The sequence below is a fragment of the Triticum aestivum genome, chromosome 4D (genome assembly GCF_018294505.1).
Source record: "Triticum aestivum cultivar Chinese Spring chromosome 4D, IWGSC CS RefSeq v2.1, whole genome shotgun sequence".
Lineage (NCBI taxonomy): Eukaryota > Viridiplantae > Streptophyta > Magnoliopsida > Poales > Poaceae > Triticum > Triticum aestivum.
The window spans coordinates 220,977,926-221,050,014 of NC_057805.1; the positions used below are offsets into that span (position 1 = coordinate 220,977,926).

At 45.5% G+C, this 72,089-nt stretch overlaps 1 protein-coding gene across 30 annotated transcripts; it reads left to right on the forward strand.

Moving 5' to 3' along the window:
• The first annotated feature begins 37,788 nt into the window (after positions 1-37,788).
• LOC123097336 (uncharacterized) lies at positions 37,789-43,540 on the forward strand. Of its 30 annotated transcripts, none has more exons than XM_044519049.1 (13): positions 37,794-38,375; positions 38,536-38,726; positions 39,402-39,524; positions 39,820-39,870; positions 40,064-40,270; positions 40,378-40,457; positions 40,563-40,649; positions 41,040-41,156; positions 41,666-41,798; positions 41,951-42,047; positions 42,300-42,410; positions 42,495-42,548; positions 43,048-43,540. In XM_044519049.1, exons 5-12 carry the CDS (start codon positions 40,116-40,118, stop codon positions 42,513-42,515), a joined length of 801 nt encoding a protein of 266 aa, XP_044374984.1. In that variant the 5' UTR covers positions 37,794-38,375; positions 38,536-38,726; positions 39,402-39,524; positions 39,820-39,870; positions 40,064-40,115; the 3' UTR covers positions 42,516-42,548; positions 43,048-43,540. The 30 variants fall into 30 exon arrangements, 22 of the variants coding, with proteins under 22 accessions (XP_044374995.1, XP_044374976.1, XP_044374984.1 ...); XM_044519050.1 differs by having other exon boundaries at positions 39,820-39,849; XM_044519054.1 differs by having other exon boundaries at positions 38,536-38,663; positions 39,820-39,849.
• The last annotated feature ends 28,549 nt before the right edge of the window (positions 43,541-72,089 follow it).

Sequence of the window (72,089 nt, forward strand, 5' to 3'; positions counted from 1 at the left end):
ATCGAACAACTCAGGATCAACTCACGGAGTGAGACATTGAAACGTCTCTCGAGCTGAGACACGAAGCATACATCTAGAGGGATGGAGTGAAACAGATGACGAAGGTTCACTAGGTAGGCAACAATTTCATGCTTGAGTAAGATGGTGCATGTATTCAAAGTAGCAATGAGATAATTGCCATGATTCCATAACGTGACACCTTAGGGAAGGTGACTCGTAGAATTATTCCCTTAAGTGGCAAAAAGAATTACTTTTGATGCATAGATCATTGAAACTCTCTATACCAGCCTGAGGAAAATCACAATCGATCATTTGAAGGAATTCGAAAGAATGGCATACTCAGTTTGGAAAGGAAACTAGAGTTATAAGACAACTCGGCAAACGGAAGGCACATTCCAATTGATACCGAGGGTGTAACCTAGTGTCTGAGCGTGCTCTCAAGAACTTGAGCATTTCCATACTCATCAAGGTTTTATCAACATCCATGCCGAGGATCCTGGTAGCACATCTTACTACCATGATGAATAGTGATGGACAATGCAGATGCAAAGGAAGACAACACTTTCTCAGATTTCACCTTAGCGAGGCCAAGGGAACGAAATCTGGATGATCAACCGAGAGACATTTAGCACTCCGCTTCTAATGTTCTCCTTGATGTACTAGCTACCACGGTTATGCTTAAAAAACATCAACATGGCCATCAAGTAAAGGTTGGACTTCGGGAGCATAAAATCCATAAGGAACAACTTCTAGAATAAGTCATGCGAAATCCTCATGGGAAGTGACCAAGCGGCTTAATCAAGATACTACAATAATAGTGCTTCCAGCCAGGTGCGTCCACTTCACTGGAACCTATATCATAGTTCTTGGAAGAAGTTCCAACCATCATATCCGCCTGAGATTCAAATCTGGTTGGTAACAGGATAATTCCGACAACGTGTCTGGAAAAGAAAGTTTGCAACACAAACCGAAGAGATGACGTTGCGAGATTCCCGGGAGATGAGCTACGATAGCAAGCTCCAAAACTTGAACTGGTTATACTACATACATGTGAACATGCTGTCCAAGACAAGCATGACCACGTAGAAGTCTTACAACAAAACACTACCGAGTTCAGGTGAGGAACCATCATAAATGATATTGAAGTCTCCACGCGGAAGTCTAAAGGATTAACACTTTAGAACAGACTCCTTTATCTTGAACAAATCAATCAGTGGCTTGGTGTGCTACAGAATTCATATGGAACGAAGATGATCAGTCTAACAGACCACAGAATACTTCACACGTGCATAACTGACTTGGGATGATTCCAGAGAAAGTAAAAACATGCTTTCTCGAATTCCCGGTGACAGCTTACATCAGATACACATGAATTAGAGGAGATCACTTCTCTCATCCAAACATATACCTCATGAACTAGCACGAAGAAAATGCTTTCAAAAGTTTCCAACGCTAACTTAGATGTTCAACATGAATCATGGACAAGATGAAAAGGTTGTCAATGGGCTCAACAACAAACCATCCAGGCTTCCATATAGATGGAATTCCACAATTAAGTGAACACGGTGATAGCATTGGTCAGACCCAAAGATGTAATGGTGTATGCTTGAGGAAACAACCACGAGTAAGACAACATTACGAATATCATTGGTTCTGATTTGATTTAAGGATAGCCCACACTCAAATCAAAGTTTGGACAAGATAATAGATCCAAGAATTGATCACGAGGATCAATCAATGAAGATATCATCCTTCTTCAACACACACACACAACAATATCCCTTTGGAATGAACTAAGTCGGGCAAGCTTTTATCTTCCAACTCTCCAAGTTAATGTTTAGCTTAACCAACTAGTTCAGGGGATCCAACACATAATCTTGGGGAATGGGTGGTTTGGAGGAAAACCAACATGATCACGAACTCAACATAGCGGTCAGGTGACAACCTAGTGATACTTTCAAGAAGATATTCGGAACATCACGAACCACCGATATGTTACTAAGCTCGAGAACAATCTTGCTTTCCAGAGCAAGACGATATGATCAAATAAGCAAGAGATTGAATAATCCTAACTCTTTGATCGAAGAGTGCACCAGAAATAAGGACTAGGTAGCACAATCTATCTTAGAATGATGATTCAGTAACCAACACGCTAAGAATGAGAATATTGTCCATTTACTACCAAGCAACGAGTTGCTCGGAGTATTGATTTCACACATCACAATTCACTTGTCGGCTCTCCGGTTGTGACAACACGGGACCGAGGAATGAGTAATGATGGCGAGAAGTATCACTGTATCAAGAATTCATAAGATGGTGTGCAGTTCCCATAACATTCTTGACATAAGATGGTAATACTCCAAGGTAGAACAGAACAAAAGCTAGATTGGCATTTTGATCTGTGGAATACAATTGCTTTGACCCAATCCAAGAAATGAATGAGGTGCTGGAGTTTGTTTCTCCTAGTCATTCTGGATTAGAATGGCTTGACAGCCCACAACAATATGAGGTATCAATGAGCATGAATGCATGACATGCTCTTGACTATCAAATGATAGACGGAGACCAGGATACAACTAAAGAGAGAGACAACTCAAAGGAACATATATCTTTCTGAGTTGTGGATGCATAGATTAGTATGTCGAGCAAAGCTCAACATATTTCTTCCGGATAACCCATGCGGAGAAGGTAGAATTGGCAGAGTAACATCATAGCATCGAGAACTCGTCAAGAGCACTCTGGTTGTGATCTTTTGGTTCAAGAGAACTTCTGCCATAATCCATTCATGGTATTTGGAAGAAGGAAATACCACAGACCTCGAGAACTATCGCAAAGGTTACTAATATCCTAAAGGTATGAGCAACACTATCAACACAAGGTAAGTAGAGTGAATCTTGGGCTCAAGAACCCAGAAATAGAATGCCTACTAACTAAATGGCATCACGGGATGCTTTCAAGAATAATGGCCAGAATCATCACACTGGGCATACAAAGCATTGCCAAATTACTGAGTGGTTCTCGAAGACACCTAGGGTCGTAATACTAACTCCAACATACATGTCAAGGCAACGGAGTACCTCAACAGACCGATTAGTGTGCTTAATCTGGCACAAAGAAACTTCGAAATGGTAAGGAGGGATTTACAAATGCATCAGACTATTTAGAAACCTGGGATGACTCGGACAGCATAACGGATGTAAATGCTCAGAAAGATTTGAGACGTTCACAAAAATTTGCATAGTCACTTAACAACATCATATCAAGGTTATGGTTCAACTGACAACATACTAAAAGTAGTAGAAACTGAACTGAGGCCTGGAACCAACAATCCTAAGATTCTACGGATTAGTAACACGTGATCCTGATAGAAAGATGAGAAGCCTAGTTCTTAATCCCCGTAGAAAGGAAGAGGTTGACTCAGATCAGAAGGGCATAAGGTAAAGGAGTAAAAAGAGCCTTATGTTCCCTTCCACAATCAATTCCCTTATATAACTAAAGCATTTCTAGACTCAACTTTGACCAGTTTGGCTAGGTAATCCTACAGGCAGTCAGGCTCTGATACCAAAGCTGTCAGGACCCCGATTCTAATTCACACCGATCTAGAATGTAACACCTCATATCACTTTGCAGCCTCACGCACGGTATTCCCACGGGTGTCGCCTTACCTGGCCTGGGACCATTTGTGCCTTTTGGCTCACGTATATGATAGTGTCGCTAGCATCCATATGACAGAGAACCCGGGCCGACATGACTAGTCGTGAACCTAAAGTGGCACTAACTTACGGGGACAGGCATACATGAAACAACATCGAGCATGTCGGTCATCAGCGTGTGAATCCGGGCTGTAGCAACTGGGCTAACAGGACTCCGGGAACCCAGTCTATAGCAGGCTAGCAGGACTCCGGAAGTCACCGCGAGACATTTCCCCGAAGGGACAGACACAGGAGCGATGTGAATCACATGCCGGCCAGTCTTAGTGTTCCGGAGCAGTAGTGCTGGGCTAGCAGGACTCCGGTAAACTGGGCTGTAGCAGACTACCATGGCTCCGTGGAAGCACTAGACTACATTTCCCCATAAGAGAGGCTACCAAGGATAGACAACTAGGTTGTCGGATCCCACACATACCAAGCATTTCAAAATCATACACACAATATGCTCGATATGTGCAAATACAACATGGCATCACAACAAGACTCTACGACCCAGAGTATTTATTCATTAGGCTCCGAAGAGCTAGATATTACAAACATGGGTCTGATGACCCAGCATTCAAGTCATACAAGCAACAAGCACATGCGGAACCTTAACTTGTCTGAGTACAGACAACTACAAATGAAAAGGCTGAGAAGCCTGACTATCTACAAGACCCTGCCGAGGGCACAAGATCGTAGCTGAGGTAACAAGCTAAACGTCGAAGTCCACGCGGAACTACTAGCGAGACTGAAGTCTCTTTGCAAAAACATAAATTAAGCAAACGTGAGTACAAATGTACCCAGCAAGACTTACATCAGAACTATCTACATATGCATCAGTATCAACAAAGGGGTGGTGGAGTTTAACTGCAGCAAGCCAGCTTTGACTCAGTGGCTAACCTGAACTACGACTGCAAGCAACTCTTTTGAGGTGGCGCACACGAGTTCACATATTCACCATATCAATACACCACTATGGATCCGCTCCCGTCTCCCTACGAAAACGCCATCCATAACACTCACGCTTATCTTGCGAGTTTTAGCGTATCCACTTTCACTTGTCTATGAACTATACAAGCAACCCAGAAGTCCTTTACCGCGGACACAGCTATTCGAATAGATGATGTTAAACCTGCAGGGGTGTACTTATTCACACACGCTCTCGCCACTTACCACCATGTACACGTTGTGTATCTCGGCAACCTTCAAGCGGAAGCCTGGCGAGGGAGTCGGCCACGACCTGACTAACCACACAAGTCTCTAGTCCAGGTTTATCGCCTATTCGGGTTCCATCCGCAAGGAGATTCGGCCGGGGTGTGGCTCACGGCCCCAAACGATGTGTACAGGGTTCCAAGCCCACCAAACGGGCGGCGCTTGGTATACCCGGCCACGGTGCCTAGTCTGTCCCAAACCCACCTGTACCGGGTGCCACTTGGTAGACTACTAACACTACCTACAAACATCAGAAACTAGTTGCAACTCCTGGACAGAGATCAGCCACCAGCTCTCCCTTGGCTTGAGCTATCTCATCCCACAACTTCGCTAGATCTACCTTTTGTTGTTCCTGGTTGTCCGGGGTTACCTCTACCCCCATCAGAGTCGCCAGAGCCTCCAATAACTCTGTGAGAATTTGAGCTGGCAGGCGTGCAGAACCGCCAGCACCATCCGCCGCCGCAGCTATTGAACTGGAGGTCATAGCCATGGCAGTTGTTGAACCAAGCGCCCGTTTACCAGCCATGAAGATCACGGCCCTATTCGGTGGCTCGTAGGGGTCCGAAATACTGTCACCATCGGAACAGCCCCCAAGCCGGCCGTCTTGCAGTTGGTACAATGAATTCGTCTCACCTATGGATGACTCACCATCAGAGTCGATGGCCGTCTCACCACCAGATATAGATCCTTCTTCAATTTCCGCCCCATGCATGAAACCAACAAAGGCATGCTTCACGGCGGGTTGAACTTGGGTAGGTCGTGCACACTGAGCCGTCTCGATGATGTCGGTGTAGATGTCCGTCTCAGGGCCCGGTTCATCGATCTTGCCGATGAAGACATGGATTCCGCCGAAGGGGACCCGGTACCCGTACTCGATTGCGCCGGCCTCGGGGCCCCAGCCTGCATCGTCGATGTAGAGCTTGCCGCGACGACTCTTGGTCATCCGGCCCACGGCATATCCCTTGATCCCTTCAAAGCTACCCTGTAAGAACTCAAAACCACCGTGCGCTGGCCCCACGGTGGGCGCCAACTGTCGTGGAATTATCACGGCAGATGTCCTAGCGGAAGGACTTAGTCATGGAGCCATCGCAAATAGGTTAGCTTAAAGGGGCTAAATGGGACAAAGGACACAGGGAGTTTATACTGGTTCGGCCCCTTGCGGTGAAGATAAAGGCCTAATCCAGTTTGAGGTGGTATTGCTTGGGTTTCGATTACTAGGGAGCGAATACGCTTGACCTAGTTCTCGATCTCTTGTTTCTTGCCCTAAGCCGCCGCTGGGTCGTCCCTTTATATACACAGGTTGACGCCCAGCGGCTCACGGAGTCCCGACCGGCTCATACACGTGTCCAGCTCAGAGACTAATTACACATGCCTTACAATACAAGTCATACATACATGGCGGTTCATCCACCTGGGCCTTAAGTCACCTTTGGGTCTTGGGCCGTCAACAGGCTCATATGATCTGCCATGTTCATTGGTAAACCGCCAACGGTATAACCCGGCCCCTCCTGGGTGGTTTATACCTAGTAGTTATATCCCCAACAAAACTTGAGGCAGCTGTTCTGGTTAGAGGAGTATTGCATCCAACATGGTTGGCAAATCCAGTGGTGGTACGCAAGGCTAATGGGAAATGGAGGCTTTGCATAGATTTTACGGACCTAAACAAGGCATGCCCGAAGGACCCATTTCCATTGTCGTGCATCGAACAGATTGTCAATTCCACCTCCGAGTGTGACCTGCTTTCTTTCCTGGATGCCTACTCTGGATACCACCAGATCTTTATGTCCAAGGAAGATGAAGAGAAGACCGCGTTCATAACCCCATGTGGCACGTACTGCTTTGTACGGATGCCCTTCAGGTTGAAGAGCGCCGACTCCACTTTTGCGAGGGCAGTCCAGATTGGTTTTGAGTCCCAGCTGCATAGAAACGTCGAAGCTTACATGGACGATACTGTGGTCAAGACCAAGGACAGATCAACACTCATTCAAGATTTGGAAGAGATGTTTGCTAATCTACACAAGATCAACTTGAAGCTGAACTCGGAGAAGTGTGTGTTTGGCGTTCCTTCCGGCAAGCTACTTGGCTTCTTTGTGCCCCATCGGGGGATAGAGGCCAACCCCGACAAGATCAATGCTATCGAGCAGATTCAAGCACCCAAGACAGTTAAGGACATGAGGCGTTTGACTGGATGTGTTGTCGCGCTTAACAGATTCATTCCAAGTTTGTCGAGCGCATCTTGTTGTTCTTCAAAATCTTGAACAAGGCAGGACATGTGGAGTGGACCCCGGAGGCAGGAGCTGCGCTACAAGATTTGAAGACCTGCCTTTCCTCTGTGCCCACTTTGGTCGCTCCCAAACCACAAGAGTCATTGCTACTATACTTAGCGGCAACTAATCAAGTGGTTAGTGCAGCATTGGTGGCGCAGCGGGAAGTGGGTGAAGCAATAGCCACAACCATTGTCCCCTCTGGGGAGGAAAGCGAACACGTCCCGGCAAGGTCAGATGCAGTTCAAGACTAGGGAGAACAGGACAGCAGAGACAATCCTAAGGTTGCGGCAAGGAAGAAGGTGGTGCAGCGCCCAGTGTACTTCGTCAGCTCCCTATTGCAAGGGCCTAGGTCCAGGTACTCTGGCTTGCCAAATTTGTTTTTTGGCCTCGTCCTGGCCTCAAGGAAACTGCGCCACTACTTCTAAGCCCACAAGATCATAGTTGGCACCCGTTTTCCTTTGCAACACATACTCAGAAACCCTGAGGCCACCAGCAGGATAGTGGAGTGGTCCTTGGAGTTATCTAGTTTTGGTTTGAAGTTTGAGAGCACATCAACTATTTAGAGCAGAGCACTGGTAGAGTTTATTGCAGAGTGGACACCAACCCCTGATTAAGAAGTGTTGGAAACAGTTATCCCCGACAAGGAAGCGCCCCAAGAATGGATTATGTATTTCGATGGTGCCTTCTCCCTACAAGGTGCAGGGGCTGGCGTGCTTCTCCTTGCTCCCACTAGGAACACCTTAAGTACGCTGTCGAAGTGCATTTTCCCGGGGAGAAGTCTACCAACAATACTGTAGAGTATGAAGGGCTCCTTGCCAGGCTCAGGATTGCAACCGAACTGGGAATCAAGAAGCTAATCATCCGCGAAGACTCACAACTTATGGTGAGACAAATAAACAAGGATTACCAAAGTCCATTGATGGAGGCATATGTTGAGGAAGTATGAAAGTTGGAGGAGCGCTTTGACGGATTGCAAACAGAGCATGTACCCCGTGCAGAAAACAACATTGCTGATCATCTGTCAAAGTGCACTGCACAAAAACTTCCTATGGAACTAGGGACTTTTGTTCTCCGTCTGACTCAGCCCTCCGTATCCCCAGCAACAATGGCCAGAAAGAGGAGGAAACTGGACTCCGGCAAGCCTCTCTCGGCGGATCCTCCCGAGGCCCCCGACAAAGAGCTTGGCGGGAACAACTCCCCTTTAATTGCTGAGCTGCACCCTCCCACCGGACCACCGGTTCCTGCGGTCGAGGATTATGCTCCCACAAATGAGGAGGTGCCGCTGGTCCTCGTTGCCGAGCCTCGGGCTCCAACTTCGGCGCGGCACATAGTCCATTTCCTCCAAACTGAAGAACTTCCCAAAGAGCAAGACGAAGCTGAAAGAGTAGCCCGGAGGGCCAGTATGTATCAGTTCATTGAGGACACGCTGCACAGAAGAAGGCCCAATGGTGTGAAATTGAAGTGCAATTGCCGGAAGTGGGAAAGGAACTGTTGGCAGAGATACACAAGGGTATTTGTGGCTCACGCATTGGATCAGTGGCTCTGGTTGGAAATGCCTTCCGGCAAGCATTTTACTGGCCCACAACCCTCCAAGATGCAGTTGAGTTGGTCACCAAATGTGAAGCCTGCCAGTTCCATTCCAAGATTATCCATCAGCCTGCACAAGCTCTCTAGACGATCCCTTTATCATGGCCCTTCTCGGTCTGGGGGCTCGAAATCTTGGGCCCCTTCCCCCGTGCTACCGGGGGCTTTGAGTTCTTGTTCATCACCATCCACAAGTTCACAAAGTGGCCAGAGGTGGAGCCAATGAGAAAGGTGACCGCACAATCAGCTATCAAGTTCTTGAAAGGATTGGTGTGCCGCTTTGGGGTCCCCGCCCGAATCATCACCGACAACGGCACCCAATTCACGAGCCGCACCTTCATGCAATACGTTCATGCCCTTGGAAGCAAAATCTCATTTGCCTCTGTTGCTCATCCAAGGAGCAACAGGCAGGCTGAGAGGGCGAATGCTGAAGTGCCGCGAGGACTCAAGACGAGAACATTCGATAAGCTACGGAAGCATGGCGGGCGATGGATCGATGAGCTGCTAGTGGTTCTTTGGTCCCTCAGAACAACACCAAATCGAGCTACCGGGCAGACTCCTTTCTCCCTAGTCTATGGGACAGAAGCAGTTATCCCCACAGAACTCATTTACGGGTCACCTCGAGTGCTTGCCTACGATGAAGTAGCGCAAGAATAGCACCGGTATGATGATGCTGTGCTACTTGAGGAGAACCGTCTCCGGGCTGCTACGCGTGTTGCACGCTACCAGCAAGCCATGTGTCGCTATCACAACTGCAGGGTTCATGCCTGGAGTTTTGAGGAAGGCGACCTTATCCTTAGGCGCGTTCAGTCCGCCAAGGGTACAAAGAAGTCGACGCCAAAGTGGGAAGGCCCTTACCGGGTAGTACGAGTCACCAAACCTGGCACAGTCCGTGTGGAGACCGGAGATGGCATTCAGTTGCAAAACTCATGGAACATTGAGCATCTCCGTAAGTTCTACCCGTAAGGCGCGGTTGTCGGGCCCTGCCCAGCAGCCACCCTTTTGTATAGGCCTTGCCGATGTTGCATGTAACCCCTTGTACAAAGCCAGGCGCAGATCCTGAGCAACAGAGAAATAAATGAAGCGCTGGGGGGCCCCGGCAAATTGCATGCATGCATAAGCATATCATGAGCATAGCATGTTCATGTAGATAAAATCGCATGTGGCATCATTTTCATCTGCACTAAGCTGCAGGCTCTTACCATGGACTTGATCCCGAAAAAGACAAGAGAAGACAAGCCTACAAAAGAGAAGACAAGCCTACATTTCGATCCCCGGCAAGCCAAACAGATAAGTTCTCTCTCTTATCCATATGTGTTCTGTAAGTAGAGACTTATGCATATGAAAACCTCGCCACCTTCGAAGCGTAGGTGCTCCCATTCCTTGACTCGAACGTTTCTTCGGTCAGGATGGTTGCAGTGGCCTTTGGCAAAAAGGTTCGGCGGGGGGCTGGTCCCTCTTTGCGATTTGCACCCGGCAGGCCTAGCCTCGTGGCAACAAACTAAGGGTACCGACAGGGTAGCCTGCCGGGGAAACTTGTTTACTTGGATGTATAGAGGCATTTCACCTCTGCATGGAAATGTTACATGCACAAGTACTCGACAAGGTTTGTCTTTTTCATTAATGTGCTGATTAACAAGTACAAATATTACAGAACACAAACATGGGTAAAGAAGATTACATAATTTAAACTAAAGTTTGGCAAGTGCCTACACATTTTAGATTGAAGAAAGATAAGTGCCCGTGATGCCTTTGCTCTGTCCCTCCCCTCCTCGAAACTGTAGGGGGGAGACGAAGAAGACGGAGGGAAGGCCTGGCTGGGATTCGGCGCCTCCCCAGGATCAAGGTAGCACCATTCCCGGGCTGGGAGGAAGAAACCAGAGGGCAGGTGCGGATGGTGGCACTGCCGAAGGCCAGCCGGTGATGATGGTGCTGCCGGCAACCATGCCTCGTCGGAGCGGTCGTCCTCGCTCTTGACGTGTGTGGGTTGCCGCCACCTTCCTCGCCGCTATCGCTCAAGGGGGCGCGCCCGTTGTCGCTTAAGCCCCCACCATGGCGGCCAGAACGGGCACCAGGTGCTCCGGAGGGCTCCATAGAGAGCATGGTCGTCTCCAACGACCCGAAGTTAGAAGGATGCCATCCTCTCAAGAAGCATGCACGGGCACAAGGAACCCGCCCGTACGCCAGACAGGCAGTACCCCAAAAGGAGGGATCTGCCATTACCTATGGCGAACCACTTCCGTGGTCTCCCTACGACGTCACAGGAAAAGGGGGGATAGGCCACGATCGACTACCACGCTTGCGTCCATTATGCACTCTAGCAGGGTGTCACTTGCATAGCCCCTCACTAAAATTGAAGCCACGGGCGGCCCGGCGATGAGCGCACCAGACTCGCTACCTCCGGTGCTACCGCCGCGCTACCCGCGCACCCCCCTGAGGCCTGCGTGAAGACGGGAGGGGGATCCTACCCCAGCAAAGGCGTGACCGCGCCCTTCTTCTACTCCCCATTCATCAACATGAGCATTCAACTTCATCAAACCCAAGCTAGAGCCCGTGGCCTGGCCCCGGTTGCTCCCCTTCAGCATAACCAAAAGAAGACGAGGAATGGAGGAGGAGTGGTGTGTGGATGAACATCCCCACTCCTCCCCCACCCCCTCTTTTATAGGCCAATCGAGGCTGGGAGCTGATCCCTCGGTGGATAACCGCCGTCCTCCTCCGCAATCCAAGAAGACCGGGCCCCTACCTTGATGCTGTCCCATACCACGCGCCTCCGTTACCTACCCCACTCAATGCATGCTGCATACGTGGCCAAGGATAAGAGCATGGTGGGAAGAGTGAATTGGCAGTTACTCACTCGTGCGTTAGTCATTCATGGGCAATTACAAAGGTGGCCCCACTGCAATTGGCATTACGCGACACACGGGAGAACCGGAAACTGACCTAGGCTCAGGTTGATGAAGAAGCAAATAAGATCTCAAAGTACGAGCAACTATTACCCTCTTACCTGCGCACTGGATAGGGCCTACCCCAACGACACCCGACAATGCGTTCGGGCCAGACCCGGGGGCTCCTGTCGGTGCAACAAACCCTGGGTCTGTTGCCCAGACCGTGCATAGGCGTAAGAGCAAGTTTGTGACATCCAAGACCAGACCAAGCAGAAGAGATAGCTCTTTGAGGAATCAGAGAGCGGATCAAGAAGACCAAGTCGAGCCGAAGGAAGCAATATACCACTAAGGGAAAGCCTCCCTTGCCAGGCAGGCGAGCCAGGCAAGGTCGAGGTTACCCCAGAAAACAAGTCTCAAGACTGCCCTGGCAAGCTTGCCCGGGACACCGAGGGCGGACCACCCCGCTGAGGCTCCACCGCTCCACCTCACAGTGACACAAGTCATCGATCGGTGTAGTGTCAAGCCCCCAAGTGACTAAGTGGCTGTTTTTTGACACATGGCAGCCACTTCTGAAGGAAATCGCCTCCAAATAACACCCGTCCAGAGACGTGTCAAGCAGGCAGACAAGAAGGTGGCCGAACATCCCGGCAAGGCTTCCCGGGTATATCGTGATGTGACACTAAGCGGCGCATTTAATGCGCTCTGCCCTGTCTGCAGAGTTAGGTATGATAGCATTGCTTGCTATCTAATTAGTGCACAATGATTGATTTGCCATTGTGGTGACCCCTCGATCTAGAAAAGGAGGTATGTGGCAACCATAGAAAGGATCCAGACCCTTGTCTACTCATACACGTGTAGCTGCTCTCGCCCCGAGGCAAGCTTGCAGGGCAAGAGCGATGCATGTCCACTACAGTCCTCTCATAAATCCACCAAAGCAGGAGTAGGGTTTTACGCCTCGCGGCGGCCCGAACCTGGGTAAAACTGCCCGTGTGATCTCTGTCATGCTGCGCGACGTTCTCCCCTCTTTGTGCAATGTGCTCATCTCCCCTGCCAAACCACAAGGGGCTCATATCCCCATAGGTGGCCATGGTTTCCCATGACATGCCTACTCTCTTCAAGGATGCTCGTAACTTTGTCTTGTCTTGTTGGGCCGACAGAAGCCCCCAGGCCTGCCCCAAACGAACTCCCCATGCATCAACACGAGCATTCAACTTCATCAACCCCAAGCTAGAGCCCGTGGCCTGGCCCCGGTTGCTCCCCTTCAGCATAACCAAAAGATGACGGGGAATGGAGGAGGAGTGGTGTGTGGATAAACATCCCCACTCCTCCCCCACCCCCTCTTTTATAGGCCAATCGAGGCTGGGAGCTGATCCCTCGGTGGGTAACCGCCGTCCTCCTCCGCAATCCAAGAAGACCGGGCCCCTACCTTGATGTTGTCCCGCACCACGCGCCTCTGTTACCTACCCCACTCAATGCATGTTGCATACGTGTCCAAGGATAAGAGCGTGGTGGGAAGAGTGAATTGGCAGTTACTCACCCGTGCATTAAAGTCATTCATGGGCCATTACAAAGGTGGCCCCACTGCAATTGGCATTACGCGACACATGGGAGAACCGGAAACTGACCTAGGCTCAGGTTGATGAAGAAGCAAATAAGATTTCAAAGGACGAGCAACTATTACCCTCTTACCTGCGCACTGGATAGGGCCTACCCCAACGACACTCGACAACGCATTCGGGCCAGACCCGGGGGCTCCTGTCGGTGCAACAAACCCTGGGTCTGTTGCCCAGACCGTGCACAGGCCTAAGAGCAAGTTTGTGACATCCAAGACCAGACCAAGCAGAAGAGATAGCTCTTTGAGGAATCAGAGAGCGGATCAAGAAGACCAAGTCGAGCCAAAGGAAGCAAGATACCACTAAGGGAAAGCCTCCCTTGCCAGGCAGGTGAGCCAGGCAAGGTCGAGGTTACCCCAGAAAACAAGTCTCATGACTGCCCTGGCAAGCTTGCCCGGGACACCGAGGGCGGACCACCCCGCTGAGGCTCCACCGCTCCACCTCATAGTGACACAAGTCATCGATCGGTGCAGTGTCAAGCCCCCAAGTGACTAAGTGGCTGTTTTTTGCAAACGGCAGCCACTTCCGAAGGAAATCGCCTCCAAATAACACCTGTCCAGAGACGTGTCAAGCAGACAGACAAGAAGGTGGCCGAACAGCCCGGCAAGGCTTCCCGGGTATATCATGATGTGACACTAAGCGGCGCATTTAACGCGCTCTGCCCTGTCTACAGAGTTAGGTATGATAGCACTGTTTGCTATCTAATCAGTGCACAATGACTGATTTGCCATTGTGGTGACCCCTTGATCTAGAAAAAGAGGTCCGTGGCAACCATAGAAAGGATTCGGACCCTTGTCTACTCATACACGTGTAGCTGCTCGCGCCCCGAGGCAAGCCTGCCGGGCAAGAGCGCTGCATCTCCACTACAGTCCTCTCATCAATCCACCAAAGCAGGAGTAGGGTTTTACGCCTCGCGGCGGCCCGAACCTGGGTAAAACTGCCCGTGTGATCTCTGTCGTGCTGCGCGACGTTCTCCCCTCTTTGTGCAATGTGCTCATCTCCCCTGCCAAACCACAAGGGGCTCATATCCCCATAGGTGGTCATGGTTTCCCATGACATGCCTACTCTCTTCAAGGATGCTCGTAACTTTGTCTTGTCTTGTGAATGCCAGAGAATTGGCAATATTAGTAGACGTCGGGAAATGCCTATGAATTATTCACTTGTTATTGAACCATTTTATGTTTGGGGTTTTGATTATATGGGACCTTTTACTTCCTCTAGTGGGTATACACATATTTTAGTTGCTGTTGATTACATTACTAAGTGGGTGGAAGCTATTCCAACTAGTAGTGCTGATCATAACACTTTAATATGCTTAAAGAAGTTATTTTCCCGAGGTTTGGAGTCCCAAGATATTTCATGACTGATGGTGGTTCACACTTTGTTCATGGTGCTTTTCGTAAAATGCTTGCCAAATATGATGTCAAGCATAGAATTGCATCACCTTATCATCCTCAGTCTAGTGGTCAAGTAGAATTGAGCAATAGAGAAATTAAATTGATTTTGCAAAAGACTGTTAATAGATCTAGAAAGAATTGGTCCAAGAAACTTGATGATGCATTATGGGCTTATAGGACTGCTTATAAAAACCCTATGGGTATGTCTCCATATAAAATGGTTTATGGAAAACCATGTCACTTACCTCTTGAACTAGAACATAAAGCTCATTGGGCAATCAAAGAGCTCAACTATGATTTCAAACTTGCTGGTGAAAAGAGGTTATTTGAGATAAGCTCACTTGATGAATGGAGAACTCAAGCCTATGAAAATGCCAAGTTGTTTAAAGAAAAAGTTAAATGATGGCATGACAAAAGGATACAAAAGCATGAATTTAATGCAGGTGACCATGTCTTGCTTTACAACTCATGTTTAAGATTTTTTGCAGGAAAGCTTCTCTCCAAATGGGAAGGTCCTTACATTATCTAGGAGGATTATCATTTCGGTGCCATCAAAATCAACAATGCTGAAGGCACTAACCGGAAGGTAGTAAACAGTCAAAGAGTCAAACATTATATTTCAGGTACTCCCACAAATGTTGAAACCAATATTATTAATACCATAACACCGGAGGAGTACATATGAGAGACTTTCCAGAGCGTTTCAGACTCTGAAAAGGAATAGGTATGTGGTACGGTAAGTAAACCGACTCCAAAACTGTTCTAATGGCAATTTTGTCCATTTTGGAATATTATAGAATTAGGAAAATAAAAATTAGTCCGAAAAGTGCACGAGGAGGCGACAAGCCTAGGGTGCGCGTCCTACCCCCTGAGCGCACCCCTGTGGCTTGTGGCCACCTCGTTTGCCCTCCGGACTCCATTTTCTTGTGGAACACTTCTTTTGATCAGTAAAAATTCATTATATAATCTCCCGAAGGTTTTTACCACCGTACCACGGCAATATCTCCTGTTCTTATTTCGAGCTGTTTTTTCTGACAGATCCAGATCGCCATGATGTCTCCAAGGGCCTCCAAGGACAAGTTTTTCGAGAAGGTCATCAACCCTTACCTCGCAGAGGTGCTGCAACACCCTCAAACCATGGAGATGCGTGAGGGGGTGCTGCACATCCGTGATGTTGAAGGGTCAAAGAGGACCGGAAGCGTGGAGACAAGGCTCGAAGCAATGGAGCACCAAATCTTCAAGTGCCAAGGGATGGTGGAACGTGGACTCAACGCCAATCACTTGATGATCGCTGAATTTACCCATGATCACAAGCTGGATGCCAAGAACATTGGGGAGGCCATCTTCAAGCTTCATGAGAAAATCGAGCATCTCCAAGCCCAGATCTATGACCTACAAAACCAAAACTGTGAGTATGAATACAGATTTAAGAGGATGAGTTTGGCTGCAGTTTTGAGGATCCCGGAGACTCGTTCATCTTTTTACGATGGTGAACCTATGCCTTGGAAGACAGAGGATAAGATTCTTTCATCATCAACAACTCCATCATCACCACCTCCGAAGAAAGAGATCTAAATACATGACTATGGGCACTCCCTTGGAAACTGCCAAGCTTGGGGGAGGTGCCCTGGTGTCGTATCACCATCACACCTTTACCTTTATCGTTTTTCTTAGTTCGATCCTTTTGGTTATATCTTGATCTAGTAGAATAAAGTTTTTAGCATGATCTAGCTTTGAGTTTTGTTTTGAGATCTATCTATGTAATCAAGTCCTTGAGTTATATAATAAAGAGTAGTTTTGAGTTGATGGCTTTGCTTTCTTGCTATGATCTTGAGGGAATAGAAGAGAATAAAAAGACCATATAATGATCTTATGGAGAGTGATGACTTCACATATAAAGAGTATGATGAATAAAAGTTGTTGAGGGTTGGCAAACATAGTTTTGGTCAATGTTGCAATTAATAGGAATTAATAAAGAAAGAGAGGTTTTTACATATAAATATACTATCTTGGACATCTTTTGTGATTGCGAGCACTCATTAAAATATTACATGCTAAAATGTTGATGTTGGACAAGGAACACAACATAATGGGTTATGTTTTCTTATATCTGAATAGAAGATACATTATCATGGATACTCCAACATGTTGAGCTTGTTTTCTCATCCTATGCTAGCCAAATATTTTGCACCAAGTAGAGATACTACTTGTGCTTCCAAACATCCCTTAAACCAGTTTTGCCATGAGAGTCCACCATACCTACCTATGGATTGAATAAGATCCTTCAAGTAAGTTGTCATCAGTGCAAGCAATAAAAATTGCTCTCTAAATATGTATGATCTTTTAGTGTGGAGAAAATAAGCTTTATACGAACTTGTGATCTGGAAGAAATAAAAGCGATAGACTGCATAACAGAGTTCTTTCTCACAAGCGGCAATATAAAGTGATGTTCTTTTGCATTAAGATTTTGTGCATCTAACCATAAAAGCGCGTGACAACCTCTGCTTCCCTCTGCAATGGGTCTATCTTTTACTTTTATTTATACCCTTATAAAAGAGTCATGGTGATCTTCACCTCTCCTTTTTACACTTTTTGTTTTTGGCAAGCGCTATGTGTTGGAGAAAGATCCAGATATATATATCCACTGGGATGTAGGTTATCATCTCTACTCCTAATGTCTCAGTTGGTAGAACAGTCTCCATGGTTTTTTTCGTCCCACCACTTTTGTCCTTTTTTTCATCCCCTCTCCTCCCCCTCCCACATGCGCACACGCGCACCCAAAAAAACCTGCCCCATAGGAAAACAAAGGAAAATCGGATCAACTCCGTTCCTCTCGATCCCCTCCATCTTCCTGACGTACGAAGCTGCACGAGACCGCCGTCGCCGACGACTTCACAGAGAAGACACCACGATTTCTTGTGATCTCGCTGCCTCCGGGATTGGCGTCTCTCGCTACCGCCGAGGTACGGGATCGCCACCACATCATACCAGAGGAGAAGCCGTCGATGGCGTCTGGGATCGACACCGCAGACGTAAGGGATCACCGTCGCCGACCTCCCAGACGAGACGTCGCTGCCGCCGACCTCCGAGGGGAGACGCCGCCGCCACCTTTGCTAAACCCTAGGACAGGGCGGTTTCAACTTTCAACCCCAGGGCAGGCTGACAACTTGTCGATTTGTTGTTCTTCCCTTATAAGGTATGACATCCCCTTCCTATGTGCTCATGCAAACATATAGTTCTTGATGTGGTTGATGGAAGTAGTCTAGGATTTGACTATTTCTCTTCGAAAATGAATTATATTAGTTCAGTTGCGTAAATATCTTCTCTGACAAGATTAGATTAATTTCCCCACTCTGTGATTTAGAATGATTTCTTGAATTTAGCCAAACACCTTTGCTTGTGCCCCAAATTCCCCATCACTCTCTTTGTCACAGCATGGTCTCAACAATGGTACCTTTACCCTTGCTTGTGCCTTTACCCACATGGTCATCTTTGAGATGTGGTATTCAGTCACATGACATAGTTCTCTTTGTAAGTGATTAGATGATTTGGAACTCGCTTACTTGATACATGTTTGATTGATGAAATTGATATTAGTGGCCTTTCAGATCTTTATCATTCTGGAAGTTGCATCCACCTGAACTGGATATGCATACTCTCCATCACCACTGATTCTTGAGGTCGCTCGTGTGGGACTCTTGATCTGCCATTTACTGATTTGAGTATATGTTGCGGGTTGATGTGTTGCAGATCCTTGAGGTCAGGTGCAGCAACTAGCGACACGTGTTGGAGCTTCTGGCGTCGCTGGTGGCGGCATTACCTGTATCGACCTCTCCCTGGTCGCCTTCAAGAGTGTGTGCGGCCGACCTTCAAGCTTGTCATGAAGACCTTTGAATTTCTAAGCAAGTCGCAGCCTTTTCAGATTCATGAACACAAGTTACATCAGTAGTCAATATGGTTCAGATGCATAATAGTATGCACTTTGTTTCCTTTTTTTGTGTACATTCATCTTGTGAGAAAGTGTACTCAGCAAGTCTTACATCAGATCTAACTACTCATGCATAGTATCAACAAAGGGACTGGTGTTTATTGCTATAAGTGCATCTAGTGCCCCTTAGTGATTTTGGTGTATTGAAGACTTATAGGTTAAGGGACAATCACATGACATAGTTCTCTTTGTAAGTGATTAGATGATTTGGAACTCGCTTACTTGATACATGTTTGATTGATGAAATTGATATTAGTGACCTTTCAGATCTTTATCATTCTGGAAGTTGCATCCACCTGAACTGGATATGCATACTCTCCATCACCACTGATTCTTGAGGTCGCTCGTGTGGGACTCTTGATCAACCATTTACTGATTTGAGTATATGTTGCGGGTTGATGTGTTGCAGATCCTTGAGGTCAGGTGCAGCAACTAGCGACACATGTTGGAGCTTCTGGCGTCGCTGGCGGCGGCATTACCTGTATCGACCTCTCCCTGGTCGCCTTCAAGAGTGTGTGCGGCTGACCTTCAAGCTTGTCATGAAGACCTTTGAATTTCTGAGAAAGTCGCAGCCTTTTCAGATTCATCAACACAAGTTACATCAGTAGTCAATATGGTTCAGATGCATAATAGTACGTACTTTGTTTCCTTTTTTGTGTACATTCATCTTGTGAGAAAGTGTACTCAGCAAGTCTTACATCAGATCTAACTACTCATGCATAGTATCAACAAAGGGACTGGTGTTTATTGCTGTAAGTGCATCTAGTGCCCCTTAGTGATTTTGGTGTATTGAAGACTTATAGGTTAAGGGACAGTCACATGACATAGTTCTCTTTGTAAGTGATTAGATGATTTGGAACTCGCTTACTTGATACATGTTTGATTGATGAAATTGATATTAGTGACCTTTCAGATCTTTATCATTCTAGAAGTTGCATCCACCTGAACTGGATATGCATACTCTCCATCACCACTGATTCTTGAGGTCGCTCGTGTGGGACTCTTGATCTGCCATTTACTGATTTGAGTATATGTTGCGGGTTGATGTGTTGCAGATCCTTGAGGTCAGGTGCAGCAACTAACGACACGTGTTGGAGCTTCTGGCGTCGCTGGCGGCAGCATTACCTGTATCGACCTCTCCCTGGTCACCTTCAAGAGTGTGTGCGGCCGACCTTCAAGCTTGTCATGAAGACCTTTGAATTTCTGAGCAAGTCGCAGCCTTTTCAGATTCATCAACACAAGCTACATCAGTAGTCAATATGGTTCAGATGCATAATAGTACGTACTTTGTTTCCTTTTTGTTATGTACATTCCTCTTGTGAGAAAGTGTACTCAGCAAGTCTTACATCAAATCTAACTACTCATGCATAGTATCAACAAAGGGACTGGTGTTTATTGTTGTAAGTGCATCTAGTGCCCCTTAGTGATTTTGGTGTATTGAAGACTTATAGGTTAAGGGACTCATGTGTCTATGAGTGTACATAGTTTCTATAAGTCTCTGAGGAGTTTGATATTTCCGAAGAAAGTCGACCCCTAAAAATGAATGTGTTCATCTGAAGACTTTGGTTTTCTTGAAGACTTTGAAAATGAGGAAATTGGTGTGACCTTAAAGAGATTGATATTGATGTAAGGATTATGAAGCGTTAAGACTTTTGTTTTCGTAGTTTCATTTTCCTTTATTGAGTCATAGGAAACACCTTACTGTTAAGGGGGGTCGAGGTAATACTAAGGAAAAAAATTCAAGTGATGCTCATCTCAAAGCCTACACATACCCAATCCTTCGAGTGAAGCCTTTAGAAATCTCATACAGTTCAGTCAATCTCTTCGGTGACAGAGACGCAGATCTTCTGGTCTTTGAGGAATTTGTTCTGACTGAGGAGTTAGGAATTCGCCAGTGCGAATTGCATACAGTGAGGAACATGATAGCCCTGAGGAATTTGAGAGCTCAAATTTCCGACCATTGTTGTGCTTCGCGCCAGCTGTCCAAAGTATCTTATCCACATAATGGTCATATCATTAGGGGCATTTATGTCTTGTCATGTCGGGCTTCTCCCTGGCTATAAACAGCCACACCCTCAACCACTAGCTAGTTGGCTGCTCTAAGATATAGATTGACACTTGTCATTTAGAGCATCCCATCCTCCGAGGACTTTGAGAGAAAATCATCAGTGAGGAAAAAACCCAAAACCCCAACACCTAAAACCCAAAGTGATTGAGCATCACTGAAGAGAGTGTTCCTGTGTGGAACCGACACTTCTTACCTTTGAAGACTGTGCATCTTCCAGACGGTTAGGCATCAAGGTCTAGAGCCTCCAAGAGTAATTGTGGATCGCCGAGGACCAAGTCTGTGAAGGTTTGGAAGTCACATTGAAGACTTACCACGAGTGATTGGGCGACGTATGTGTGACCTTAGCTCGAGGAGAATACGGTAAGGACTGTCTGTGTTGCGGGAAACCACGGCCACCTATGGGACCAGGAGGCCCCTTGCTGGTTCGGCAGGGGGAGTCGCGTTGCACAAAGAGCAGACGAGCGTGGGGTAGCACGGCAGAGATCACGCAGGCAATTTTACCCAGGTTCGGGCCGCCGTGAGGCGTAAAACCCTACTCCTGCTTTGGTGGATTGATGGTGGAAAGGTGGTGGTGGAGCATAGTACACTTGCCTGGCAGGGGTTGCCTCAGGGCGGCAGTGGCCACGCGCGTACGGGGGTGTGAGTTGTCCAACCTTCTAACCCTTTCTACGGTTGCCACGGGCCTCCTTTTATAGATCAAGGGGTTACCACAATGGCAAAGTAGTCATTACACACCGATAAGATAGCAACAGTGCTATCATACCTAACTTTGCGGGCGGACAGGGCGCATTAAATGCACCGCCCAACATCACATCGTTGGTTGCCTGGCAAGGCTTGCCGGGCTATCTTCCCAGCTCCGCGCCTGTTCGCTTGACAAGTCGCGGGATGGGTGTCATCTGTGGGTTTTTCCTGTAGGGAGAGGCTGCCATGTGGCGAATGACTGCCACTTAGTCACTGGCTTGACACCGCACTGATCGACGACGTGGGTCATGGTGGAGTGGTTGGTGAGGCGGTTTTGCCTCCGTGAGTCCCGGCATGCCCTGCCGGGATGCCTTGGTTGTCTGCTTCTAGGGGTGGCCTCGCCCCTTGCCGAGCTCGCCTGCCCGGCAAAGGAGGCCTTTTTCTCGATGATATCTTGCTTCTCTGGCTTGGTCTTGATCCCTCTGATCTGCATGCTGGCCCTTCGATGCTCTTGGTTTCTTGTACTCTGACTTGGTTTGGTGCTTCAATCTTGTTCCCGTGCCTGTGCACAGTCTGGGCAACGGACCTAGGGTTTGCTGGACCGACAGAAGCCCCCGGGCCTGCCCCGAACGGACTGCCGAGCATCGTCGGGGTAGGGCCTAATAAGTGCACAGGCAGGGTTGCTGAAGAGGCTGGCTTCTTGAGGTCTTCTTTTCTTCTTCATTAGCCTTGATCATGGGCCAGTTTCCAGTTTCTCCGCGCGTCGTCTAAAGCCAATAGTGGTGGGGCCGCTCCAGTAAAGGCCCGTGAATGACTTTAACGCACGGGGTAGAAACCGCCAATTCACTCTTCCCCCACGCCCTTATCCTCAGCCACGTATGCCGCATGCATCGCACGGGATAGGTAACAGAGGCGCGTGGGCGGGAGAGCATCAAGGTGAGGGCCCGGTCGTCTTGAATTGGCAGAGGGGGACGGTGGCCACCCGTTGAGGGAGCGGCTCTCCTCCTTGGCCCGCCTATAAAAGGGGGGAGCAGAGGAGGGCGGAGTCACTCGTCCTCGCAGTCCTGCTCTTCTTTCTTCTGCTTCGACTGGTTATGTTAGGAAAAAGAGCCTGGGGCCGTACCCCGGGCTTCATCTTGAAGCTTTTCCTGGATCTGGGGGTGGCAACCCCGGCGTGCACGTCGCTGGGCCGCCCGCGGCCTTAACTTCAGTGGGAGGGGACGCTAACGGCACCACGTCGAGGCTCGAGGCGGGCATGGCGCATGGTAGTCGATCGCTCCTCATTCTTCTTCCCTTCTTGGTGCTGGGGAGGAGTCACGGAAGAGATTCGTCGCTAGTAGAGGCGAATCTGACTCCTCCTGGGCGCCATCTTCTTGTCGTGCTGGAGGGCTCCTTGCTCTCATATATGTCCCCAGGACGTGCAGTGACTTCTATAGCCAGGGCTCCTGGGGACGACCATGCTCTCTGTGGGAAGATCCAGAGAGCATGGTGTCCGACGTGATGGCTGTGCCGTGGTCGTCGGGTGGTAGTGATGCGGACGGCAGTGGCGACCCATGATGCGTCAAGAACGGGGACGACCATTCCGACGAGTCGTTTTTTCTGGTGACTCCGTGCCTCCCATCTAGTCCTCCGGCAGCGTCACCATCCACGCCTGCCCTCCGGTTTCTTCCTCCTTTCTGGGAGCGGCGCCGTCCTGATCCTGGGGAGGCGCCGAATCCCAGCTGTGCCCGCCTCCGGCCTCTTCGACCTCTTCCTATAGGATATGGATAGGGGCAAAGGCATTACAGGGCACTTATCTTTTTTCAATCTTAAATCTGTAGGCACTTGTCAAATTTTAATTCAAATAATGTAATCTCTTGAGTCCATGTTTGTGTTCTGTAATGCTTGTACCTGTATCAGCATATTAATGAAAAAGATGAAACTTATCGTGAACCCGTGCATGTGTATGTCCATGCAGAGGTAAGATGCCTCTTTAATGTGAATAAACGAGTTTTCCCCGGCAGGCTATCCTGTCGGCACCCTTTTCGTCTGATGGAGAGCTACATCTACCGGGGAACAGACAAAGGGGCCAGCCCCCCGCCAACTTCTTTTTACCAAAGGTCACTGCGACCATCCCGACCGAAGCAACGTTCGAGTTAGGGATGGGAGCACCTAAGCCTCAAAAGAGTGACGAGGTTTTCCTATGCACAAGTTATAGCTTACAGAACACGAATGGACAGGAGGTAGAACTTATCAGTTGGCGTTCCGGGGATCGCAGTGCCAGGCAATCTTCTCAACTCCTAGTCGAAGCCAAGTTCACGGGAGGAACCTGCAGTTTCGTGCAGATGAGAATGAATGCAGGATGCGATCCTATCTATATGCATAGGCAAATGCTCATGAAATGATTATGCAGTGATCTTGGAATGCTTATGCATGCATGCAATCTTGGCCGGGGGCCCCCCACAGCGCTTCTTTATTTTCTCTTGCACAGGGTCATCGCCCCGGCTTTGTACAAGGGGTTACATGCAGCTAAGGCAAGGCGTGTACAAAAGGGTGGCTGCCGGGCAGGGCCCGACAGCCATGCCTTACGGGTAGAACTTGCGGAGATGCTCAATATTCCATGAGTTTTGCAACTGAGTGCCATCTCCGGTCTCCAGGCAGACTGCACCAGGTCTGGTGACTCGTACTACCCGGTAAGGGCCTTCCCACTTTGGTGACAACTTGTTTGTAACCTTGGCGGACTGAACGCACCTAAGGACAAGGTCACCTTCTTCATAACACCGGGCATGAACCCTGCGGCTATGATAGCGATGCAGGGATAGCTGATAGCGTGCAGTACGCGTAGCAGCCCTGAGACGGTTCTCCTCGAGTAGCACAGCGTCATCATGCCGGTGCTGATGTTGCACTACTTCATCATAGGCAAGCACTCGAGGCGACCCTTAAATGAGTTCCGTGGGGATAACTGCTTCTGCCCCGTAAAACAGGGAGAAGGGAGTCTGCCCGGTAGCTCGGTTTGGTGTCGTTTTGAGGGACCAGAGAACTACCGGCAGCTCCTCGATCCACCACCTGTCGTGCTTCTGCAGCGTATCAAAAGTTCTTGTCTTGAGTCCACGCATCACTTCAGTGTTCGCCCTCTCAGCTTGTCCATTGCTCCGGGCATGTGCCACAGAGGCTAATGAGCCGAGGACATGAACATATTGCATGAAGGCGCGGCTCGTGAACTGGGTGCCATTGTCGGTAATGATCCTTGCCGGGACTCCAAAATGACACACCAGATCTTTCAAGAACTTGATAGCTGACTGAGCAGTCACCTTTCTCACGACAGACACTTCTGGCCACTTTGTAAACTTGTCGATAGCAACGAACAAGAATTCAAAGCCCCTGATTGCTCGGGGCAAGGGGCCATGGATATCGAGCCCCCAGACCGAAAATGGCCATGATAGAGGGATTGTTTGAAGAGCTTCGGCAGGCAGGTGGGTTTTCTTGGAATGGAACTGGCAGGCTTCACACTTGGTGACTAGCTCGACCGCATATTGGAGGGCTGTGGGCCAATAGAATCCTTGCGGAATGCTTTCCCAACAAATGCCCTTGATCCAATGTGGGAGCCGCACATGCCTATGTGTAACTCATCCAGCAGTTCCTTTCCTTCTTCCCGGCAGACACACTTCAATTTCACACCGTTGGGCCTCCTTCTGTACAGAGTGTCATCGACAAACTGATACATACTGGCCCTCCGGGCTACATTTTTAGCTTCATCTTGGTCGCCAGGAAGCTCTCCAGTTTGGAGGAAGTGGACAGTGTGCCTTGCCCAAGTTGGAGCCTCGGGCTCGGCAACGAGGACTAGCGGCACCTCCTCTGCTACGGGAGCACATGCCTCGTTCGCGGGGTCCAAGGGCCCGGCTGGAGGGGGTGGTCCGGCAGGCTGCGAGGAGTTGTTTCCGGCAGGGTCTCTGCCAGGAGCGGACGAATCTACCGGGAGAGGCTTATCAATGTCCAACTTTCTCCTTTTCTGGTCCATTGTTGCTGGGGATACGGAGGGCTGAGTGAGATGGAGAACAAAAGTCCCTGGTTCCACAGGAAGCTTCTGCGCAGCACACTTTAATAGATGATCAGCTATTCTATTTTCCACACGGGGTACGTGCTCTGTTTGCAATCCGTCAAAGCGCTCATCCAATCTCCTCACTTCCTCGACGTATGCCTCCATCAATGGACTTTGGTAATCCTTGTTTACTTGTCTCACCACAACCTGTGAATCTCCTCGAATGATCAGCTTCTTAATTCCCAATTCAGCTGCAATCCTGAGCCTGGCAAAGAGCCCTTCATACTGAGATGTATTGTTGGTTGCTTCTTCCTGGGCAAAATGCATTTGGATGACGTACTTCAAGTGCTCCCCGGAGGGGGCGACAAGAAGCACACCAGCTCCTGCACCTTATAGGGAAAAAGCACCATCAAAATACATAATCCATTCTTGGGGCGATTCCTTGCTGAGGATAATTGTCTCTGTCACCTCCTCATCAGGGGTTGGCGTCCATTCTGCAATTAACTCTACAAATGCCCTGCTCTGAATAGTTTATGTGCTCTCAAATTTCAAACCAAAGCTGGATAACTCCAAAGCCCACTCCACTATTCTGCCGGTAGCCTCAGGGTTTTGGAGTATCCTTTGCAACGGGAAATGAGTGACCACCGTGATCTCGTGGGCTTGGAAGTAGTGGCGCAGTTTCCTTGAGGCCATCATGAGACCAAAAATCAAATTTTGCACGCCAGAGTACCTCGATCTAGCCCCCTGTAACAAGGAGCTGACGAAGTACACTGGGCGCTGCACCACCTTCTTCCTTGCCGCGTCCTTGGGGTTGCTCTTGCTGCCGTGCTCATTGCTGTCCTGATCCTTTTTTGACTCTGCCGGACCCTGCTCACTTTCTGCCTCATCTGTTTCTCGTTGTGCTACCAAGGCCGCACTAACCACTTGGTTGGTTGCTGCTAAGTACAGCAGCAACGGCTCCTGGGGTTTGGGCGCAACCAAGGTAGGCACAGAGGACAAGTAGGCCTTCAACTCTCGCAAAGCTGCATCTTCTTCTGGGTTCCACTTCATAGGCATTGCCTTTTTCAAGATTTTGAAGAACGGCAGGGCATGCTCAGCAGACTTGGAGATGAATCTACTTAGCGCGGCAACGCATCCTATCAGACGCCTCACATCCTTAACTCTCCTTGGCACTTGGATCTGCTCGATAGCCTTGATCTTGTCGGGGTTGGCTTCGATCCCGCGATGGGACACAAAGAACCCAAGCAACTTTCCTGAGGGAACACCAAATACACACTTCTCCGGGTTGGTCTTCAAATTGATCTTGCACAGATTAGCAAATGTCTATTCCAAATCCAGAATAAGGGTGGCTCTATCCTTGGTCTTGACCACAATGTCATCCATATAAGCTTATATGTTTCTGTGCAGCTGTGGCTAAAAACCAATCTGGACTGCTCTTGCAAAAGTGGACCCGGCACTCTTTAATCCGAATGGCATGCGGACAAAGTAGTACGTACCACATGGAGTGATGAACAACGTCTTCTCTTCATCTTCCTTTTACATGAAGATTTGGTGATACCCAGAGTACGCATCCAGAAAGGAGAGCAAATCACAACCTGAAGTGGAATCCACAATCTGATCGATACGCGGTAAGGGAAACGGGTCTTTCGGGCAAGCCTTGTTGAGATATGTGAAATCTATGCAAAGCCTCCACTTCCCATTAGCCTTCCGGACTACCACTGGATTTGACAACCATGTGGGATGTAGCACTCCTCTGTCCAAACCAGTTGCCTCAAGTTTCTTGATCTCTTCTGCAATGAATTGTTGCCTCTCCAAGGCCTGCTTCCGGACTTTCTGCTTGACAGGTCCGGCAAGCGGGCAGACAGCAAGGTGGTGCTCGATTACCTCCCTAGGAACACCGGGGATATCATATGGTTGCCAGGCAAACACATCGATATTCGCCCGCATGAAGGCAACGAGCGCGCTTTCCTATTTGTCATCGAGGGTGGCGCTATTAGTGAAAGTACAATCAATGCCAGCCAGCCCTGTCGGGACCTTCTTCACTTGGGGTGCAGCGACCTTGGATCTCTTGTTGTTGGAAAACTCCGGCACGTCGTCAACGGGTGCCATACACTCAGTGGGGGCACGCTTCCCGGACTCTTTGTGGGAGTCCCTACAATCCCTCTTCTTTCCTTTGCTTTCCTTGGCGGTAGCTGCTGTTGTCGCTGCGTCTGCTGCGACCACATCCCGGTACATCTTGTCCACACAAATGATTGCGTCCTTCTCATCTAATGGGATGGTAATGACTCCCATTGGCCCAGGCATATTCAAGGTGTTGTAGGCATAGTGGGAGCCGCCATGAATTTAGCCAGAGCCGGACGTCCAAGAATCCCATTGTATGGCAAGGGGAGGTCAACCACGTCAAACACAACCCTCTCAGTCTGGTAGTTCAGTTCTCCCCCAAACGTTACCGGCAATGTGATCTTTCCCTTAGGATGACTCCTGTCGGGATTAACTCCTTGAAACATGTCGGTAACCTCTAGCTCTTCCTCTGCTATCTGAAGCTTGCTAATAACTGGTGGGGAAGTCAAATTCCACCCGGCCCCGCCGTCCACCAACATCTTTGTGACCTTGAGGTTGCGAATTGTTGGGGAAACCTACAATGGCAAACACCCTACCACAGTGGTATGGCTAGGATGATCCTCCTCGTCAAAGATGATGGCCGTACGGGACCATTTGAGCGGCTTCCGGGCATCTGGCGCTGGTTCCACGACATTGACCTATCATGCCCACCGCTTGAGCTGGCGGTGAGAAGCGTGCAGAGATGCACCTCCGTCAATGCACATGGCGTCTGTGGCCTTATGAAACTCTTGCTCACTAGTTTCATCTTCATCCCCTCCATCACTGTCATCATCACAGGCTTCCTTCTCTCAACCTCTGGTGGGCTTTCCTTGGTTCCGAAATGGTTTGCCGAGGCGATTTACTTCACCACCTCGGCCCTTACCGCCAGCAACATTCTGACCCTTTTCCTTATCATGCTTCTCATACTCTGCTTTCTGTCTCTTCACAAGCTGCTCAACCTGATAACACTCTTGAAGGTTGTGGCCCTTGGTCCGATGAATCTTGCAGTACGATCCATCACCTTTCCCGGCTTTCTCGGCAGCGGCTTCTTTGCAGGGGGCCTCAGCTTTGGCCTTCTTGCCGGTACTAGGCGTACCCGACCCTTCAACGGTCATCACTGCCTTATCTCTCCGCTTCTTACTGCGCTTCTTGCTCTTCTTCTGACTGGTTGATTCATCCTCATCCTCATCCTATGAATCAACATTGGTGCAATCTTCCTCTCCGGACAACTTCCTTCCCTCCTCCATCCGAGCACACTTATCCACCAACATGTAAAGCTCCTTCACAGTCTTGGGCAACCACACGTTCATCTTGGAACAGATCCGACGGTTGCGCACATTGGACTGGAAGGCATCTATTATGGCTGCCGGATGGATACAACAACAACAACAAAGCCTTTAGTCCCAAACAAGTTGGGGTAGGCTAGAGGTGAAACCCATAAGATCTCGCAACCAACTCATGGCTCTGGCACATGGATAGCAAGCTTCCACGCACCCCTGTCCATAGCCGGATGGATATTCAGGATATTTCTATGAACTTTGCTGAATCTCTGTAAATACTTACGAGGGTTTCTCCTTCCTTCTGTTGGGGAAGCTGCAAGTCGCTGGGCCTGCCGGGTTCTTGATGACCGCCAGTGAAGGCGCCAATGAAATCTTGGCACAGGTCAGCCCATGACGAAATGGAGTTCTCCGGTAGGTGCACCAGCCAAGACCTCACATCGGACTTGAGGGCCAAAGGGAGGTAGTTGGAAAACACCTTCTCATCTCTTCCCCCGGCAACCTCAACATCGATGGTGTGTAGATGCTCAGGAATTCTGTCGGGTTCAGCCTCCCATCGTACTTCTCAGGTATCTCCGGCTTGAACATGCGAACGGACGGCCAACGGACTTGCCGCAGCTCACGAGTAAAGGCAGGGCAGCTAACCTCGAAACGAAGGCACCCGCGAATACCAAGCGCAGGCTCATCGACGTAGGGGCCGTCACACCCGTCGGTCCGACGAAGGTCGCCGCGGCGTTCCTCGACAACGATGCGCGTGTCTCCCCTCCGCCCATCCTCCGGGGCTCGCCGTTGGCCTGGATGTGCTCGAGGGTCAGAAGAGGCCATCGACACATCGTCGGAGTATTGATTCTATTGCGCTCGCGCTGGCTGCCGTGGCGGGGATTGCACCGTGGGGACGGCTCCCTCCGTACGGTCAACAGGACGAGTCGTTGTTGTTGCTTGGGGAGGCCGCGGCGAGTCAGCTTGCCGGGAGCTCCCAGCTTCGGCGAAACCGAGCAGACTCTGGATGGTGGCACGCCATTCGTCCATCTGCTCGGCCGCTGGCAGAAACCTCAGCAGCAGTTGAGCCCGCGCCATGGCCTCCGAGGCTGTACTTGGCATTGGTGATGATGAAGTCGATCGCACCATCGCTCGGCTCCCGCTGTGCGGCAGCGTTGCGCCCCCGCTGCTGCTGCGGGGCGACCACCTAGATGTGGTGTGGCGAAGGCGCTCGAGGGCCAGCGGCTCCGTCGAGCGCAGCGGCTTGGTCGACCCGTCCCGGGGGAGGCGCACGCGCTGTGGCCGCACCCGTGGTGGGAGCGGCCGGAGGGCGGCGATCCACCCCGGTCTGAGCGCCGTTGCTGCGGCTGTGCCCATTGGTGGGAGAAAGGGGCGCAGATGGAGTAACCCCTTCACCCATACCTTGTGGAGCGTGGCCGTCGGGGTGTTGCTGAAGCTGCTCTCCTCTAGTGCCTCCTGCTCCTGCGTCGGCCGCGGGGGAAGTGGTGACGGCACCGCCTGCTCCGACCACATCCCCAGTAGCGTCCGCGTCCTCGTGTGCCTCCGCACCCCCCGCTACGTTAGAGGCCACTAGCGGCGGAGCCTTCGAGCTGGATGGGTGAGCCGAAGGACCGGGTTTCTTCTTGGGCGCCATGGTCGATGGCATCATCGAAGGTGAATACGGTGATGAAGATCATGCGCTGCACACGCCTTTAGGTTTGCGCAAGCGATCCTCCTACCTAGCGCGCCAAAGATGTCGTGGGAAACCATGGCCACCTATGGGACCAGGAGGCCCCTTGCTGGTTCGGCAGGGGGGAGTCGCGTTGCACAAAGAGCAGACGAGCGTGGGGCAGCACGGCAGAGATCACACACGCAATTTTACCCAGGTTCGGGCCGCCGTGAGGCGTAAAACCCTACTCTTGCTTTGGTGGATTGATGGTGGAAAGGTGGTGGTGGAGCATAGTACACTTGCCTGGCAGGGGTTGCCTCAGGGCGGCAGTAGCCACGAGCGTACGGGGGTGTGAGTTGTCCAACCTTCTAACCCTTTCTACGGTTGCCACGGGCCTCCTTTTATAGATCAAGGGGTTACCACAATGGCAAAGTAGTCATTACGCACTGATAAGATAGCAACAGTGCTATCATACCTAACTCTGCGGGCTGACAGGGCGCATTAAATGCACCGCTTAACGTCACATCGTTGGTTGCCCGGCAAGGCTTGCCGGGTTATCTTGCCAGCTCCGCGCCTATTCGCTTGACGCGTTGCGGGACAGGTGTCATCTTTGGGTTTTTCCGGTAGGGAGAGGCCGCCCCTTAGTCACTCTGCGGCTTGACACCGCACTGGTCGACGACGTGGGTCATGGTGGAGTGGTTGGTGAGGCGGTTTTTCCTCCATGAGTCCCGGCATGCCCTGTCGGGATGCCTTGGTTGTCAGCTTCTGGGGGTGGCCTCGCCCCTTGCCGGGCTCGCCTACCCGGCAAAGGAGGCCTTTCTCTCGATGATATCTTGCTTCTCTGGCTTGGTCTTGATCCCTCTGATCTGCATGTTAGCCCTTTGATGCTCTTGGTTTCTTGTACTCTGACTTGGGTTGGTGCTTCAACCTTGTTCCTGTGCCTGTGCACAGTCTGGGCAACAGACCCAGGGTTTGTTGCACCGATAGTGTGTCCTTTGGTTTAAATACCAAGCCGCTCCAACTAGACGTACAACAGTCACATCAGTTGGAACTGGTCTACCAAATCATTGTCTTCACCAAGCTATTAGTTCTATTTCCTCAAACCTTTCATTTCCTCGCTCACGTGTTGATGAAATTGATAGTTACTATTTGAAGACTTTTGCTGAAGACTTCCACAATTTCCTCAATCCTAATTCTTCAGTCACCTTGTCTTCTACCTGCTTATCCTGTTTACACGCTACATGTGTTGTGTGTATGTTTCATTTCATCATGATGACTATGCTACTGTCTTGTTATGCATGCACGTGAGTACTTTATCCGCTGCTTGTAGTTCGTCACTTAGCAAATTCCTCAACTAGAATTTCTTGAGTGACGAATTTGTAAAAATTGCCTATTCACCCCCCTCGATATAATGCACTTTCAATTGGTATCAGAGCAAGGTACTCCCTAGTTCTGTGTGATTTTGTTTTGACCACCTCGAGTTTTAGTTATGTCGACTGCAGGAATGATCAAGGTTTCGGCTGGGTGTCCTACATTCGATGGGACAGACTACCATTACTAGAAGAACAAGATGCGCATGCATCTTGAGGCAATTGACGATGATCTCTGGTACATTGTGGAAAATGGCGTTCCCTCCATCACTCCTTCCATGAATGCTGCTGATGTGAAGAGATTCAAGCAACTCGATTCTCAAGCGAATAATATCATATGTGGCCAGCTGAGAAAAGGACAGTATGGCAGAGTGGGTGCTTTGGAGTCTGACAAGCTTATCTAGGATAGGTTGTCCAATGTCAACGAAGGAATCTCAACCCAACGTGATTCTTGAGTTGATGTTCTTCGCAATCTCTTCAACCGCTTCAAAATACTCGACAACGAAAATGTTCAACAAACCTTCGATTGCCTCACTGACATCTCCAATGATCTTCAAGCACTTGGTGCCACTGACATCACCGACCACGGGGTGGTGAAGAAATTGCTGAGATCACTTGATTCCTCATTCGATACACTAGCACTAATGATTCAAGAACATGGAGACTACAAGTCACTAGATCCTGCTGATATCCTTGAGAGGCTGAACACTCATGAATTCCAACAAGCTGAGAAGAGAGACCTCTACGGGCCAAGCTATGGAAGATCATGTGCACTGAAGGCCAAGGCAGTATCCTCATCTGAAGGGGAAGATCCTGATAGCAGCCTTGGTGATCCTAAGGAACTAATCTAGGAGCTAGCAATGCTCGTGAGGAAATTCCAGAAGTTATCAAGATGTGTCCGTTTTGGAAAATCTTGAAGAAGTGATGACTTGAGATAAGATTCTTCATCCCGTGATTACAACAAAAGGACTTGCCACAAATGCAAAAAGCCTGCACACTACATGGCTGATTGTCCTCAGTGGCTAAAGGAATCAAAGAAGAAGAAGTACAAGGATGACAGTTCTGATGACTCGAAGGAAAAGAAGAAATCTTCAAAGTCCTCATCATCGAAATCTTCAAAGTATTCTTCTCAGAAGAAGAGCAGTTCCAGAAAGGCTTGGGCATTCATTGGCAAGGAAATAGACTCTGAAGTTGAATCTGAGGAAAATGAGGAAGAGGAGGAATCTAAAGAGTCAGTCTCTGGTGTGACGAGCCTAGCTCTCGTTACTACTTTCGTCAGCAAGTCCATCTTCAATACTGAGGAACATGGCAACACCAACACAGCTGACGATGGCAACGATGACTTCGCTCCCACCTATTGCTTCTTGGCAAAAGGTGCGAAGGTACTCAAATATCCCTCATCTGAATCTAGTAAAGATGAATCTGATGAAAACCTCAAACCTAGCTATTCCAAGCTTGCTAGTATTGCCACTAAACAACAAATAGCTTTGGAAAGGATTCAAAATTTGCTAGACAAAAGCGATGACCGGTTGGGTGTGGAAATGAATCGATCTCAAACCCTGACTGATAATCTTCAACGACTACAGTCTAAGTTTGATAACCTTCAAGGTCGTCATGAAACACTCTTACCCGATCATGAGAAGCTTTCTTATGAATTTCTTCAAAGAAAGCAAGATCTTGAGAAACTAAGGGTGAGTCATGATAATCTTCAAAGGGAAAATGATTCTTTGCTTTCTCAACAGATCAGTTACGCTCAGGAAGAATTCATTCCACCATATTTCAAATGCATTGAACGTGAATCTGCTAATTCCTCACCTGAAAGTTCAAATGCTTCTATTGCTGCAAATTCTTCAACTATTTAAGTGGTCACAAATTCGTCTTCTGAGGATACCACAAGTGTCACTAACGAAAATGCAGGGTTGAAGGAATTGTATCTGACAGGCATGTACAAAAGCCTCAAAGGGCATCAGGCTCTTTATGATGTGCTTAAGAAGCAGATCCTCAACGGGACCCTAGGAAAGAGAGTATTGCATTTGAGAGGAAACTCAATGCTGATGGGTCCTACTGGAAACCTGAGCAGTACCACAAAACCACATAGGTTGCTGCAAAAGGATCTCCCATAGATCCATCCACTTTATCTTGCTTTACATGTGAATCTTCATATTCACCTGATGAGTCATTTGACTCCAACTATAAACTGTTCAAGAATCAGAATGGTGAGGTATTTGCCAGATATGTTGGAACTAACTGGAGGAACGGTCCTCCTATGAAGAAAATCTGGGTTCCCAAGAGGTGCCTTGAAAGTCTTCAGGTGAATGTCCTCATGACACCACCTGTGAAGAACAGGAACCCCAGATCAAACTCTTCATATGGACCAAAATCTTCATATGGACCAAAGTCCTCACGTGCATCAAATTCCTCATATGAGCATCATCGTGCTAATGCTTCTGTATTGCAGGAAAAATCTAAGAATCATGAACATGTGAATTATTCTTCAAATCATTATGTTCATAAGTCCTCGAAGAATTTCTCTGCTTATTCATATGCAATCTCTAACCCCTCTTTTGTGAAACGAAGTGCAGTGGCATCAATGCCACCATTCTCTTATGGAGCTCGCAGAATGATGAACTCTTTGATGCCCCTCCAGATGTGGGTGGTGAAGAAAAAGAACTAATCTCTTATGCAGAGTCAGGTCTCCAGACGAACTTAAACGTCTGAAGAAATTGCTAGAGACCTGAGAGTGCTTGAAAGGACGCAAGCTAATCATGAAGAAATGAATTACTCATTTCTCACGTCCTTATACTGCCATATCTATTGCACTATTTGATGAGATTATATCTGGTGAATTTAATGTCATATTCTTCACTCTAAAGTATTGTCATCCCCAATATGCGATCCTATCCGAGAGGAACTCGAAGGTCCCATCAAGGATAGAGCCGCTTATGGAAACGCTTTTGCAAGGTGGATATCATTACATCGTACCATTACATAATAGATGGGGATACATACAAAGGGCATACAATGCCACAAGAATACATTAAACATCATACATTAGACCAACATCCGACTACGGATGAAACACAAATAGAAACTCAAACGACATCCACCCCTGCTAGCCCAGGCTGCCGACCAGGAACCTATCCCAAGATCGACGACGAAGAAGAAGAATTCCCAAACAAGTAAACATCACTCTCACATCATGATCATCGCATAACCTGTACCTGCAACTATTGTTTTAGTAATCTGTGAGCCACGAGGACTCAGCAATCCCATTACCATGGGTATCAAGACTAGCAAAGCTTAATGGGTAAGGAATGGATAAGTGGTGAGGTTGCAGCAAGCGGCTAAGCATTGTACGGTGGCTAACTTACGAATACAAGAACAAGATGAGAAACTACACAAACCGTCGCAAACTAGTAATGATCAACAAGTGATCCTGAACTACTTACGTTCAAACATAACCCCATTGTGTTCTCTTCCCAAACCTCGTCGAAAAGAGACCGTCACGGTTACGCACGCGGTTGGTGTATTTCAATTCGAATCTGGTGTCAAGTTCTCTACAACCGGATATTAAGAATTCCCATCTGTCACATAACTGCGGGCATGGCCCTCGAAAGTTTAAACCCTGTAGGGGTGTCCCAACTTAGCCCATGACAAGCTCACGATACGCGGAGACAATCCTCCATTGCGGGACCCTCCAATCAGACTCGGAATCCTGGTGCACAAGACATTTCGACAATGGTAAAACAAGTCTAGCAAGACCTCTTGACATGCCGACACCCTGATAGGAGCCGCGTGTATCTCGTCTCAGGCCACGACGGATGAGCGACGCGTACAGGTGCCAAAATAACCCAGGTTGCCCTGGGGCGGCCCCGCACGGTGCTCTAGTTTGGACCAACACACATGAGGAGCATTGCCCGAGGGGTTGATTAAGAATCCTCGGGAGCTAGCCGGTCCCTATGCAAGTTTTAGTTGTTATTAGGAAAATGGTAAAACCAATGTTGAGCCTTCCTAGAAGAGTTTTATTCAAAGTGAACTGTCAAGAGGGGGCCATAAACCCTCATCGTGTCAGGGATGCAAAATCAAGCAACATAACACCGGTGTGACGGAAACTAGGGCGGCAAGACTGGAATGAAACACCAGGCAAAAGGCCGAGCCTTCCACCCTTTACCAAGTATATAGATGCATTAATTAAATAGGAGATATTGTGATATCCCATGATATCAATGTCCCAACATGGAACAACCTGCAACTGCACCTGCAACTAACAACGCTATAAGAGGGGCTGAGCAAAGTGGTAACATAGCCGAACAATGGTTTGCTAGGATGGTGGAAAAGGTTAGAGGCTATAATGGCAATTTGGGAGGCTTGATAAACAAGTGGTAGGTAGCGCGACATAGCGATAGCATCGAGACAACTAGCATAGCAAAGATAGTAGTGAGATCCAAGGTGACGGTCATCTTGCCTGAAATCCTGCTAGGAAGAAGATCGAGTGCGTGAAGAAGACGAACCCACGTAGTCAAACGAATCCTCACAATCGCAACGTTACCGGAACTATCAAGAAGAAGCAACACCGGAAAGAAGCAAACAACACGGTAAGCACACAACCCATAACATGGCATGATACTCAACCAAGTATGATGCATGACAAGGCTATATGATGCTACTCATGGCAAAAGATGATGCATACAAGAGCAACACATCAAAGCAAGTTTAAATGAGGCCGGAATCAACACATAACACTTCCGGAAACTCCCCATACGCAAATTTCGAAATTGGTCCATATCTGAATAACAAATTATGTTGAAGTTGTTAAAAATCAATTTAAAGTGCACCATGATGATCTACGCATCTTTCTAGTCAAGTTACATATAAATTTCATTTAATTCGGAGCTACGGCCTAGAAGATATGAGCAAAACAAGTTAAACATTGCATTAATGCAAAATGCTTACAAACACAATCACAAACACTTCAAAACATGGATGCGACCTAGCATGATGAAACTACATGCAAAACCAAGCAAATTTCATATAGATCATGCTCGAAACGGAGCAACGGTTCAACACATATACATGAAACAAGTTTAAAGGACAAGCTGTCCAAAACAGCAACTAGGCATATCGCAAGCATCAAAACAACATGCTACAAGAAAAAGATTGACACAACCATGATATGCATTTCAAGTACAGATTACATACTTGAAATGACATCAAGGTTCAGGTTCATAGGCATCAACGTTAACCAATATGATCAATGCAAGAAGCAACTTCATAACACAGATCATGACTTAGTGAAAAACAGGGCATACATGTGAGCAGGAATAACATATTGACATGTTGGATGCATGAAACAAGCATGCTAAAGTGAAAGATCATGAAAAACAAAAGCATGGCATTAGATTAAAGGTTAAGCATGGCAAAACATGATTACTAAGCATCTCCATATAACTCCTAGATCAATGGCAATCATCAAGACAAGTAAGCAAGTCATAACAGATTCTCAGACTTTGTGAAGAACAGAGCAAGGCTGAAAACAGATTCATGATGCATACTTTGAGACAACAAAAGTATATGCTACAGGAAAATTTCATGACATCACAGGGCATGTCAAGCATGTACATGTCAAGCACTACAAAACATGAACACTGAGCTACTGCTAGAAAACAATAGAACATGCTCAAAACATCATGGCAAGAATGCAAATCTAACATATAAAGCCTCCTAGACTACCCGCGTAACTCGAGGCATCGAGCGCGCAAGAAGTTTTTGTCCGCCCGTCAAATTACTGGTGGAGCGACAGTGTTTTTTTTTTGGCCACTGGCATCTGCCCAGCCGTCGTTTTTTTTTCACGTCCTTGGCCGCTTCAGCAGAGGATGACGGGTGGGGTCATGAGACCGTGGGGGCCAGCGACCAGAGGCTGGGTTTCTTTGGATGCTACGTGAAGGTTGACAGAGGGTGGGCTGTTTCTGTTGGCTAAGGGCGGCGCACGCGAACCCTAGTCCCAATCCACAACCCCCACGCCGCTCCCTCCTCCTTCCCTCAGCCGCCGCCATGCTCCCTCCTCCTTCCCTCAGCCGCCGCCATGCTCCCTCCCACCTCCTCCTCCTTCTCCGCCTAGGAGCCTCGCCGCCGACTGCTACTCCTCCACCGCCTCGCCTCTTCCTCCTCCTCGCCTTCCCATTGCTCGCGCGCAGGTCACCCGGCGGTAGGGGTGGTCATGGAGGCTTCCCAGACTGACGGAGGAGCACGCCGCCACCGCAGGCCGCCCGTCCCGACGCGCGTCCGCATCCGCCCCGACGCAGCCTGGCGGATCTTTCTCGGGAGGCAGCGAGAGTTGCAGGCGCCGCGGTTGGCGTGCACGCGCTACTCAACTGGGTCGTCGTGGCCAGGCTCGGCCGCAGCCTCCTGGGCACGGCCATGGTCGGCAACGCCTCTTGGTGACTCATCAACATGACTCAGTTCGTGTACGTCGTCGACAGCTCCTTCCCGGAGGCTTGGACGGGGTTCTCACGCAAGGCGTTCGCCAGCCTCGGCGGCTTCATCAGGCTCTGCCTCACGTCTGCAGTTATGCTCTGGTTTGTACTTCCCTTGCTTCCTGGTCTAATTAGTATCTACAGACGCTTTGGGTCGTACTTCCATTGCTTCCTAATCTAATTAGTATCTACAGACGAAATTCTTTCATCACCCATCAGCGCTTCTGTTTCCTTCTGAGTAGGAGTGATTTTTGTGCTGCAGCTTAGAGATGTGGTAGTACACGGCAGTAATTGATGCCTCGACCGAGCAAGAGGATTCCCGTGCTGTGCACGCACCTGATCGGGTGGTCGTCATTTTCTCCGCCTTGGACAGCACCAGCTGAGCTATAGGTTGTCGGATCTGTTGTATGAGGCAATAATGAATAAGAGCAATATCAGCCTTTTAATGTGCAGGTTTATGACTACATTACAGATCTTGGTGGCTGCCTGTACATGCCATTTCTGTAGTTCGATTATGCATTACCTGCAATTAGTCAAGTGATTAGTTATTACCTGTAGTATCTGGACCTTATTTGGTTTGGTCAATTTAGTCATTCACCATCCATTTTTCTAAATTTATTGGTATTTTTAATATGTCATTTGTGTCAGCATACTAATTTCACATCTTGTAATTGTTTGTCTACCAGGAAATCAAATTATTAAGCTGTCTCTGTTGCAAATGGATAATGAGTAAAAACTACATTTATGAATATTATATGCAAAACTCTTCCTTTCTGCTGCTCCTATTTAGAGTGAGTCAAATATGTAGTAGATGCACTAATTTGGCTCATTGCCTTTCTTCATCATTGTGTAGATGCAAAACATTTTTCCCTTGTGCTGAATGTTTGCCACTGTTTCCATTTTTGCTCATTCTGATCTAACCAAACGGACCCCATGGATTTGAGGTTGTCATGCATGTAATGCTTGGATATGCCCTTATTTGTATCTAAATATATGGATGGTTGCCTTTTTATCATTTCCATTTATATATTTCACCTGACTTGCCATGCGTTGTGGGTTTGCTACCGAATGAACAGTTTTTTTATTTGCATTGTTTGTCATTCTCATGCTTATTATTTTTTGTTTCAGTTTGTAGGGGTTGTATGCTCCACCGTCTAAAATAAATCTAGCCAACAGGTGGTTTAGAGGCATTTTGTGGTGCCACTATTTTCTTTCAGGTTTAGGCACTTTGACTCTACTAACTTTAGCCAGGTTTGTATCATTAGATTGCACGCTGCCTTTCATTGATGTATTTGCAAGCTATAGACATTTGCAGATCAACATGTTCAAAGTTTTATCCTCTTATGTTTTGCTGCCAATTTCTATGTTCACTTCAGTAATGTCTAATTTGGTGTTCTTTTATTTCTTCTGTACTGATGCTATTAATTACAACCTTCATGTGCACCTTGACTTACATCGATAATATTGCACGTAATTCCCTCTTTTTTATTGATGTGTGGTTTTATTAGTGTGATTAATTCCCTCTCTTTTTACTTTTTCATGTCAGGTACTACATGTACTTTTTGTGATGACAAGGGTAAATTACCAGCCAATTTTGGTACTAGCCAGATCAAAGATTTATGTCCTAAAAATGATTTGCTCGGCTTCATGCAATTGAATTGTTATCACATATTTACGAGCAAGCTCATATTTATATCTCCATGATCTCTTAACAGCGAGGGCTTACTGCTTCCCTCTAAACTCATATATTTATTGATAAGTGTTGTAGTTTTTGTATCTATTTCTTGCAGTTTATGTATCTATTTCTCTCTGGAGCTAGCTGAGTGGTCAACACCGAGGAAGATGGGGAAGACAGAGCCAGTGAGGAAGATGGCTCAGCCCTGCCACCGATGCCCACCGGCCACTCCCGTCGGTCACCAGCATAGGAGGGGCGCACCATCGAGGAGCAGCAGGGGAGGAGAAGAGGATACACCGCCGGACTCCCTCTTCACTTTATGGTCGCATCTTCCCCTTGAGCTCCTTCCTCCATTCCCTTGCTTCCCTACCGTGCCCCTCCTGTGTACTTTTGATTTGGTTGTGAAATTGTACTCAATGGTGCTTGCAGGTCCGTGTACAATTTATTCCAGTGCTCGACTCGGTGTCCGTCCCAACAAAACCTAACATGTCGGTGCGAAATTCTGCTAGGTATGCTTCTCCCTCCCATCAACTCCTTATTATTCATATAGATACATTTTTCTCATTTTACTGATGCCCTTTTCTTGCCATGTTTTTGGGTGTTCCTTCCTACAGCCAGCTTGACCATTTGCTTTGGAAGGAGTAATTCAACTCAGAAAGGACAAATGATTTGCGACTATTTTTTTCCTACAATCTCTTTAGGTCGATTATTCTTTTTTTCCTGCCATTTTTCTTTGCTTTGGCAGTGTATTTGCTTATTTCCTTCTCTGGAGCTTGGGCATATTGGTTGTCTTGTTGGCTCTTTTACTAGCAGTCTTTCCTTTTCAGTATATGGGAGAGATTACAAGCTTACACATATAGTTTAGTTATTAAGTTTCTAAATAAGTTCTGCCTGAGAGTACATATTTTGTATCCATTGCTTATTTAATCCATTGAGATCTATTCTCTCCGGTTCATACTGTATGTTTGCATTTAACTTGGAACTTGCATGCTTACTTCAAAATTGGAATGTGACTTTTGCTTGCTGATAGATTCAGTTATGGTGTGGTTGCCTACTACTCAAAATTAGTTATATCGCATCATAAATTTCAGGAACCGCATCACAACAGATCAATGGCATTGTAGGTTCAGTGGCCATGTATGCTGAATATCCCCTCACTATACAAGATTGGATTTTAGTCTATACAAGCCATCCTCTCAGCTGCTCAGGTAGTTCTTCTTCCTCATTATCAATGAATAATTAAGTTGGTTACAAAATATGCTTGAAGATTGCAACACAGAGATTGCCTGGCAGACTAAAATAATTAGGAGCTTTTGATTGGACCCTTCAAGCAATAGTGTAGTTAATATGTTAATTATTAGATTATGTTACTAGAGTATTAGAAGAATTTTTTGATATATGTATTTATAGGATTATGTGATATTTGATGCAAAAAAATGATGGCCAGGCACTATACTACGCATAAGTAAAATTTCCAGTTTTTTCTTTTTGAGGTCAGTACCAGAACCTATAAAGAATGTTAGCTTATGATTAGACCCTTGCTGATTCATTTACCAAAACCCAGAACCCAGGTTGTCACAACACCACTTTGTAGTTTTGTTCCTCAGTAGAAAGTCGCTTAGCTGACGTTACAGCGTGAGGTCTTCTGAACTTTCCCTGTCATGCCTTTGGTACCTACACGCTGTTGCATATGTCCGACAGTGTCGTGTCTCTCTAGACACAGGTGAATGCACTGGACTTTTTGAGATCGAGGCCACCAACGGCATATGCCAAGGGTGTCCATTGACTACCTGCCCAAGGTCTGGATTCACCGAGGAGGTACAACCGGACACTTGGTCGGCTGCCTACTGGTCTGGAAACTACACAATATCTCTGCATGAATCTCTATGCTCAGTTGGGCTACAACTAATTTATCATCGTTTCATCTTATTCTATAATGCAAACATCATGTTTTTTCATCAAGAGAAAGAACATTAAGAAAAAAATTCTCATTCTATTGTAGCAATAGCGACTGTACAAATAGCGGCACTGTGTTTGGTCATTTGTTCTTGTGGCTTCGTGGCCATGGGCACTTTACTGCTTTGTTCCAAAAAAACCTGGTATGTTTATTCTGCTGGTACAGCTACTCTTTGGCTGGGACATTTTAGCTTGGAATAACATAAATGAACCTAAAATTTCTTATTATTTTATATCACCTTTTGTATTGATGTCCTTGTGCACACCATCTGGATGCTTTGAAAGTATTTACCCAGCTTTATTTTGATTTGAGTTGTCTTTATGTCAAGGACTATCACATAGAATTAAGAAAGGCCATAGTTAACCAGAATAACAACTGCGGCATTTCCTTGCAGAAATCTATAATGAAATTTGCAGTGGTGATGATAGCGGGTCTTCCGAATCGCTTCCTCAGCCTAACAACAGAGCCTACAAACCAACTTTTATCAACATCAGTAATGATGCTGGTAAGCACACCACGACAGATTTACTTTTTAAAACCTAGTGCTTATACTCACCTTTTAAACCTCTTACTGTTTATAACTCTGTAGGCCCTTCGCACCGTCGCATGAAAGCCAAGAAAAAAAAGGAGCACACATTGCATGGTACAAAACCGTCTACCATTACCGTTGTCATGCTATTATACCTAATTTTATTTGCCTGCCTATTCATACTAATCTTTCAAACCCTCTTCATGATTATCATCATACAACGCCTACAACTAAATCCATAAACCAAAGAAGGCTGAACACAAGGATTACATAACCCGTACGATCAAACAATGTTTTCATTTGCTCTACTAATACCAGTACATGCATATGCTTACACCAACCATTTTATATACCATTGAATAGGGGCACCAGGCACTATCTACTTTCTAAGCTTTGATAGTCATTGCATATGGGGAAACAAATGAGGCTATACAAGAAGCGGCTCACACGTTTGCCACTCAAAGAATGCCAATACCCTATACACATCACCTGCAATTGTATATAACATTCTTCTTAGTGTTGTTACCTTTCATTTCCAATATTTCTTTTCTCGTTGTTGTTACCTTTCATTTCCAATATTTCTTTTCTCACTGTTGTTACCTTTCATTTGCAGTATTCCTTGGTCAGTTTTACCAAGAAATATCTCTGCCGCTGTATTGACCCAAAGCTTTATGACTTGCTAATAAAATCTAGAGATGGAAATCCCTGCATCAAAGCCCGTCTAATCAAAGGAGTCAACAATAGGGCAAAAATTACTAGAGGCTGGGCAGGCTTCTTCCCCGCAGCTAATATGAAGGAAAGAGAAATATATGCCTTCGCTTTCAAGCGCAACTACAAGCGCTTGGGTCTCACCGTGCACGCCCTCTGAGCATCATGTTCAGTCTACTAAACTAAGCAATTAGCCTATGAAGTTCTATGTGTATAGCTTCACTCTAAAAATCTGTTAGCTTTTGGCACTGGACTCTTTGGTCATCATGTTCAGTCTACTAAACTACCTAAATAGCCTAGGAAGTTCACTTGTGACCAAAGGAATCCATTTACATTGCCCTATATATAATCGTCAATCAATATCCTAGAAGACCTAAAAGGGAAACTAATACTTTCTACAATCCAAGTTTAACCCTATTATTGTATGGGCGCAACCGGGTCATCTAGTGATAACAGATTCACAGACTTAGTGGAATTTAGTGAACATGGCAAAAACAGCGACAAGTAGACATGTTTGCAAGCTCTGTTAACTCAATATAAAGCATATAATGGCATGTGAATAAAACCAACATAAAGAAGGCATATTTGTGCAGCTACTCATGGCAAGAACATGGCCATAGGATGTACAGAACACTAGCTATTCACATGACAAAACTGAAATTACTGATAACAGGCTGACAGAAACATTATTTAACAAATTTAGGGCATTGTAATGATAATCTACGGCAGGCTGTAATAGCAAACAAGGGCACAGATTGAGAGAGCACAACAAGATCTACAAAACATCCTTACTGAGAATCTCTAGATTATGCATGGATTCACTTGTAGCATCCAGTTAACATGGCAACATAATGTAGCAGATTCCGACTTGGCAGAAATCACTGTCACTGAAATCAGCAACAACAAGTACCCTACTTTGCAAGCTTGTTCTAGTCACCACATGGCATATAAAAATATATGTATTGCACCACTGCAAAGATGGAATGAATATGCTCCTAAATATGTTTATATGATTATCAAAATATAATCACACAGAATGGTATGAAAAAGACAAATCAGGAAGTTATATTAATTTCCAGTAGATTATATCATTTAGCACTTTCGCAACAAGGATTAAAGCATCAAGATGGACAGTAACATGCATGCAAACTACACCATCTTCTAGAGCACTTAGGGATGAACATTTTTACATATTATGCACGCAAAACCAAGCTATATGCACGAAGTTATGACAGTTCAAACATGAGCACGTAATGAACTGCAATAGGGACTTCGTGAAAAGCAACCTCCAGATCTAGGGTTTCGGGTCGAGGTGGATGGCGATGGTGGTGGCCGGAATCGGAGTCCGGCGAGGCGGGTCCGGAAGCTATGGCGAGCGGGAGGGCCGGCGGACGACGGGGACGCGCGAATCCGGGCGTGGGATCCCCGAATCCGGCGATGGCGGGGCCGGGCGGCGGAGATTGGCGGCGAACTCCGGTGAAGAGGATGGCGGCGCAGGCGAGGGGCGGCGTGGTGGCGCTCGGCAAGGCGGTGGGGTTTCACCGCGGGGCGAGCGGGGCGCTCGGGCGGCGGCGCGCGGCTCCGGGCTAGCTCGGGCCCGCGATGGGCCTGGCGGGCCGCGGCGGCGGAGGTGACACGTGGCACACCCCAGTTGGCGTGGGCGGGCGGCGAACAAGTCCGGCCTCAGTGGACGCGCCTGGCGGCGGCGGAAGAGGGGAGACTAGGGTTTGCCCGAGAATTTGGAGGGTGAGGTGTATATTTATAGGTAGAGGGAGCTACGATAGGGATATTGAGGTGCGGTTGTTGCCCACACGATCGTGATCCAACGGCGAAGAGCATGGAGGGGGTTTAGATGGGCTAGTGGGCTGTTATGGAGGGGTGTTGGGCTGCAAATAGAAGGAGTGCTTCGGTTAACGTGGTTAGTAGTTGGGGTATCAAACGACCTCCAAATGGAACGAAATTTGACAGGCGGCCTACCGGTTATGTACCAAGCCACTCGAAAAATCTTGGCCCATTCCGAGAACGTTTTTCTCCCGCTCACAAAACGAGATCTGGAAGGTGCGGGGGGTGTATGTGAGAGTGTCGGATGCCGAAACGGACAACGGAGAAAACTGGGAAACCCGAACGGATGCAAGTTTTGAAAAAACTGTAGATGAACTGCACGTGATGACATGGCAAAGAGTAACATGCAAGCGAATTGATGATCCACAAGTATAGGGATCAATTGTAGCTCTTTTCGATAAGTAAGAGTGTCAACCCCAATGAGGAGCAGAAGGAAATGACAAGTAGTTTTCAGTAAGGTAATGTCTGCAAGTGCTGAAATTGTAAGTAGCGGAGTAGTTTGATAGCAAGATAATTTGTAACGAGCAAGTAACGATAGTAGTAACAAAAGTGCGGCAAGGTAACTCAATCCTTTTGAGGAAAAGGACAGGCCAAAACGGTCTCTTATGATAAGCAAAGTGTTCTTGAGGGTACACGGGATTCTCATCTAGTCACTTTCATCATGTTGGTTTAATTTGTGTTCACCACTTTCATAATTTGATATGTGGGTGGACCGGTGCTTAGGTGTTGTTCTTACTTGAACAAACCTCCAACTTATGATGAACCCTCCCGCAAGCATCCGCAACTACGAGAAAAGTATTAAGAAGAAATTCTAACCATAGCATTAAACTTTTGGATCCAATTGGTCCCTTACGCAATAGGGCATAAACTGGGGTTTAAGCCTCTGTCACTCTCGCAACCCATCATCTAAGTGCTACTCCACAATGCATTCCCTTTGGCCCGAATACAGCGATAAGTAGACATGTTTGCAAGCTTTGTTCACTCAATATAAAGCATATAATGGCATGTGAATACAACCAACAGAAATAAGGCATATTGTGCAGCTACTCATGGCAAGAACATGGCCATAGGATGCATAGAACACTAACTATTCACATGACAAAACTGAACTTACTGATAGTAGGCTGACAGAAACATTATTTAACAAATTTAGGGCATTGTAATGATAAGCTACGGCAGGCCGTAATAGAAAATAAGGGCATAGATGGATAGAACATAATAAGATCTACACAACATCCGTACTGAGAATCTCTAGATTATGCATGGATTCACTTGTAGCATCCAGTTAACATGGCAACATAATGTAGCAGACTCGGATGGCAGAAATCACTAAGTCACTGAAATCAGCAACGGCAAGTACCCTACTTTGCAAGCTTGTTCTAGTCGGCACATGGCATATCAAAATATATGGATTGCACCACTGCAAAGAAGGAATGAATATGCTCCTAAATATGTTGATATGATGCTCAAAGTATAATCACACAGAATGGTATGAAAAAGACATATCAGGAAGTTATATTAATTTCCAGCAGATTATATCATTTAGAACTTTTGCAATGAGTATTAAAGCATCAAGATGGAAAGTAACATGCATGCAAACTACACCATCTTCTAGAGCACTCAGAGATGAACATTTTTACATATTATGCATGCAAAACCGAGCTATATGCACGAAGTTATGGCAGTTCAAACATGAGCACATAATGAACTACAACAGGGACTTGGTGAAAAACAACCTCCGGATGTAGGGTTTCGGGTCGAGGTGGATGGCGACGGTGGTGGCCGGAATCGGAGTCCGGCGAGGCGGGGCCGGCAGCTACCGCGAGCACGAGGGCCGGCGGACGGCGGGGACGCGCGGATCCAGGCGTGGGATCCCCAGATCCGGCGACGGCGGGGCCGGGCGGCGACGCGATGGCGTGGGCGGCGGAGATTGGCGGCGAACTCCGGTGTAAAGGCGGCGGAGCAGGCGAGGGGCGGCGTGGTGGCACGGGCGACACTCGGCGAGGCGGCGCACGGCGGCGGGGGTTCGCCGCGGGGCGAGCGGGGCGCTCGGGCGGCAGCTGGTGTGGGCGGGCGGCGGACACGTCCGTCCATCGGTGGACGCGTCCGGCGGTGGCGGGAGAGGGAGATTAGGGTTTGCCCGAGAATTTGGAGGGGAGGTGTATATTTATAGGTAGAGGGAGCTAGGAGAGGTATATTGAGGTGCGGTTTTTGCCCACACGATCGTGATCCAATGGGGAAGAGCATAGAGAGGGTTTAGGTGGGCTAGTGGGCTGTTATGGAGGGGTGTTGGGCTGTAAAGAGAAGGAGGGCATCGGTTAACGTGGTTACGGTTGGGGTATCAGACGAACTCCAAATGGAACGAAATTTGACAGGCGGCCTACCGGTGATGTACCAAGGCCACTCGACAAATCTCGGCCCATTCCGAGAATGTTTTTCTCCCACTCACGAAACGAGATCTGGAAGGTGCGGGGGTGCATGTGAGAGTGTCGGATGCCGAAACGAACAACGGAGAAAACTGGGAAACCCGGACGGATGCAAGTTTTGAAAAAAATGCAGATGAAATGCACGTGATGACATGTCAAAGAGCAACAAGCAAGCGAATTGATGACCCACTAGTATAGGGATCAATTGTAGCTCTTTTCGATAAGAGTGTCAAACCCAATGAGGAGCAGAAGGAAATGACAAGTAGTTTTCAGTAAGGTTATGTCTGCAAGTGCTGAAATTGTAAGTAGCGGAGTAGTTTGATAGCAAGATAATTTGTAACGAGCAAATAACGATAGTGGTAACAAAATTGCAGCAAGGTACCTCAATCCTTTTGAGGCAACGGACAGGCCAAAATGGTCTCTTATAATAAGCAAAGTGTTCTTGAGGGTACACGGGACTTTCATCTAGTCACTTTCATCATGTTGGTTTAGTTTGTGTTCACTACTTTGATAATTTGATATGTGGGTGGACCGGTGCTTAGGTGTTGTTCTTACTTGAACAAACCTCCTACTTATGATTAACCCTCCCGCAAGCATCCGCAACTATGAGAAAAGTATTACGAAGAAATTCTAACCATAGCATTAAACTTTTGGATCCAATCGGTCCCTTACGGAATAGGGCATGAACTGGGGTTTAAGCTTCTGTCACTCTCGCAACCCACATCTAATTGCTACTCCACAATGCATTCCCTTAGGCCCAAATACAGCGACAAGTAGACATGTTTGCAAGCTTTGTTAACTCAATATAAAGCATATAATGGATGTGAATACAACAGATAGAAAGAAGGCATATTTGTGCAGCTACTCATGGCAAGAACATGGCCATAGGATGCATAGAACACTAGCTATTCACATGACAAAACTGAACTTACTGATAACTGGCTGACAGAAACATTATTTAACAAATTTCGGGCATTGTATTGATAAGTTACGGCAGCTGTAATAGCAAACAAGGGCATAGATGAAAAGAGCATGCCAAGATCTACAAAACATCCTTACTGAGAATCTCTAGATTATGCATGGATTCACTTGTAGCATCCAGTTAACATGGAAACATAATGTAGTAGATTCAGACTTGGCATAAATCACTAAGTCACTGAAAACAGCAACAGCAAGTACCCTACTTTGCAAGCTTGTTCTAGTCACCACATGGCATATCAAAATATATGGATTGCACCTCTTCAAATTTGGAATGAATATGCTCCTAAATATGTTGATATGATGCTTAAAATATAATCACACAAAATGGTATGAAAAAGACAAATCAGGAAGTTATATTAATTTCCAGCAGATTATATCATTTAGCACTTTCACAACGAGGATTAAAGCATCAAGATGGAAAGTAACGTGCATGCAAACTATGCCATCTTCTAGAGCACTCATAGATGAACATTTTTACATATTATGCCCACAAAACCGAGCTATATGCACGAAGTTATGGCTGTTCAAACATGAGCACGTAATGAACTGCAATAGGGACTTGTGAAAAACAACCTTCGGATCTAGGGTTTTGGGTCGAGGTGGATGGCGAGGGTGGTGGCCGGAATCGGAGTCCGGCGAGGCGGGGCCGGCAGCTACAGCGAGCGGGGGGGCCGGCGGACGGCGGGGACGCACGGATCCGGGCATGGGATCCCCGGATACGGCGACGCGGTGGCACGGGCGGCGAAGATTGGCGGCGAACTCCAGTGAAGAGGGCGGGGGCGCAGGCGAGGGACGGCATGGTGGCGCGGGCGGCGCTCGGCGAGGCGGCGCACGATGGCGGGGGTTCGCCGCGGGGTGATGTCTACTACACAACCTTCTTCTTGTAGACGTTGTTGGGCCTCCAACTGCAGACGTTTGTAGGACAGTAGCAAATTTCCCTCAAGTGGATGACCTAAGGTTTATCAATCTGTGGGAGGCGTAGGATGAATATGGTCTCTCTCAAATAACCCTGCAACCAAATAACAAAGAGTCTCTTGTGTCCCCAACACACCCAATACAATGGTAAATTGTATAGGTGCACTAGTTTGGCGAAGAGATGGTGATACAAGTGCAATATGGATGGTAGATATAGGTTTTTGTAATCGGAAAATATAAAAAAAATCAAGGTAACTCATGATGAAAGTGAGCGTAAACGGTATGGCAATTCGTTCAAACAAGGCCTAGGTGCAAGTTCTCTCAACAATAATAACATAACTGGATCATATAACAATCCATCAACATGCAACAAAGAGTCACTCCAAAGTCACTAATAGCGGAGAACAAATGAAGAGATTATTGTACGGTACAAAACCACCTCAAAGTTATCCTTTCTGATCTATCTATTCAAGAGTCCGTAGTAAAATAACACGAAGCTATTCTTTCCGTTCGATCTATCCTAGAGTTCGTACTAGAACAACACCTTAAGACACAAATCAACCAAAACCCTAATGTCACCTAGATACTCCAATGTCACCTCAAGTATCCGTGGGTATGATTATACGATATGCATCACACAATCTCAGACTCATCTATTCAACCAACACAAAGAACTTCAAAGAGTGCCCCAAAGTTTCTACCGGAGAGTCAAGACGAAAACATGTGCCAACCTCTATGCATAGATTCCCAAGGTCACGGAACCCGCAAGTTGATCACCAAAACATACATCAAGTGGATCAATAGAATACCCCATTGTCACGACGGGTATCCCACGCAAGACATACATCAAGTGTTCTCAAATCCTTAAAGACTCAATCTGATAAGATAACTTCGAAGGGAAAACTCAATCCATTACAAGAAAGTAGAGGGGGAGAAACATCATAAGAAGCAACTATAATAGAAAAGCTCGCGATATATCAAGATCGTGCCGAATCAAGAACACGAGAGAGAGAGAGATCAAACACATAGCTACTGGTACATACCCTTAGCCCCGAGGGTGAACTACTCCCTCCTTGTCATGGAGAGCGCCGGGATGATGAAGATGGCCACAGGTGAGGGATCCCCCCTCCGGCAGGGTGCCGGAACGGGTCCCGATTGGTTTTTGGTGGCTACAGAGGCTTGCGGCGGCGGAACTCCCGATCTAGGTTATGTTCTGGAAGTTTGGGTATATATAAGAGGTGTTGGCGTCGGGAACAAGTCAGGGGGGTCTCCGAGGCGGCCACGAGGTAGGGGGCGCGCCCAGGGGGTAGGGCGTGCCCCCACCCTCTTGGGTGCCTCAGGACTCTTATGGCCCATCTCCGATACTCCGTGGGCTTCTTCTGGTCCAAAAATAATCTCCGTGAAATTTCAGGTCAATTGGACTCTGTTTGGTATTCCTTTTCTGCGATACTCAAAAATAAGGAAAAAAACAGAAACTGGCACTGGGCTCTAGGTTAATAGGTTAGTCCCAAAAATCATATAAAATAGCATATAAATGCATATAAAACATCCATGATTGATAATATAATAGCATGGAACAATCAAAAATTATAGATACGTTGGAGACGTATCAAGCATCCCCTAGCTTAATTCCTGCTCGTCCTCGAGTAGGTAAATGATGAAAACAGAATTTTTGATGTGGAATGCTACCTAAGATATTTATCAATGTAATCTTCTTTATTGTAGCAAGAATATTCAGATCTGAAAGATTCAAGACAAAATTTTAATATTGACATAAAAATAATAATACTTCAAGCATACTAACCAAGCAATTATGTCTTCTCAAAATAACATAGCCAAAGAAAGCTCATCCCTACAAAATCATATAGTTTGGCCATGCTTCATTTTCGTCACACAAAATGCTCCCATCATGCACAACCCCAATGACAAGCCAAGCAATTGTTTCATACTTTAGAATTCTCAAACTTTTCAACTTTCACGCAATACATGAGCGTGAGCCATGGACATAGCACTATGGGTGCAATAGAATATGATGATGGGGGTTGTGTGGAGAAGACAAAAAAGGAGAAAGTATCACATTGACGCAGCTAATCAATGGGCTATGGAGATGCCCATCAATTGATGTCAATCCGAGGAGTAGGGATTGCCATGCAATGGATGCACTAGAGCTATAAATGTATGAAAGCTCAACAAAAGAAACTAAGTGGGTGTGCATCTAACTTGCTTGCTCACGAAGACCAAGGGCATTTGAGGAAGCCCATTATTGGAATATACAAGCCAAGTTCTATAATGAAAAATTCCCACTAGTATATGAAAGTGACAATACAAGAAACTCTCTATCATGAAGATCATGGTGCTACTTTGAAGCACAAGTGTGGAAAAAAGATAGTAGCATTGTCCCCCTTTTTTGGGGCCTTCCCTTTTTTTATTTGGCCTTTCTCTTTTTTTTCCTTGCTTTTTTTTGGCCTTTCTCTTTTTTTCCTTTTTTTCGGGACAATGCTCTAATAATGATTATCATCGCACTTCTATTTATTTACAACTCCATGCTTACAACTCGATACTAGACCAAAATATGACTCTATATGAGTGCCTCCGGTAGTGTACCGGGATGGGCAATGAATCAAGAGTGACATGTATGGAAAATTATGCATGGTGGCCTTGCCACAAATACGATGTCAACTACATGATCATGCAAGGCAATATGACAATGATGAAGTGTGTCATAATAAACGGAACAGTGGAAAGTTGCATGGCAATATATCTCGGAATGGCTATGGAAATGCCATAATAGCTAGGTATGGTGGCTGTTTTGAGGAAGATATAAGGAGGCTTATGTGTGATAGAGCATATCATATCACGGGGTTTGGATGCACCGGCAAAGTTTGCACCAACTCTCAAGGTGAGAAAGGGCAATGCACGGTACCAAAGAGGCTAGCAATGATGGAAGGGTGAGAGTGTGTATAATCCATGGACTCAACATTAGTCATAAAGAACTCACATACTTATTGCAAAAATCTACAGGTCATCAAAACCAAGCACTACACGCATGCTCCTAGGGGGATAGATTGGTAGGAAAAGACCATCGCTCGTCCCCGACCGCCACTCATAAGGAAGGCAATCAAAGAACACCTAATGCTTCAAATTTGTCACACAACGGTTACCATACGTGCATGCTACGGGACTTGCAAACCTCAACACAAGTATTTCTCAATTTCACAATTACTCAACTAGCACGACTCTAATATCACCATCTTTATATCTCAAAACAATTATCAAGTATCAAACTTCTCATAGTATTCAATGCACTTTATATGGAACTTTTTATTATATCCCTCTTGGATGCCTATCATATTAGGACTAATTTTATAACCAAAGCAAATTACCATGCTGTTCTAAAAGACTCTCAAAATAATATAAGTGAAGCATGAGAGTTCATCTATTTCTTCAAAATAAAACCACCGCCGTGCTTTAAAAAGATATAAGTGAAGCACTAGAGCAAATGACAAACTACTCCGATAGATATAAGTGAAGATCAATGAGTAGTCGAATAATTATGCAACTATGTGAAGACTCTCTAACATTTAAGAATTTCAGATCTTGGTATATTATTCAAACATCGAGCAAAACAAAATAAAATAAAAAATGATGCTCCAAGCAAAACACATATCATGTGGTGAATAAAAATATAGCTCCAAGTAAAGTTACCGATGAACGAAGACGAAAGAGGGGATGCCATCCGGGGCATCCCCAAGCTTAGGATCTTGGTTGTCCTTGAATATTACCTTGGGGTGCCTTGGGCGTCCCCAATATTAGGCTCTTTCCACTCCTTATTCCATAGTCCATCGAATCTTTACCCAAAACTTGAAAACTTCACAACACAAAACTCAACAGAAAACTCGTAAGCTCCGTTAGTATAAGAAAATAAATCACCACTTTTGTACTGTTCTGAACTCATTCTAAATTCATATTTGTGTAATATATACTGTATTCCAACTTCTCTATGGTTCATACCCTCCGATACTACTCATAGATTCATTAAAATAAGCAAACAACACATAGAAAACAGAATCTGTCAAAAACAGAACAGTCTGTACTAATCTGTATCAAACATATACTTCTGGAACTCCAAAAATTCTGAAATAAATTGGTGGACGTGAGGAATTTATCTATTGATCATCTTAAAAAATAATCAACCTAAAATCACTATCCAGTAAAAAAACAGCAGCTTATCTCGTGAGCGCAAAAGTTTCTGTTTTTTACAGCAAGATCGCATAGACTTCACCCAAGTCTTCCCAAAGGTTCTACTTAGCACAAACACTAATTAAAACATAAGACCACATCTAAACAGAGGCTATATGAACTATTTATTACTAAACAGGAGCAAAAAGCAAAGAACAAAAATAAAATTGGGTTGCCTCCCAACAAGCGCTAACGTTTAACGCCCCTAGCTAGGCATGATGATTTCAATGATGCTCACATAAAAGATAAGAATTGAAACATAAAGAGAGCATCATGAAGAATATGACTAGCACATTTAAGTGTAACCCACTTCCTACGCATAGGGATTTTGTGAGAAAACAACTTATGGGAACAATAATCAACTAGCATAGGAAGGCAAAACAAGCATAACTTTAAAACTTTAAACATATAGAGAGGAAACTTGATATTATCGCAATTCCTACAAGCATATGTTCCTCCCTCATAGTAATTTTCAGTAGAATCATGAATGAATTCAACAATATAACTATCACATAAAGCATTCTTTTCATGAGCCACAAGCATAGAATTTTGGGATAATTCGATTTATGCCCCTAGTTGTGTCCCACTCGTCTGTTTTACCCCTAATTCCCAAAAGTCACCGGTTCTGTCCAAGTCACTTTGCTCCTCTTATGCTTTTGCCCTTTGACCGTTTGACCGTCAGTTTGAAAACTTCATAACTAATTCATACTGAATCAGAAAATGCAAATAAGATACCAAAATGTTCAGAAAAACATCACCTATATGCCAGTGTCATTTGCATTCATGAAAAAAGTGTTGGAAAGTGCACATCCGAGTTTTAGCTCTTTTGATACCACCATGAATAGTGAACTCTAAAAAAATTCAAAAAAATTCAAAAAAAAATATGGTGGCGAAGACCAACAAATGTTCTAAGTGATTGCCAAGTTTCCTTAGGGAACGACATTCGTGGCAGTCATGGCAAAAAATTAATCTATTTTGGAGTGTTGATTGTTTTTTTTGCCGCGGCACCCACGAATGTTATTCCCTGATGAAACTGGGCAAGCACTTAGAACATTTGTTGTTCTTCGCCACCATATTTTTTTTGAATTTTTTTGAATTTTCTTAGAGTTCACTATTCATGGTGGTATCAGAAGAGCTAAAACTCAGATGTGCACTTTCCAACACTTTTTTCATGAATGCAAATGACACTGACATATAGGTGATGTTTTTCTAAACATTTTGGTATATTATTTGGATTTTTCTGATTTAGTATGAATTAGTTATGAAGTTTTCAAACTGATGGTCAAACGGTCAAAGGGCAAAAGCATAATAGGAGCAAAGTGACTTGGACAGAACCAGTGACTTTTGGGAATTAGGGGTAAAACAGACGAGTGGGACACAACTAGGGGCATAAATATAATTATCCCTAGAATTTTTATTACTCACCACATAAGCAAATTTCTTCTCATGAATAGAAGTGGGAGCAAAATCAACAAAATAACTATCATGTGAGGCATAATCCAATTGAAAATTAAAATCATGATGACAAGTTTCATGGTTATCATTATTCTTTATATAATACATATCATCACAATAATCATCATAAATAGCAACTTTATTCTCATAATCAATTGAAACCTCTTCCGAAAGAGTGGATTCATCACTAAATAAAGTCATGACCTCTCCAAATCCACTTTCATAAATATTATAAGATTCAACACCCTCGAAAATAGTGGGATCATTACTTCGTAAAGTTGACACTCTTCCAAATCCACTTTCATCAATATAATCATCATAAATAGGAGGCATGCTATCATCATAATAAATTTGCACATCAAAACTTGGGGGACAAAACATATCATCTTCATCAAACATAGCATCCCCAAGCTTGTGGCTTTGCATATCATTAGCATCATGGGTATTCAAAGAATTCATACTAACAACATTGCAATCATGCTCATCATTCAAATATTTTATGCCAAGCATTCTATGTAATTCTTCTTCTAATACTTGAGCACAATTTTCCTTTCCATCATTTTCATGAAAGACATTAAAAAGATGAAGCATATGAGGCAACCTTAATTCCATTTTTTGTAGTTTTCTTTTATAAACTAAAATAGTGATAAAACAAGAAACCAAAAGATTCAATTGCAAGATCTAAAGCTATACCTTCAAGCACTCACCTCCCCAGCAACGGCGCCAGAAACTGCTTGATGTCTACTACACAACCTTCTTCTTGTAGACGTTGTTGGGCCTCCAAGTGCAGAGGTTTGTAGGACAGTAGCAAATTTCCCTCAAGTGGATGACCTAAGGTTTATCAATCCGTGGGAGGCGTAGGATGAAAGATGGTCTCTCTCAATCAACCCTGCAACCAAATAACAAAGAGTCTCTTGTGTCCCCAACACACCCAATACAATAGTAAATTGTATAGGTGCACTAGTTCGGCGAAGAGATGGTGATACAAGTGCAATATGGATGGTAGATATAGGTTTTTGTAATCTGAAAATATAAAAACAGCAAGGTAACTAATGATGAAAGTGAGCATAAACGGTATTGCAATGCGTTGAAACAAGGCCTAGGGTTCATACTTTCACTAGTGCAAGTTCTCTCAACAATAATAACATATCTGGATCATATAACAATCCCTCAACATGCAACAAAGAGTCACTCCAAAGTCACTAATAGCGTAGAACAAACGAAGATATTATTGTAGGGTACGAAAACACCTCAAAGTTATCCTTTCTGATCGATCTATTCAAGAGTCCGTAGTAAAATAACATGAAGCTATTCTTTTCGTTCTATCTATCCTAGAGTTCGTACTAGAATAACACCTTAAGACACAAATGAACCAAAACCCTAATGTCACCTAGATACTCCAATGTCACCTCAAGTATCCGTGGGTATGATTATATGATATGCATCACACAATCTCAGATTCATCTATTCAACCAACACAAAGAACTTCAAAGAGTGCCCAAAAGTTTCTACCGGAGAGTCTGGACGAAAACGTGTGCCAACCTATATGCATAGATTCCCAAGGTCACGGAACCCGCAAGTTGATCACCAAAACATACATCAAGTGAATCAATAGAATACCCCAATGTCACCACGGGTATCCCACGCAAGACATACATCAAGTGTTCTCAAATCCCTAAAGACTCAATCCGATAAGATAGCTTCAAAGGGAAAACTCAATCCATTACAAGAGAGTAGAGGGGAGAAACATCATAAGATCCAACTATAATATCAAAGCTCGCGATACATCAAGATCGTGCCGAATAAAGAACAAGAGAGAGAGAGAGAGAGAGAGAGAGAGAGAGAGAGATCAAACACATAGCTACTGGTACATACCCTCAGCCCCGAGGGTGAACTACTCCCTCCTCGTCATGGAGAGCGCCGGGATGATGAAGATGGCCACCGGTGAGGGATCCCCCCTCCGGCAGGGTGCCGGAGCAGTGCCCCGATTGGTTTTTGGTGGCTACAGAGGCTTGCGGCGGCGGAACTCCCGATCTAGGTTATGTTCTGGAAGTTTGGGTATATATAATAGGTGTTGGCGTCGGGAACAAGTCAGGGGGGTCTCCGAGGCGGCCATGAGGTAGGGGGCGCGCCCCCCACCCTCGTGGGTGCCTCAGGAATCTTCTGGCCCATCTCCGATACTCCGTGGGCTTCTTCTGGTCCAGAAATAATCTATGTGAAATTTCAGGTCAATGGGATCCCGTTTGGTATTCTTTTCTGCGATACTCAAAAACAAGGAAAAAACAAAAACTGGCACTGGGCTCTAGGTTAATAGGTCAGTCCCAAAAATCATATAAAATAGCATATAAAACATCCATGATTGATAATATAATAGCATGGAACAATCAAAAATTATAGATACGCTGGAGACGTATCACGGGGCGAGCGGGGCGCTCGGGCGGCAGACCTCCGGGCTCGCTCAGGCCCGCGATAGGCCTGGCGGTCCGCGGCGGCGGAGGTGACACATGGCACACCCCAATTGGCATGGGCGGGCGGCGGCGGCGGGAGAGGGGAGACTAGGGTTTGCCCGAGAATTTGGAGGGGGAGGTGTATATTTATAGGTAGACGGAGCTAGGAGAGGGATACTGAGGTGCGGTTTTTGCCCACATGATCGTGATCCAACGGCGAAGAGCATGGAGGGGGTTTAGGTGGGCTAGTGGGCTATTATGGAGGGGTGTTGGGCTGCAAAGAGAATGAGGGCTTCGATTAACGTGGTTAACCGTTGGGGTATCGAACGACCTCCAAATGGAAAGAAATTTGACAGGCAGCCTACCGGTGATGTACCAAGGCCACTCAACAAATCTCGGCCCATTTCGAGAACGTTTTTCTCCCGCTCACGAAACGAGATCTGGAAGGTGCAGCAGGTGCATGTGAGAGTGTCGGATGCCAAAACAGACAATGGAGAAAACTGGGAAACCCGGACGGATGCATGTTTTGAAAAAAATGAAGATGAAATGCACGTGATGACATGGAAAAGAGAAACACGCAAGCGAATTGATGACCCACAAGTATAGCAATCAATTGTAGCTCTTTTCGATAAGAGTGTCAGACCCAATGAGGAGCAGAAGGAAATGACAAGTAGTTTTCAGTAAGGTAATGTCTGCAACTGATGATATTGTAGGTAGCGGAGTAGTTTGATAGCAAGATAATTTGTAACGATCAACTATCGATAGTAGTAACAAAAGTGCAGCAAGGTAGCTCAATCCTTTTGAGACAAAGGACAGGCCAAAACGGTCTCTTATGATAAGCAAAGTATTCTTGAGGGTACACGGGATTTTCATCTACTCACTTTCATCATGTTGGTTTAATTTGTGTTCACTACTTTGATAATTTGATATGTGGGTGGACCGGTGCTTAGGTGTTGTTCCTACTTGAAGAAACCTCCTACTTATGATTAACCCTCCCAGAAGCATCCGCAACTATGAGAAAAGTATTAAGAAGAAATTCTAACCATAGCATTAAACTTTTGGATCCAATCGGTCCCAGAATAGGCATAAACTGGGGTTTAAGCTTCTGTCACTCTCGCAACCCATCATCTAATTGCTACTCCACAATGCATTCCCTTAGGCCCAAATATGGCGACAAGTAGACATGTTTGCAGGCTTTGTTAACTCAATATAAAGCATATAATGGCATGTGAATACAACCAATAGAAATAAGGCATATTTGTGCAGCTACTCATGGCAAGAACATGGCCATAGGATGCATAGAACACTAGCTATTCACATGACAAAACTGATCTTACTGATAACAGGCTGACAGAATCATTACTTAACAAATTTAGGGCATTGTATTGATAAGGTAAGATAGGCCGTAATAGCAAACAAGGGCATAGATGGATAGAGCATAAGAAGATCTACAAAACAACCTTACTGAGAATCTCTAGATTATGCATGGATTCACTTGTAGCATCCAGTTAACATGGCAACATAATGTAGCAGATTCAGACTTGGCAGAAATCACTAAGTCACTGAAATCAGCAACAGGAAGTACCCTACTTTGCAAGCTTGTTCTAGTCACCACATGGCATATCAAAATATATTGATTGCACCACTTCAAAGATCGAACGGATATGCTCCTAAATATGTTGATATGATGCTCAAAATATAATCACACAGAATGGTATGGAGAAGACAAATCAGGAAGTTATATTAATTTCCAGCAGATTATATCATTTAGCACTTTCGCAACGAGGATTAAAGCATCAAGATGGAAACTAACATGCATGCAAACTACACCATCTTCATATTATGCACGCAAAACCGAGCTATATGCACGAAGTTATGGCAGTTCAAACATGAACACGTAATGAACTGCAACAGGGACTTGGTGAAAAACAACCTCCGGATCTAGGGTTTCGGGTCGAGGTGGGTGGCGACGGTGGTGGCCGGAATCGGAGTCCGGCGAGGCGGGGCCGGCAGCTACGGCGAGCGGGAGGGCCGGCAGATGGCGGGGACGCGCGGATCCGGGTGTGGGATCCATGGATCCCGCGACGGTGGGGTTGGACGGCGACGCAGTGGCGCGGGCGGCGGAGATTGGCGACGAACTCCAGTGAAGACAGCGGCGGCGCAGGCGAGGGGCGGCGTGGTCGCGCGGGCGGCGCTCGACGAGGCGGCGCACGGCGGCGGGGGTTCGCCGCGGGGCGAGTGGGGCGCTTGGCCGGCGGCGGGCGGCTTCGGGCCCACGATGGGCCTGGCGGGCCGCGGCGGCGAGCGGGACGGGCGGGGGCGGAGGTGACACATGGCACACCCCAGTTGGCGTGGGCGGGCGGCGGACACATCCGGCCGTCGGTGGACGCGTCCGGCGGCGGCGGGAGAGGGGAGACTAGGGTTTGCCCGAGAATTTGGAGGGGAAGGTGTATATTTATAGGTAGAGGGAGCTAGGAGAGGGCTATTGAGGTGCGGTTTTTGTCCACACAATCGTGATCCAACGGCGAATAGCATGGAGGGGGTTTAGGTGGGCTAGTGGGCTGTTATGGAGGGGTGTTGGGCTGTAAAGAGAAGGAGGGCTTCGGTTAACGTGGTTAACCGTTGGGGTATCAAACGACCTCCAAATGGAACCAAATTTGACAGGCGGCCTACCGGTGATGTACCAAGAACACTCGACAAATCTCGGCCCATTCCGAGAATGTGTTTCTCCCGCTCACGAAACGAGATCTGGAAGGTGCGGGGGTGCATGTGAGAGTGTCGGATGCCGAAACGGACAACGGAGAAAACTGGGAAACCCAGACGGATGCAAGTTTTGAAAAAAAAATGCAGATGAAATGCACGTGATGACATGGCAAAGAGCAACACGCAAGCGAATTGATGACCCACGAGTATAGGGATCAATTGTAGCACTTTTCGATAAGTAAGAGTGTCAAACCCAATGAGGAGCAGACGGAAATGACAAGTAGTTTTCAGTAAGGTAATGTCTGCAAGTGCTGAAATTGTAAGTAGCGGAATAGTTTGATAGCAAGATAATTTGTAATGAGCAAGTAACGATAGTAGTAACAAAAGTGCAGCAAGGTAGCTCAATCCTTTTGAGGCAAAGGACAGGCCAAAACGGTCTCTTATGATAAGCAAAGTGTTCTTGAGGGTACACGGGATTTTCATCTAGTCACTTTCATCATGTTGATTTAATTTGTGTTCGCTACTTTGATAATTTGATATGTGGGTGGACCAGTGCTTAGGTGATGTTCTTACTTGAACAGACCTCCTACTTATGATTAACCCTCCCGCAAGCATCCGCAACTACGAGAAAAGTATTAAGAAGAAATTCTAACCATAGGATTAAACTTTTGGATCCAATCGGTCCCTTACAGAATAGGGCATAAACTGGGGTTTAAGCTTCTGTCACTCTCGAACCCATCATCTAATCGCTACTCCACAATGCATTCCCTTTGGCCCGAATACAGCGACAAGTAGACACGTTTGCAAGCTTTGTTAACTCAATATAAAGCATATAATGGAATGTGAATACAACCAATAGAAAGAAGGCATATTTGTTCAGCTACTCATGGCAAGAATAGGCCCATAGGATGCATAGAACACTAGCTATTCACATGACAAAACAGAACTTAGTGATAACAGGCTGACAGAAACATTATGTAACAAATTTAGGGCCTTGTAATGATAAGGTACGGCAGGCCATGATAGCAAACAAGGGCATAGATGGATAGAGCATAACAAGATCTACAAAACATCCTTACTGAGAATCTCTACATTATGCATGTATTCACTTGTAGCATCCAGTTAACATGGCAACATAATATAGTAGATTCAGACTTGGCGGAAATCACTAAGTCACGGAAATCAGCAACAGCAAGTACCCTACTTTGCAAGCTTGTTCTAGTCACCACATGGCATATCAAAATATATGGATTGCACCACTGCAAAGATGGAATGAATGTGCTCCTCAATATGTTGATATCATGCTCAATATATAACCACACATAATGGTATGAAAGAGACAAATCAGGAAGTTATATTAATTTCTAGCAGATTATATCATTTAGCACTTCCGCAACGAGGATTAAAGCATCAAGATGGAAACTAACATGCATGCAAACTACACCATCTTTTAGAGCACTCAGATATGAACATTTTCACATATTATGCACGCAAAACCGAGCTATATGCACGAAGTTATGGCAGTTCAAACATGAGCACGTAATGTACTACAACATGGACTTGGTGAAAAACAACCTCCAGATCTAGGGTTTCGGGTCGAGGTGGATGGCGACGGTGGTGGCCGGAATCGGAGTCCGGCGAGGCGGGGCCGGCAGCTACGGTGAGTGGGAGGGCCGGTGGACGGCGGGGACATGCGGATCCGGGCATGGGATCCCCGGATCCGCCGACGACGGGGCCGGGCGGTGACGCGGTGGCGCGGGCGACGGAGATTGGCGGCGAACTCCGGTGAAGAGGGCGGCGGTGCAGGCGAGGGATGGCGTGGTGGCGCGGGCGCGTTCGGCGAGGCGGCGCTTGGCGACGGGGTTCGCCGCGGGGCGAGCGGGGCTCTCGGGCGACGGCGCGCGGCTCCGGGCTCGCACAGGCCCGCGATGGGCCTGGCGGGCCACGACGGCGCACGGGATGGGCGGCGGAAGAGGTGACATGTGGCACGCGTGGGCGGGCGGCGGACACGTCCGGCCGTCGATGGACGCGTCCGGCGGCGGCGGGAAAGGGGAGACTAGGGTTTGCCCAAGAATTTGGAGGGGAAGGTGTATATTTATAGGTAGAGGGAGCTAGGAGAGGGATCTTGAGGTGCAGTTTTTGCGCACACGATCGTGATCCAACGCCGAAGATTATGGAGGGGGTCTAGGTGGTCTAGTGGGCTGTTATGGAGGGGTGTTGGGCTGCAAAGAGAAGGAGGGCTTCGGTTAACGTGGTTAACCATTGGGGTATCAAACGACCTCCAAATGGAACGAAATTTGACAGGCGGCCTACCAGTGATGTACCAAGGCCACTCGACAAATCTCGGCCCATTCCGAGAACATTCTTCTCCCGTTCACGAAACGAGATCTAGAAGGTGCGGGGGTGCATGTGAGAGTGTCGGATGCCGAAACGGACAACGGAGAAAACTGGGAAACCCGGACGGATGCAAGTTTTGAAAAAAATGCACATGATGACACGGCAAAGAGAAACACGCAAGTGAATTGATGACCCATAAGTATAGGGATCAATTGTAGCTCTTTTCGATAAGTAAGAGTGTCAAACCCAATGAGGAGCAGAAGGAAATGACAAGTAGTTTTCAGTAAGGTAATGTCTGCAAGTGCTGAAATTGTAAGTAGCGGAGTAGTTTGATAGCAAGATAATTTGTAACGAGCAAGTAACGATAGTAGTAACAAAAGTGCAGCAAGGTAGCTCAATCCTTTTGAGGCAAAGGACAGGCCAAAACGGTCTCTTATGATAAGCAAAGTGTTCTTGAGGGTACACGGGATTTTCATCTAGTCACTTTCATCATCTTGGTTTAATTTGTGTTCGCTACTTTGATAATTTGATATGTGGGTGGACCTGTGCTTAGGTGATGTTCTTACTTGAATAAACCTCATACTTATGATTAACCCTCCCGCAAGCATCCGCAACTACGAGAAAACTATTAAGAATAAATTCTAACCATAGCATTAAACTTTTGGATCCAATCGGTCCCTTATGGAATAGCGCATAAACTGGGGTTTAAGCTTCTGTCACTCTCGCAACCCATCATCTAATTGGTACTCCACAATGCATTCCCTTAGGCCCAAATATGGTGAAGTGTCATGTAGTTGACGTTCACATGACACCATTAAGGGAATAAAAACATACATACTATCGAAATATCAAACACATATCAAATTCACATGATTACTTGACACATGATTTCTCCCATGACCTCAAGAACGAAAGTAACTACTCACAAATGATAAACATGTTAATGATCGGAGGAGTATTAAATAGCATAATGGATCTGAACATATAATCTTCCACCAAATAAACCATATAGTAATCAACTACAAGATGTAATCAACACTACTAGTCACCCACAAGCACCAATCTATAGTTCCGGTAACAAGATTGAACACAAGAGATGAACTACGGTTTGAGATGAGATGGTGTTGTTGAAGATGTTGATGGAGATTGCCCTCCCCAAGATGGGAGAGTTGTTGGTGATGATGAGGACGATGATTTCCCCCTCCGGGAGGGAAGTTCCCTAGGCGGAATCGCTCCGCCAGAGGGCAAAAGACCTCCTGCCCAAGTTCCGCCTCGAGACGGCGGCGCTCCGTCCCGAAAGTCCTCTCCTTATTTTTTCTAGGTCAAAATGACTTATATACCAGAAGATGGGCACCGGAGGTGGGCCTGGGTGAACACAACCCACCAGGCACGCTTGGGCTGCCTGGCGCGCACAGGTGGGTTGTGCCCACCTGGTGGGCCCCTCTGGTAGTTATTTGCTCCAATAATTCCTATATATTCCATAAAAAATCTCCGTGAAGTTTCAGCTTGTTTGGAGTTGTGCAGAATAGGTGGCCTGACGTAGCTTTTCCAGGTCCAAATTTCTAGCTACCGGAATTCCCCCTCTTGGTGTGTACCTTGCAAATTATGAGAAAAAAGGCATTAGAATTACTCCAAAAAGCATTATTATGGATAGAAACATCCCAAATAACAGTAAGAAAATATGATGCAAAATGGACGTATCAACTCCCCCAAGCTTAGACCTCGCTTGTCCTCAAGCGAAAACCAAAATTGAAAAACATATCCACATGCTTTGAGAGAGAGGTGTCGATAAAACAAAATACGGACATAGAAGCATCATGTTGATTATTATAACAGTAACAAAATTAAACATAGGACTTTTATCATAGAACTTTTATCATATACTTCTCATGAATAAGTAATAGTTCACCACACAATCGAAGTATAAATCAAAAACTCTATTAGAAATCAACAAACTATGTTCTCAGTCAACTTTGCTACTACAATTCATCATCTTTTCAGGAAGGGTCACGTGTCGGAGCCTTTAGGCAAGTCCACATACTCAACCATCATATAGTATTCTATGATTGCTAACACTCACCTCGTACCCATGAGCAAAACGTTTCAACCGGACACATAGAAAGATATGGGCTTATGGTTTCGCCTCCCAACATATTCACCTCAAGGGTGATGTCAACAATAATAACTCATGCTATCTATATTCAACTGGACATATGTGCCTAGATCTTTCCTCACCACATGATGCTTGCCAAAGGAGAAAAATAAAAAGGAATAGAAGGAAAACTTTGACTCTTTGCATAAAAGTAAATACATAAAAGTAAAAGATAGGCCCTTCGCAGAGGGAAGCAGAGGTTGCCATGCGCTTATTTGTTTGTATGCTCAACCCCTTAGTGCAAAAGAACGTCACGTTACATTGCCCCTTGTGATAGCGACCTTTATTATGCAGTCTGTCGCTTTTATTCTTCACCATCACAAGTTCGTGCAACGCTCAATTTTCTCTTACACTAAATGATCTCACACATTTAGAAGCAATTTTTATTGCCTTTTTGCACCGATGACAACTTACTTGAGGGACCTTGCTCAATCCCTAGGTAGGTATGGTGGACACTTGAAAATAAGGTTTGGGTTTAAGGGTTTTTGGATGCACAAGTAGTATCTCTACTTAGTGCGGAATTTTTGGCTAGCAAAGATAGGGGCAAGCACCACATGTTGAAGGATCTATGACAATATGAATTCTATGTGAATATAAACAAACATAAACCATTAAGTTGTCTTCCTTGTCCAACGTCAACAATTTTGGCATATAATATTTTGATATGGGCTCACAATCACAAAAGATTTCTAGGATAGTATATTTATATGTGAATCTTCTCTTCCCTTATTAATTCTTTCATGAGTTGCATCATTGACTAATGCTATGTTTGTCAATCTCTAATAAAATTTTCTACTTCTACTTTTCCTTATGTGGTTCCATCACCTACCATAGGATTAGTATATGATCTTATTGATTTATTTCCTTTCTTTTATGTATTTCCTTTCTCTTTTTTCTTTCTTATTTCTTTTCATTATTTGCAACATGGAAGTAAAGAAAGCAAAAACTCAAACTAAACTTTATTATATAACTTGCACACGATTACAAGGATAGATCACTAAGAAAACTCTCAAAGAAGAAAGGATCGAACTAACTTTGTTCATCTAAAGAAAAAGATCAAACTAAAATAAGTAAAAGCAAAAGGATAGTGGGATGATACGATACCGGGGCGCCTCCCCCAACCTTGGCGGAAGCCAAGGGGAGTGCCCATACCCGAGACTCAGTTTTCCATTGGTGGTGAAGAAAATGGTGGTGGTGGTGACAATTGTGCCTTCAACTTTTTCATATTGCAGTTGAGGAGAGAAATTTCCTCCTTTAAATCATCGACTTCCAACTCCAGCTTCAAGATCTTGTCACATAAATCCCTTCTACTTTTTTTCCTAAAATGAAGAGGAATAGATCGGTTATTAGACCGGTTAGCTCTCTTAGGGAGACTGGACTTCTTGAACTCCACGTGCATATCCCCAGGTTGAGGTAGAGGATCCTCCTCCTCCGAGCTTGAATTATAACCCTCATCAAGTGAGCATACTCCTCATCATCTGTAGTTCTACCATAAGGGGATAGGTCCCCATAGGTCTCTGGATCAGCAATGAGATGTGAGACATAGCTCTCTCCGTCGGAGTCTTGGGACGACATATTTTCGGAACTATGCAGAAAATAGCAAGAAAAAAGAACAGAGGATTTCTCCGCGATATGGTGGTTAACAGATTCGGGAAGTATATATAGATTTTTTATCTTGGAGGACAAGCATACGGAAGAAAAACGGAGTACGGGAGGTGTCCCAGGTGGGCACAACCCACCTGGGCGCGCCAGGCTTGCCTGGCGTGCCCTGGTGTCTTGTGCCCACCAGGGGACGCTTCCCGGAAGTTTCTTTATTTCCAAATTCTTAAATATTACAAAACTAATAAAAAATATTTTTGCAGATTTTTCGGAGTCTGTTTACTTACCGTATCATGTACCTCCTTATTTTCACGGTTCTGGAGTGTTCCGGGGGGACTCTTTTATGTGTTCTTCCTGTGTCAAAGTTTGGATAATATTACTTTCAACGTTAATGGGGGGCGTACCTGAGATATAATGTTTTATTCATTGCCCATTGACAACCTTCGGGTTAGTACCTTCGGGATTATTTATTTTGATGACTCCAGACCGGTAAACCTCCTCGATGACATATGGGCCTTCCTACTTTGACAGGAGTTTTCCTACAAATAATCTGAAACGAGAGTTGTACAAAAGAACATATTCTCCGACTTTAAACTCACGCTTTTGGATTCTTTTGTCATGCCAACTATTAACTTTTTCTTTGAATAATTTTGCATTTTCATAAGCTTGGGTTCTCCATTCATCTAATGAGCTAATATCAAATAACATCTTTTCACCAGCAACTTTGAAATCAGAATTGAGTTCTTTGATTACCAAAAATGCTTTATGTTCTAACTCAAGAGGCAAATGACAAGCTTTTCCATAAACCATTTTATAAGGAGACATACCCATAGGATTTTTATATGTTGTTCTATAAGCCCAAAGTGCATCATCTAATTTCTTAGACCAATTCTTCCTGGACCTATTGATAGTCTTTTGCAAAATTAATTTTATTTCTCTATTGCTAAGTTCAACTTGACCACTAGACTGAGGATGATAGGGTGATGCAATTCTATGGTTAACATCATACTTGGCAAGCATTTTACGGAAAGCACCATGAATAAAGTGTGAACCACCATCAGTCATTAAATATCTAGGGACTCCAAACCTTGGGAAAATAACTTCCTTAAGCATTTTAATAGAGGTGTTGTGATCAGCACTACTGGTTGGAATAGCTTCTACCCATTTAGTAACATAATCAACAGCAACCAAAATATGTGTATACCCATTAGAGGAAGGAAAAGGTCCCATGTAATCAAATCCCCAAACATCAAATGGTTCAACAGCAAGTGAATAATTCATAGGCATTTCTTGACGCTTACCGATATTACCTATTCTTTGACATTCATCACAAGATAAGACGAACTTACGGGCATCCTTGAAGAGAGTAGGCCAATAAAATCCAGACTGCAATACCTTGTGAGCAGTTCTATCTCCAGCATGATGCCCTCCATAAGCTTCAGAGTGACATTTCCGTAGGATTTGTCCCTGTTCATGCTCAGGTACACAACGTCTAATAATACCATCTACTCCTTCTTTATAAAGATGTGGGTCATCCCAAAAGTAATGTCTTAAATCATAGAAGAATTTTTTCTTTTGTTGGTATGTAAAGCTAGGTGGTAAATATTTAGCAACAATGTAATTAGCATAATCAGCATACCAAGGAGTACTGTGAGCAACATTTATTGTAGCTAACTGCTCATCAGGAAAACTATCATCAATAGGTAGTGGGTCATCAAGCACATTTTCAAGCCTAGACAAGTTATCAGCTACTGGGTTCTCAGCTCCTTTTCTATCAATGATATGTAAATCAAATTCTTGTAACAAGAGAACCCATCGAATAAGTCTAGGTTTAGCATCTTTCTTTTCCATAAGATATTTAATAGCAGCATGGTCTGTCTGAACAGTTACTTTGGAATCAACAATATAAGGTCTAAATTTATCACAAGCAAACACCACTGCTAAGAATTCTTTTTCAGTAGTAGCATAGTTTCTTTGAGCACTGTCTAGAGTTTTACTAGCATAATGAATAACATTCAGTTTCTTATCAACTCTTTGTCCTAGAACAGCACCAATAGCATAGTCACTAGCATCACACATAATTTCAAAAGGCGAGTTCCAATCAGGTGGTTGAACAATAGGTACAGATATTAAGGCTTTCTTGAGTGTTTCGAAGGCTTATAAAAATCATCCTAAAAAACAAAGGGAATATGCAAGAGACTAGTGAGAGGCCTAGAAATTTTAGCAAAGTATTTGATAAATCTCCTATAGAAACCAGCATGACCTAGGAAACTACGAATACCTTTTATATCTTTAGGACATGGCATTTTCTCCATTGCATCAACCTTAGCTTTGTCCACTTCAATACCTCTTTCAGAAATTTTATGACCCAAGACAATGCCTTCATTAACCATAAAGTGGCACTTCTCCCAATTCAAGACAAGATTGTTTGTTCACATCTCTGCAAAACTCGATCAAGATTGCTTAAACAATCATCAAAAGACTTCCCATAAACAGAGAAGTCATCCATGAAAACCTCAACAATCTTTTCACAAAAGTCAGAGAATATAGCAGTCATGCATCTTTGAAAGGTAGCAGGTGCATTACATAAACCAAAAGGCATACGTCTATAAGCATAAGTTCCAAAGGGACAAGTAAAAGTGGTCTTTTCTTGATCAGGTTGAGAAACAGGTATTTGTGAAAAGCCAGAATATCCATCAAGGAAGCAAAAGTGTGTGTGCTTAGATAATATTTCAAGCATTTGATCAATAAAAGGCAAAGGGTAATGATCTTTTCTAGTTGCTTTGTTTAATTTTCTAAAATCAATTACCATTCTATAGCTTGTAACAATTCTTTGCGGAATAAGTTCATTCTTATCATTAGGAACAACTGTAATACCTCCTTTCTTAGGGACACAATGAACACGTCTTACCCATCTACTATCAGCTATAGGATAGATTATACCTGCTTCCAGAAGTTTTAATATTTCCGTTCTTACCACTTCTTTCATCTTTGGATTTAACCGACGTTGGTGATCAACAACGGGTTTAGCATCAGGTTCCGTATTGATTTTGTGCTGACATAGAGTGGGACTAATGCCCTTTAAATCGTCAAGAGTATATCCAATAGCAGCTCGGTGCTTCCTTAGAACTTTCAATAATCTTTCTCCTTCATGTTCTGAAAGGTTAGCACTAATAATAACAGGATATATCCTCTTTTCATCAAGATAAGCATATTTCAAAGTGTCTAGCAATTGTTTTAATTCAAACACACGATCACCTTTAGGTGGAGGAGGACCTCCTATAGTTTAAGCACAGGACGTTGTTCAAAGAAAATTTTATCTATTTCATTTCTTTCAGGCATATGTAAATCATTTTCATGGTCTAGCAAATATTGCTCTAGAGGATCAGTAGGTGGTATAGCAATAGAAGCAGGACCAATTAATTCATCCTTATTAGGCAATTCTTTTTCATGAAGATTTTTACTAAACTTGGACAAATTAAACACATGAGACTCATCACCAAAACTAACACCGACCATTTGTTTCTTACAATCTATCTTAGCATTAACTGTGTTCAAGAAAGGTCTACCAAAAATAATGGGACAAAAGTCATCTTGTGGGGAGCCAAGAACAAGGAAATCGGTAGGGTATTTTATTTTCCCACACAAGACTTCAACATCTCTAACGATCCCAAATGGTGATATGGTGTCTCTATTAGCAAGTTTAATAGTAACATTTATGTCTTCTAACTCTGCAGGTGTTATGTCTTTCATAATTTCTTGATAAAGGGTGTAAAGAATAGCACTCACACTAGCACCCATGTCAAATAAACCATGATAACAGTGATCTCCTATTTTAACTGAGATGACAGGCATGCCAACAACAGGTCTATGTTTATCTTTTTTATCAGGTTTGGCAATTCTAGCAACTTCTTCACAGAAGTAAATAACATGCCCATTTATATGTTCTTCCAAGAGATCTTTAACCATAGCAATGCTAGGTTCTATTTTAATTTGTCCATCAGGTTTAGTTGTTCTAATATAGCTTTTGTTAACCACGTTTGAAACTTTAGTATGTTCCTTTATCCTAACAGGGAAAGGTGGTTTCTCAATATAAGCAGAAGGAACAACTGGATCAACATTATAAAGTATAGTTTCTTCTTTAACTGGTACCGGTTCTTTGATTTCTTCTTTAGTAGGTGGGTGATATTTAAACCACTTCTCTTTAGGGAGTTCAATATGAGTAGCAAATGATTCACAAAAGGAAGATAATATCTCTGAGTCAAGTCCATATTTAGTGCTAAACTATTGAAAAGCATCGGTATCCATAAAATATTTAACACAATCATACTTAAGCTTAATACCTGACTCTTTACCTTCGTCGAGTTCCCAACCCTCATAGTTGTGTTTAATTTTTTCCAAAAGATCCCACCGGAATTCAGTAGTCTTCTTCATAAAAGAACCAGCACAAGAAGTATTAAGCATGGTTTGATCATTACGAGAAAGCCGAGCATAAAAATTTTGGATAATAATTTCTCTTGAGAGCTCATGATTGGGGCATGAATATAACATTGACTTAAGCCTCCCCCAAGCTAGAGCGATACTTTATCCTTCACGAGGCCAAAAATTATATATATAATTCCGATCACGATGAACTAGATGATAGGATAAAATTTTTGGTGGAATTCCAATTTCAAACGATTCCAATTCCAAGATCCAATATCATCGCATAGCCTATACCATGCTAATGCTTTTCCCTTCAAAGATAAAGGAAAACCTTCTTCATAACTTCATCCCTAGGTAAACCTGCAAGCTTAAACAATCCACAAATTTGTTCCACACATATCAAGTGCATATCAGGATGTTCGGTTCCATCTCCTGTATAAGGCTTAGCTAGCAGTTGTTCTATCATACCCGAAGGAATTTCATATTAAATATTTTCAGTAGGTGCAGTAGGTCGAGGGGTAGCTAATTGTGGTTCCGGACGAGGTGAAGATAGCCCGAACAATCCCTCAAAGGATTGTTTTCCATAGTAACAAGTGACAATAAATTTCAGCACACTATATAAATGTTTCCTTACCAAATTCCACTTACCAAAGGCGCTTCACTCCCCGGCAACGGCGCCAGAAAATAGCCTTGATGACCCACGAGTATAGGGGATCAATTGTAGCTCTTTTCGATAAGTAAGAGTGTCGAACCCAACGAGGAGCAGAAGGAAATGACAAGTAGTTTTCTGTAAGGTAATGTCTGCTAGTGCTGAAATTGTAAGTAGCAGAGTAGTTTGATAGCAAGATAATTTGTAACGAGCAAGTAACGATAGTAGTAACAAAAGTGCAGCAAGGTAGCTCAATCCTTTTGTGTCAAAGGACAGGCCAAAACGATCTCTTATGATAAGCAAAGTGTTCTTGAGGGTACACGGGATTTTCATCTAGTCACTTTCATCATGTTGGTTTAATTTGTGTTCACTACTTTGATAATTTGATATGTGGGTGGATCGGTGCATAGGTGCTTTTCTTACTTGAACAAACCTCCTACTTATGATTAACCCTCCCGAAAGCATCCGCAACTACAAGAAAATTATTAAGAATAAATTCTAACCATAGCATTAAACTTTTGGATCCAATTGGTCCCTTACGGAATAACGCATAAACTGGGGTTTAAGCTTCTGTCACTCTCCCAACACATCATCTAATTGCTACTCCACAATGCATTCCCTTAGGCCCAAATATGGTGTAGTGTCATGTAGTCGACGTTCACATGACACCACTAGGGGAATAACAACATACATACTATCAAAATATCAAACACGTATCAAATTCACATAATTACATGCAACATGATTTCTCCCGTGACCTCAAGAACAAAAGTAACT

Excerpts from the sequence above, each read along its gene's own strand:
- LOC123097336 (XM_044519041.1), top strand. The coding sequence starts at position 40,116 with ATGGGGAAGACAGAGCCAGTGAGGAAGATGGCTCAGCCCTGCCACCGA. Across the intron at positions 40,271-40,377 it reads GACTCCCTCTTCACTTTATG|GTCCGTGTACAATTTATTCC; the intron begins GTCGCATCTTCC and ends TGGTGCTTGCAG. Across the intron at positions 40,458-40,562 it reads TCGGTGCGAAATTCTGCTAG|CCAGCTTGACCATTTGCTTT; the intron begins GTATGCTTCTCC and ends TCCTTCCTACAG.